Raw genomic sequence first — 72,089 nt, 5'->3', positions numbered from 1 at the left:
AGCAAGGTCCCTACCTTGCCATTGTGGTGACTGACCTCAGCCTCCTGCTCACCTGTTTTTGAGGTTCTTTGATTTTAGACATTGACTAAGACCCTCCAAGTCTGCCCATCTCTCTTGTCTGAGGACCAATACATTCTAGTAACCATCTCTATGGACCTCTTCAGGTAGGAGCTATTCAAACTCTGTGGCCCGTTCTGGTCATTACACCCAGCTGGTTTCTGAGGTAGTGTTCAATGCATCCACCTGGCATCACCTTGACTACTAGGGATCCCAATTCTCGAACAACATCTGCGTCCATTATCTGTGACATACAGAAGACAACCTCTACTGAGCTCCCAGAAATGTCAGTGCTTCCATAGCCAGCACATCTCTTATCATCTTAGTAAATAGATGTCCTTTAGGGTCTCCTAAATGTTAGCAGTGTCAGCTGGTGAGTTCTCCATCTTAAATAGCAAGTCATTGCAGCAGGCCCACCTCTCAGGGACTTTTGATCCCTTCCTCCATGATTGCCATGGCAGTTTCAGCATCTCTGCTTCATTGAGCATGACCCATCACTTTCTCTGAGCAAAGCCATACGGCCAAGTCCTCGTTCTTGGGCTCTTGCCAGGTTGGGCCCTCCTAATTAACAGGAGTCTCTCCATATTGACAAATATTCTCTTTATCCAGACATACATGGATCCAGCTTAATCCTGAACCACCAAGAGTTACTCTCAGATGTAGATTTCCTGTTCCTGCCAGGACTGAGTGGCCAGGGCCTGGAGTGATTTGAGGGTACAAATTCCTTCCCATGCCTTAGCATGTGCCAGCCTGGGATTTAACCTCAGATGCGTCTGGTGGTCTGGAGGCGAGGGAAGAGCAGATGCCAAAGAAGGACAGGCATTAACCTGACCACACCAGCCTTCGCCTCATTTAAAGCTTCTGCATGGTCCTCAGGAAGGGTCAGGGAGTGTTATTTTTTATAAGGGAGAAAGAGCCCTTTTCTTAATGGGGGAAGGGCTGCAGAAGGCTAGGGGATTTTGCATATTGGTGGCTTATAAATACAAATACCCTGATCGCCCCATCCCAACCTTTAATGTTCTACTTCTTTCCTATCAGGGCCCTGACTTTGGCTGGAGACGTGCCACGGCTAAGAATTTGACCTTCCATAAAGCTCTGCTAATCAACTAATCAGTCCCTGAGGCCGGAACTCAGCTCAATCTGCCCTCTAACTTAAGGAGAAACTCGGATTTGTTTAGGGTCTTCCCAGGTGGCGCCAGTGGTAAAGAACCGGCCTACCAATGCAGGAGACATAAGAGACGTGGGTTCAATCCATGGGTTGGCAAGATCCCCTGGAGAAGGGAATGATAGCCCACTCTAGTATTCTTGCCTGGAGAATCCCATGGACAGAGGAGCCAGGCAGGCCACAGTCCATAGGGTGACAAAGAGTCAGACATGACCAAAACAACTTAACATACATACAGGATTTATGTAATGCTGCTAAGAAAACCCTGTCTTCCACACTATGCTTTGAATTGACGACTGATAACCCCAAGCCTAACATTTTCTTCCTTCAAATCATCAGTGTAAGCCCCTGATTCCATAGCTCTTTGATAACTAAGGTATAACTTTCAAACAGATGAGATACTATATAAGCCAATGAATCTATTTCCCCCACATTTCAACCCAGGGTAAGAGAGGTAAATATCTGTGCAGCTGCACTGGTGCACACCAGGGATCAGAAATACTGCATCTTCCACTGGGGACACTGCAAAGAAATGTGTACAAAATCTCCTTCACATGTGCACCAAAGGACATGAAAAGAATGTTCCTGGTATTATTGTTGAAAAAGCAAGAAAGTCAGAAACAGCCCAAATGTTTCTTGATGGGAGAATGGATCAATCATGGTGTTTTCTTACAACGGAATATTATACATCACCAGACTCGTAATTAAATCAATGACCTACAGCCACAAACACCAATATGAATGAATCCTCAACATTCTGAAAGCAAGTTGCTGCTCAGTACAAATAGTGCAACATTGTTTTCAGTTGGCTCTAGTGGAAGGAAGGATGCCGATCAGAGAGCAACCCCCAGGATGATTAATAATCTCAACCTCATTAGAATATGTGTATTTGATTCTTTTCTACATACTTAACAGGTCATATTTTTTAATAAAAAGCTAAAATTTATTTGACTGTATCCTTTGCCTCAAGCTGTTTGCAATCTAGGGAGGGAAGTGAGACATATTTTTTTTAAAAGTAAACTGAGACAAAATGTTTAAGAAAACTGCATGCGGGGGGGGGGGGGGGCGGGCGGGGGGGGGGGCGGGAATAGAACTAATCATAACTGGGATGATCACGAAAGGTTGGTGACATTTGAGATGAGCCTTGCGAAGATTTTTAAAGAGATGAGAGAAAGAGAGGAAAGTTACCATCCAAGGCAGATTAGAAGAGTTTTCAGAGGATGCTGGGAAATGAGGGTGATGCTATGTGATCCCACCCCCTAGGAATTCCTACCATTCCGCTCCTTTAGAACAATCTCCACCATAATCAGGGGCTACTCATTTGCTCCAGTGAAATAGAAAGAGCTCAGCTAAAGAAAGCTTTGAGCTGTAGCTTTGCCGTGCTTCCACTCTATGATCTGGGATGGCCCCTTCTCCTTCTGTGTAAAATGGAGATGCCACAGTTACCACATAGTTATTTAAGGTATGAAAAATGTGAGTCAACCGTGGAGAACGGTATGGAGCTTCCTCAAAAAACTAAAAATAGAGCTACCATCTGATCTTGCAATCTCACTCCTGGGCATATTCCGGGAAAGATGAAAAGCGTAACTCAAAAAGGTACATGCACCCTAGGGTTCATTGCAGCCACTGTTAACAATAGCCAGGACAGGGAAGCAACCTGGGTGTGCATCAACAGATGAATGGATAAAGAAGATGTGGTGTATATATATACCTTGGAAAACTACTCAAGTGTACAAAAGAATGAAATCATGCCATCTGCAACCACATGGACGGACCTAGAGATTATCATACTAAGTGAAGTAAGTCAGAAAGAGAAAGACAAATACCATATGATATCACATATGTGGAATCAAAAACATGACGCAAATGAACCTATATATTGTAGAAAACACAAACAGACTCACAGACACAGGAAACAAACTTAGGGTTACCAAAGGGAAATGCGGGTGGCTGCTGCTGCTGTCGCTAAGTCGCTTCAGTCGTGTCCGACTCTGTGCGAGCCCAGAGACGGCAGACCACCAGGCTCCCCCATCCCCAGGATTCTCCAGGCAAGAACACTGGAGTGGGTTGCCATTTCCTTCTCCAATGTATGAAAGTGAAAAGTAAGAGTGAAGGGGGGTGGAGGGAGGGATAAATCAGGAGACTGGGAGTATCATATACAGACTACTATGCATAAAGTAGATAAATAACCAAGAACCTACTGTATAGCACGGGGAACTGTACTTTACATTATGTAATAAACTATAAGGAAAAAGTATTTGAAAAGGAATATACACGTGCATGTGTATATATGTGTATATGTATATATATGTTATACATGTTCAGTTATACCCACACATATTTATGTGTAATGGGATGGCTGTGCTATACACTTGAAATGATACTGTGAATCAACTATACTTCAGTTAAAAAAAATTATTTTCTACATGTGGGCAAATATTGGCTCGTTTATTCTCAGGACACAGTTATGTCAATGGCTTGATTTTTATCTTTGGCTTGATTTGTATCTAAATTCTATGTAGAGTGGACATTGCTTCCTTGGGCTCAGAGAGAAGTGGACTCAAGACCAGACTGGCCATCACATGGAAAGCTTGAGGAAGGTGGTCCTACCCTACCCCATCCTGAGGCTCAGGCTCCAGATTGAAAAGCAAGAGGAAAATTGACTTGGGAATCTGCTCAGTTATCCTCCAGGGCAGCAGCTGCCTGCACACCAAGCAAGGAAAATTTCTGACCCTGCTTTTGGCCTCCATGGAAGAGGAGGTCCTGACCCATTCATGTCTGATCAATGGGTCAAGATCAAGGGCAGTAACCTGTCCTGATCTACAGCCCTGTGAAGTCAGAGGCCCAGTGACATAGCTGGTCCACTGTCAGGACAGTCTAAACAGTTGAGGTTATCATGAACTCCCTGCTCACCAGGCATTTCTCTCCTGTAAGTAAACAAGTCAGCTTATGGTTTCAGCTGATTTTTTAACCCTAAAATGAATGTCTCCAAAGAGCTTAGTGTACTTTTAGGAAATGTCCCCTTTTAAGTTCCTAGCTTGGGTGACATCAGATAGAAGCTTCCAGATGGAGAATAGGCTTCTCTGGAGGAAAGTTTTGACCTTTAAAGAAGGTGTGAAATAGCCTCTCCTGATTTCAGCCAGGCCTTTGGGTTCCAACCTTGATAACCAATGCCCAGAACAGTTAGATGTGAAACTCTGATTTACTGTATGAGTCAGCTGAAGCTGGCCTGGGACAGGGGAATACCCCGTCCACTAGACAAAACCTCACTGTGGCCCAGGGGGTGGGCTGACTCAGCCCACAGCTACTCTTGAGAATCTCCAGCCAAATATTTTCCCCCACTTTGCTCAAGTACCTGAGGGGCTTTTCCTTTGTTTAAAAATGAAAAAAAAAAAAAAAAAAAGTGCCAACATACCAAATGGTATTTCAGAAGCTGGTCTCCAAACTGTTAAATCCTGAATCCTTTGAAGGAAACTTCTTTGTTTGTTTGTTTTCACTTTTTATTATAAGACATTTCAAAATTATTTAGTACAAATTGCCAGGTACTGATCACTCAGCTTCAGCAGCTGTGAATTCATGGACTATCTCACTTCATCTCTACCCTCCCTTACTTCCCCCACCCCATCCCCTGGGTTATTTCAAAGTAAATCCCATATGTCATATCATCTCATCAGTAAATTCAATGGGGTTTTTAAACTCTTGTTTCAGGAGTTAAACAAGCTATGGCCAAGCAAGTGGACTCTTGTCAGCAGTAAGAGCCCATCTACTCACCACTTACGGACAGCAACTTGTCCTAGGTAATGGGGTTGGTGAGTCACAGGGCCAGGGATAAACACATGCTGTCCAGCTTAGCAGAAGATAAATGATTGAAACTCGGAGCCCTGGTCAAACTGCAAGTGACTCTCTAATAAGAGATACTGAATGGGGTAGGTTACTGCCGGCTTGCATAATAGGTTTAATCAGTAATTTTTCAAGCACCTGCTTTGTTCAGAAAAAAACACTTCTCCATAAGGAGCGTTTTGCAATGTGCAAAGTCCTTTGAACACCCTGGTAGTCCTCCTAGGGTTACCATTGTGCATGCTCTAGGAAGGAACAAGAGAAAGCTCTGAACAGCCAACCAAATCTCCCAGACATTCACTGGTAAGAGGCCAGTTTTTCCAATATACAGCTGAGATGTTGCTATCAGCAAACATGCCAAGAAAAGCAAAAAGCATTAAACAAATGTAAGTCTCCCTCTCTACCAAGAAAACAAGCATGCACACAAAGAGTGAGCCATTTTTACTGAAGGAAATTAAATAGAGTGTCAGCTCCTGAACTACAAATTACCTATGATAACTAAAAGCCTGCTGTCTCATGGATGAGTGGACATGCAATCTATGCTGTCGTAAGTTTGAAAAGATGAAATATGCCCCCAGAGAAAAGGCGATCTCTTATAGGAAATTCTGAATTACTACTAATAGAAGCCTCTGTGTCCAGCTCAGTCACCCTCCCCCCACCCCACCCTGGGGCCACGTGGCCTCGCCCATCCCCCAGAAGGAAAGGGTATTTTTGAATGTCAGACACAACTCAGAGCCACACAAAGTCCATCAGAAGTTCAGCCTCAAGGCGGGGGCAGGCGGTGGGGGGTTGGGGGGGAATGCAACAGATAAAGGAATTTCAAGAAGTCATAGAAAAAAAAATACAAGCACTGAAATTACATTTCCTGTAATTTCAGGGAAAACATTCACTGTCATCATTCAGTGAATCGCGTCCACAATTCTGCTTGTTTGCAGGGAAGGAGAGGAGGCTGGCATATTTCCTGCTGTCTTCACTCCTTCTGGGAACTCTTACAAAACCACCCGTCCAGTCTTATTTTTTCTTTTTTTTTATGGCAGTAGAGTTGATTTATAGTGTGTGTTAATTTCTGCAGTACAGCAAAGTGATCCAGTTATACGTATATATCCTTTATCATACTCTCTTTCATTATGGTTTATCACAGGATATTGAATATAGTTCCCCGTGCTATACTGCAGGACCTTACTGTCCATCCGTTCTATATATAATAGTCTGCATCAACTAACCACAGACTTCCAGTCCAATCCTCTGCATCTTATGTCTTGAAACCTCTCAACCAAAATATTTATCACTCATTTAATCAAGCACTCTTCCTATACACTGAATAACAATGATTGTATTAATTATTTCAGTGTACCAAAAGGAAAACGTGCTTACTTGACTTATTAAGGCATACTGCCTTCAAATACTTTTGCATGAAGTATTTAAAATCTATTTCTAAACAATCAAACATCCATGACAAGCACATTTTCAAGCAATTTCGTGTTTAGTCTGTTCTAGTGAATGATGTCTTTTATTGTAGATTTAATCAAAGAGAACTTTAAGAAGCCTGCTTGGACTTTCATGGTGGTCCAGTCACTAAGACTCCATGCTTCCAATGCAGAGGGTGAGGGTTTGATCTCTGGTCTGGGAATTAAAATCCTATACGTCACGTGGCACAGGCAAAAGGAAAAAAAAGAAGCAGCAGCCATGGTTATCTTTAAACACAAGAGCTAAATATTCAGTCAACTTTCTGAGTATCTTTGTCAAATCATGATTTTTAATACTTCTTCGACTTCGCTTTTTCTCAGATAGAAGCCACTGCTTACTCAGAGAAACTTTTTAAACTACAGTAAAATCACCAGTTCTGAGGCAGCAGATCCTAATTCCAAGTAAAATTACCAATTCCAAGGAGGCAGTTTCTCCTCTGTGAAGGGGCTAAGATGTGTGTCTTCTATTCCAGGGGCCCAAGAGGAAACGGTGTGGGAGGGGAAGTCAAAGCAGGAAGGCATTATGGGAAAGTCTTTAAATGCTAAAGAACCTTGTTAATGAGAGACAAAACATTGTTTGCCTCACTGATCTTAGCTTCCAGTCTTCAGAGGGCCATTCCCCACTGATTTCCTTAAAATGGAAGGTCAAAGCCATCCCAACCTCAACCCCTTTGCCCTCAAAAAACTAACAACCTAGATTCAGTTCTGTGGTTGTTGTTGTTCTAAAGAATCTAACCAGATATTTTTTTCTCACAGGAGCTTTGTAAACACTCACTTACCACCCTCCTCTGATGCTCCCGAGCTGTGAACCAGGTTGCGATCTCATGTCTGGTGGGTTTCTTCAGGGCCAATAAGCAGTTAATGTGGGTTTGGAGTTTAGATTCATCCTGAAGTTTAGACAATGCTGACCACGAATTTATTTTTTTTTAAATACACACTTTAGCAGCAGTCTAGCTCGTGGCTGTTTGGAAGAGCAGAGCTGTACTGACTACATGAAAACATTTATTCTAGATGTGTCTCTGCTCTGAAGGAGCCAGAATCAGTTTTCCAACCACATCTCCTTAAATTCCCAAACGAGGACATGAAGAAGTGATTCGGTGAGGGGACACTGTCTGGGATATTGATCACTAACTGTAAGTGAGGTCGAGCCATATTCCCAACATTTTGTATGCATTACCTCATTGAACTCTCATAACTCTTTGAAGCAGCAAAATTATAATCCCATTGTACAGATAAATAAAACCAATACATGGAGAAGTTAAGTAACTTCCCAAACCACAGAGAGATTCAAGAGTGTCCAGTCGAGACACAAATTGATCTCGGGTGGCCTTGGTCTGGAGCAGCTTGAAGCAAGCAGAGATTTTGTTCTTGGCCAGAGATTGAGGTCAGGTCACGGCAGTGAGAGTGCTGAATCCTAGCCCCTAGACCAGAAGTCAGCAACAAGGCCCTGGCCCTTCAGCTTTGCAGAAAAGAATTCTCTCAAGACAGTAAGTAGTGAAACAAGTAAAGTATTTATTAGGAGGAAAAGAGTACAGTACCTGTTCGTAGACACATCGGCAGACTCAGGGAGAGTCGTGCCCTCATGGGCGTTTGAATCACTTTCAAGGGGCATTTCCTCCAAGTTTCCTTGACCAATGATTTTGATTTGCCTGTTTCAGAGTCTGTATTTTGTATAACTCAGGATCCTCCTACAGCTACGTGTTTATCTCTCAGCCAAGATGGATTCAGGTGAAGAGGCCTATGGGTAGGTTGACATCATTTCCCTTTTGACCTCCAAGGATACTTTCTGTGCATGTGCAGTTGGCTGGGTCTCCTGACTTCAAGAATGAGAAATATGTGGTCTCTTCTATCTGGGCAGGGCCCATCCTCCTGTCTAGATTGTCCTGCTGTTCTCCTCTTGGAGTATCAGTCCAGAAGGAATGAATCTCCAACTGCTTTCCCTGGGGGAGCGGTCCATTTACCTCCAGGAGGTGACCTGTTCCTTTTCTTCAGTTCATGTTATCTGGTACTTTCTCCAAGCTTGGGCCATGATGTGCTCTTGACCTGCGTTATCTAACAGCAGCCCTATGCGGTAACACCATAAGTATCCCCATTTTCCATGTGAGTTCTGAGGAATCTCTGTTAAAAACCATGCCCGTATGCCCACCACTGACAGTCAGCTTTGAGCATCCAACCATTAAATATGAGTGAACAGCCAAGGATCAGCAGACATCAGAAGAAGCCTTATAGTAAGAAAAACAGAAGTCAAAGCAAACTAAGCAAGAATAAAAATGTAAAGAAAAGTAAGAAAAGAAAGCTTAAAAAAAAAAACCTTTGTGAATTTCTTCAGAACAAAATAAGACAAGATATTCTATCCATAAAATAAGAACAATGTTTTAAAAGAAGTTTTCCTGAGACAAATGTGTTTAAACTTAGTATATAATAGGAGAACAAATTTTAATTTCTGAAAGGTTTTGAAGTTAAAATTGAAAAAATGTCCCAGATATTAAAAAGGAAAAATAAGAGGGAAAAAAATCATAAGAAATTTATAGGTGCTGATTAAGAGTTGAGGGAAAAAGCTGAGAAAATAAATGAGAACATAACACTAAAGAAATTATGCACATAAATTTCCCCAAGGCTCAGAATGAGTTTCCAAATTAAGAACCCCAGGATGCCTGAAAAATGTGCTAAGACACATTACCACAGTGTTTCAGAACGCTGGAGTTAAGGGTCAAGAACCAGAATGACTTTAAAGTTGTTAAGAGCAATACTAGAAGGTAGGAGAAAACAGAACAAAATGCCTGCAGAGTTTTGAAGGGAAGTTACTTCTTATCTAGATACCTACGCACAGCTGTTTATTAAGTATGAGAGTTCTTCCTGAGGGAGAAATTTCCTCTGTCCTTCTACGTTCTTTTGTCTGGTCTAAGAATTAAATTCACGTGAGACAGATAAACAAAATCAAACAGAAGTTTAATAACATGCATACACAGGAGAGGGGCTTCCCTGGTGGCTCAGTGGCAAAGAATCTGCCCGCCAATGCAGGAGACACAGATTCAATCCCTGGGTTGGAAGAGCCCCTGGAGAAGGAAATGGCAAACCACTCTAGTATTCTTGCCTATGAAATCCCATGAACAGAGAAGCCTGGAGGTTCATGGGGTCACAAAAGAGTCAGACATGACTTAACTACTAAACAACAACAACATACATAGGGGAGACTCAGGAAAACTGAGTAATTCACCAAAATGGCCGAAGTTCTCATCTTAAATAGCATCTTCAACTGAAACCAAAAGAGGATGTTGGGGCAGTGGTTTGGGACTTTAAAGGGGAGGGAGCAATTGACATGAGGATGAGAAGACAAACATTTGGTAGACAAATAGGACACAGTGTGGACTCCGATTTCTGGACCCTGCCAAGTTTCCCCCATCACACTTGGCCTGTAATCTTTGCGAGCATCTCGGGTAATAGATCTATTCTGGAAAAAGTCCCTTTATCTAAATTCTCTAGGCAGGTAAGAGGAAAGGGGAAAGTGACTTTCTGTGTCTTTTGGGCCTTGATTGCTTTCAGCTCAAAATAATTTGCATGCCAAGGAGACATTTTGGGGTGGCAAATTTTCCTTCCCTACAGAGTAGAATAAAGACATTTTCAGAGAAGCAAGCTTTCAAAAACTCCTCCTCGTGTACTCCTCCTCAGGAAGCTACAGAGAAAGAACTCAGATCAAGAAGTAAACAGCTAAGAAATAAGATAGAAACCATGTGATAGTGAAAGTTCTCAAGGTCTCCAGCCTCATTTGGTGGCCCTTTGGAACAGAAAATCAGGAGCTATACCAGCCTGTAAAGATGTGGGATGGCTGTTCAGCCCTTCCTTCAGGAGATAACTTGCAGAAGGGAAGCAGTCAGTGACAGCTTCCAGCTGGCAGCTCCCAGACAATGCCTCAGCATGGCAGTGTTAGGGGACTATTGAGCGAAATGGCCCACCTTGGCCAGACATAATGATAACCACTTGTATGAGTTGTCTCACAGCAGGAGGTCCTGATAAGGAATATGGTGCTGCTGCTGAAAACTAACTGGGAGAATTTGGGAGGGGCCAAAAGGAGGGAGGAGCCACCAGCCCATAATATGTCCTACCAACCTCCCAGAATCCCTCACATGAGAATCCATCTTGGCTGGGAGATGCCAGTGCCACCAAGAAGGACCCTGAGTCAGACCGAATTGGGCCAAAGAAGATGATTGGCCAGAGACAACCCAGAAACTAACCCCATCACCATAAACCCTGAGACTGTGAGCCAAGTGGCAGAGCAGTCCTCCTGGGTTCCCTTAACCTGCTGCTCTCCACCTGGGTGCCCCTTCACAATAAAATCTTTGTTTTGTCAGCTCATGTGTCTCCTCAATGAATTCACTTCCAAGTGTTAGACAAGAGCCCACTCTCAGGCCCTGGAAGGGGTCCCCCTTCCTGCAACTGCAGGGTTCCTACAGCTGGTCATTTCTGCCCAACATAGCATTCTTCCAAGGAGACTCCAGCTGCCACCCTGAGGTTTCCTCAGAGCCACAGTGCAGTCTGAGACTCTTCCTATCACAGCTTCCTTCCTTCCTCCTCTCCTTTCCCAGATGTCAGACCTGCATCCCAGTCTGAAGGCTCTCCCTGCCTCCTCCTGCCCCTTTATGTTCCCCCTGCCCAGGCATTTGTCCTAATAAATCTCTTTGCTCTTTAAATACCATCTTGGTGTCTGCTTCCAGGAGAACCCAAATTGGCACAAATCCAAAACAAATTTAGGTCAGAAGTTCCCTGGAAAAGCTTCTTCAAGAAGAAAAAATATTAAAATACCCAGGATTGATTTTATTGAGTGATATTAACACAAGTGAAAGCGAGAGGTGGATAATTAGTGATAAATACATAGGCAGTTAGCCTCCTGCCTGCCCTCAATAAAGGTAATAGTTAACCCTAGTGGGGAAAAACCTAGTTTACTATGTTGACTGAAAAATGTACAACAATAGAAGTTGAGAACTAAGCTTTATTCAGCAGACATACTGAGGACTTAAGCCCAGAAAGCAGCCTCTCAGGTAGCTCTAAGGGACTGCTCTGAAGATTTCAGGGAGGAGCCAGGACTGATGGGGGGGGGGGGGCAGTGGTTGTAACAAAAACCAGTTAGTCAGAACATCCAAAGATGACTGTTAGTTAAAGAAAACTGGATATCTTAAGTTAATGAATTTAACACTTTCCATGTATGGGAAAATACGAGCCTGGGCTCACTGAATTCATTCCCTTGATGTGAACCTTAGCTGTCTAGGGCCAGTTTCCTACTTTCTCCATCCTGAATCCCCTCAGGGTGCACACAGTCGGGCAGCTCCCGTGGCTGCTGGCTTGATGACAGCAACATCCTTTTCATTGATACAGCAGGCAACATTTTTCATTCACAACCACTTGGCTCAGCTCTAAATAGCATCATCATAATAATGCAAACACCACACAGTATAAACTAACTGAAATTATAACACTTTGGAAGAATAAGAAATCAGAAAGTGTCCAAGGATATCACAAAGGTTCATTCAGGAGGAGAATTAAATCCTCGTCTTTCATATGGAGAAATCAATAGATGACACCTAAACAGGAAAATTAAGTAGTAAGTATGTTATTTAGTAAGTAAGTATGTTAGAGGAGAGTGAATAAGTTGGTTTAAAACTCAACATTCAGAAAACTAAGTTCATGGCATCTGGTCCCATCACTTCAGGGCAAATAGATGGGGAAACAGTGGAAACAGTGACAGACGTTATTTTGGGGGGCTCCAAAATCACTGCAGATGGTGACTGCAGCCATGAAATTAAAAGACACTTGCTCCTTGGAAGAAAAGTTATGACCAACCTAGATAGCATACTAAAAAGCAGAGACATTACTTTGCCAACAAAGGTCTGTCTAGTCAAAGCTATGGTTTTTCCAGTAGTCATGTATGGATGTGAGAGTTGGACTATAAAGAAAGCTGAGCACCCAAGAATTGATGCATTTGAACTGTAATGTTGGAGAAGACTCTTGAGAGTCCCTTGGACTGCAAGAAGATCCAACCAGTCAGTCCTATAGGAAATCAGTCCTGAATATTCATTAGAAGGACTGATGCTGAAGCTGAAACTCCGATACTTTGGCCACCTGATGCGAAGAGCTGACTCATTTGAAAAGACCCTGATGCTGGGAAAGATTGAAGGCAGGAGGAGAAAGGGACGACAGAGGATGAGATGGCTGGATGGCATCACCGACTCAATGGCCATGAGTTTGAGTAAACTCCAGGTGATGGACGGGGAAGCCTGGTGTGCTGCAGTCCATGGGGTCGCAAAGAGTCGGACATGACTGAGCAACTGAACTGAACTGAATTGATGTTATTTAGTGATGAAGTGAATGTTACCAAAATAATCAATTAAAACTGCTGAAAGTAGATGCCCTTAGGGAGCAGAAAATGGAGGGGGGAGTTCAAGGAACTGGGATTTGGGAGTTAAAAACCATGGAAACAATTCAGCTCTTAAACCATGTAAAGCTATAATTTTTATTTAAAAATACATTGCCAAGGGACTTCCCTGGTGATCCAGTGGTTAAGAGTCTGCCTTGCAATGCGGAGGACATGGGTTCAATCTCTGATCAAGGAACAAAGATCCCACATGCCAAGGGGCAACTACCCTGTACACAACACTAAAGACAGTCTGTGAGTCATAATGAAATATCTCACATGACACAACTAAGAGCCAATGCAGCCAAATAAACAAACATGTAACAAATCATTGATTTTAAAAATATATTGCCAAACAAAAATATACAATAAAAGGAACCAAGTAAAAAGAAAGGGACTTCCCAGGTGGAGCTCATGGTAAAGAACCCACCTGCCAATGCAGGAGATGCAAGGGACACAGGTTTGATCCCTGTGTCAGGAAGATCCCCTGGAGGAGGGCATGGCAACCCACTCCAGTGTTCTTGCCTGGAGAATCCCATGGACAGAGGAGCCTGGCAGGCTACAGTCCATGGGTTCACAAAGAGTCAGACGCGACTGAAGCAACTTAACACACACAGAAGTAAAAAGAAACAGGAAGGACCCTAGGCAACCTCAGAGGAGAGAAGAGGTAGGTGTGAGGTGAGAGTTAACCCAGTGAGCTGGACTGAGCATCTCATGCGTGTCTGCCACGGGATTGGGCAAGGTGAATGTCGTTGGCATGTGATGAGCAGGGAGGACAAGGATGCAGAGGAGGCAGGCAGAGAAGTAGGGATACAGATGACCTTGTCAGCCACATCATCTTGGGACATTTTCTTAGGAGCCATAGGAAGACTGAATTGTTTCCTTTGATAAGATGTCTCAGATGAACACCTATGATTAGTGTATAGGATGCTAAGAACTTGTTGGAGGGAGACAGGGAAAAGGAGGGGGAAGAAAACGGGTGTCCTGGATGTTGGCCGGCATCTTGGAGGATGGCTGGGCATCTTGGATAAAGCACATACCTAAGCACAGGATGGGAACAAAGGATGTGAATGTGTTCCATTTTTGTGATGATGGTTAAGTTGTCTGAAAGTTTTCTGGGTCAAGATGTCAAGTAAGCAGTTAGATTCACAGACTTAATAGAAAAATCTGGCAACTTTGGGTCATTAAGGCATAAACAGATGGTAATTCAAATCCTTGGGAATAAGTGACCTGTTTCAGGAAGAGAGAACCAACCTCGGGCAGGGCCCTATGGAACCCCACAAGGACTGAGTATGGAGCAGTCAAGGAAACGAGAGAGGGAACAGTCAGAGGGTAGAGTGTGTGTGTTGTTTGGGGGGGGGGGGGGTGTCTAACAGTCTCTCACTGGAAAATTCACTTTGATACATCATTCAGATATTCAAATGGAACTCTCTCCTGATGACTGAAGTTTGGCCACCTAGAGGGGCTGCAGGCTGACCCCAGAGCTACTAAAGGTAGTGCTGCTGCGCTGTGCTCAGTCATGTCCGACTCTTTGTGACCCCGTGGACTGTAGCCCGCCAGGCTCCTCCATCCATGGGACTTAGTAGAGGCAGAGGGAAAAGAGGATACAAAGTCCCCAGCAGCTTTGTACCAGAGAAGCCTGATGCTGCTGCCAAAGGCTGAGACACAGAAAAAGACTCAAAAGAAGCAGAATAGTAAAAGAGAACAACAGAAAAAAATCTATTGTGGGACTTCCGTGGTGGTCTAGTGTTTGAGACTTCACCTTCCAATGCAGGGGGAGTGGGTTCAATCCTTGGTTAGGGAGCTAGGATCCCACACTCCTCAAGGCCAGAACATCAGAACATAAACAACAGAAGCAGCATTGCAACAAATTCAATAAAGACTTTAAAAGATGAGACTTCCCTGGTGGTCCAGTGGTCATGAATCCACCTGCCAATGCAAGGGGACAGGGAGTTCGATCCCTGGTCCGGGAAGATTCCACATGCCGCAAAGCAGCTAAGCCTGTCCACCACAACTCCTAGAGCCCACAGGCCCAGAGCGCAAGCTCTGCAACAAGAGAAGCCACCACAAGGCGATGTCCGTGCTCTGCAACAAGAATAGCCCCCACTCTCTGCAGCTAGAAAGAGCCCGTGTGCACCAACAAAGACCCAGCACAGTCAAAAATAAAATTTTTTTTTAATTAAAAAAAAAAAAACTTTAAAGAATGGTCCATATTAAAAAAAAAAAAAAAAAAACAACCAAAACTTAAAAAAATGCTATTGTGATAAACTGGAAATTAGCTAAACTTTCAGGAGTTTTGAGACTTGTCTTAATAGGTGAAAAACAGTCGCAACCAAAGGTTTATAAGAAACCGTTTGATGTACAAACGCTAGACTGAGTGATTTCTTTGGTTTTTCGTCATTCATTTGGGCAGATTGATGCAAATCCCCAAACGGCTTAACCCTAGCCACTGACGTGTGTCATTTCTGGATGGTTTCTCCTCACAGTGGGTTGCCCGGGGCAGGTATTGTCAGAACCTCCAGCTGTGCCAGGCCTGCTTATCACACCCTGTGACTGAGGTCTTTCCAAGTGCTAAAACCACTTCCTAAGTATGAGAAACGAGATGTTTTTCTACTCAGGTAAAATGCAAAATATAAACACAGGCCCTCTTGAAAGGGTACCTGAATAGAATTATGCCAAACTGGAACATTTACTTTAAAAGTCTGAAGATAATGACCCCTTTGTTGAAACGGTCTTATCAGTTGCTACCTGTGCTTGGCACGCTGTCTTCATAAAGCAACATCAAAAACCTGATGGGAAGGCGTTATCATTCTTTTACTTCAGCAAAAAATAAATAAATGAAGATTCTGGGCTTTGTGTCCCAGTATCCTCCGGGTATTGTCTGCATATATTCTGAATTTTGTCTTGATTGTTGTGGATGTTAAATAAATAGTAAGCATCTCAGGAGAAGAATAGTTAATGCTAATAGATGTTAACTCATAGCAGTGAAAATAGGGCATCAGAAAAATCAGAGAAAGGTGGTTTTGACCATGGAGACTGTGATTGGTATGGTCACTACTGTAGTGAAAGGAAATGCAAACTTTTTTTATTTTTCCTGTCCTGAAACAAAACTTATCAAAGAATACTTTCAAAAAAATTACATTAAAAGAATAATGTATATATTTATTTTTTTCATCTATTCCTTTTAAAAAAAAATTTATTGAAGTATAGTTGATTTAAAATATTACATTAGTTTCAGGTGTATAGCAAAGTGATACAATATTTTTCTAGATTATATTCCATTTAAAGTTATTATAAAATACTGGCTCTATTCCCAGGCTGTACCACATAATTTTGTAGCTGATTTATTTTATACATAGTAGTTTGTTCTTTGTATGCCTATTATTTTACCTTTCTTTTTAATCATTTTGCATTTTTTGTTGTTTATTTAGCTTCACAAGATCTATGATCTTCATTGTAGCATGTAAAATCTTAGTTGCTGCAGGAAGAATCCAGTTCCCTGACCAGGAATCGAACCCGGGCCCTCTGCATTGTGAGTGCAGAGTCTCAGCCACTGGACCACCAGGGAAGTCCCCATTTCCTTACTTTTTTATCTGGACATTGGAGTGTCCCAGACAAGGGAGTGCTGTGGCAGCTTCACTTTGATGATGGGCACTGCACGCAAGTCCCCGAGATGGCAGGGTCTGCCCCTGAGAATATGTAGTCCCTGGAGAAATGGGCTTCCATTGGAGCACTCTGTTGAATTCTGAAGATAAATCCACCAGACTGAAACCTTCATAGTTTCCCTATTACAATCACATTAAACTTTTTATATCTTTCTTTCAAAAATATCTATAATTTGAATGCATCCATCCTCAGCCTCCCATTCTAAACTATGATGTAACAGACTTAACTTCAGTGTCTTTTGAACCATATTGTTCAAGAAACAGGATGGAACCAGCTGTCAGAAACACCTAGGCCCTTGGCAACTGTGGGTTTTTTGGACCATCATCCTACTTCCTTGGAAGATCACCTCTCCAGCTCTGAATCCTGCTAAATCTTCCCCAGACCTCTCTCTGCTGTGATTCTCAATCGATCCTTTCACCCTATAGCATATTTTCACTTCGTGGTTCAGGCATTTGTGGCCACGAAACTAAAAAATTACATAAGATGATGCTAAGCTCTTCCATCTAGTTCTGAACAGCTATTGGACTCTAAGGAGATCAAACCAGTCACTCTTAAAAGAAATCAAGCCTGAATATTCATTGGAAGGACTGATGCTACAGCTGAAACTCCAATATTTTGGCCACCTGATGCAAAGAACTGACTCATTGGAAAAGACCCTGATGCTGGGAAATATTAAGGGCAGGAGGAGAAGGGGAAGGCAGAGGATGAGTTGGCTGGATGGCATCACCAACTCGATGGACATGAGTTTGAGCAGGCTCCGGGGGTTGGTAATGGAGAGGGAAGCCTGGCTTTCTGCAGTCCATGGGGTCGCAGAGTTGAACACGACCAAGCAACTGAACTGAACTAATTAGTCCTAAGTAGCCAGTTCTATGGGCTTCCCAGGTGTTGCTAGTGGTAAAGAACCCACCCGCCAAGCAGGAGACCTAAGAGATGTGGGTTTGATCCCTGGGTCAGGAAGATCCCCTGGAGGATGGCATGGCAACCCACTCCAGTATTCTTGCCTGGAAAATTCCATGAACAAGGGAAGCTGGCGGGCTATGGTCCATGGGGTTGCAAAGAGTTGGACATGACTGAATGATTTAGCACTCATGCACAGCCAGTTCTAGAGGCAGTAGTTTAGAATAACACTTTTTTAGATGAGGAGAATTCATTTCTCCAAAGACTTAGGTGTTAATATTGTAGTGTTTATAGATCGGCAGAGAAAGCAAGGGAGAGCGTGGGAAGGAAGTGGTGAGGGCGAGGTGCCCAGAGTCCCTCTGAGAAGTAAACAGCGGTCAGCACCGGTCCAGGGAAATTTCTCTCTCAGGCCCTGTGAACAGAGCTGCACGCTAGAGTGATTCCCCAATACCCCTTCCAAAAATGCCCTGGGGGCCTCCACGGGGACCCAGTCCTGACCTTGACTGACCAGATGGTTTGCATCATGTAGCCAGGAAGCTTCAACCTCTCTCCCCCTTTCTCTCTCTCTCCTTTTGAAATGAAATTTCAACTTTTCAAGCAGGAATCCAGCTTTTCAAGCAGGAAAACTGTGAACAAAGCTTGCTGCAAATCCCAAATCTCATCCATACATAAACTTTCAAGTTTTCTTTTTTTTTTCCTTAATGCAGGCAAATCAGATTTCCAGAGCAATAGTGCATCCATGTGCTTGCATTTTCTGACCTAGCAGGGCTATTCACAGTTTAACTGTTCCAGGGACCTTTTCATACACTTTCTCTAATCACTAGGCTTCCCTGGTAGCTCAGCAGATGAAGAATCTGCCTGCAGTGCAGGAAATGTAGGAGATGCAGGTTCAGTCCCTGGGTTGGGAAGACTCCCCTGGAGAAGGAAACGGCAACCCACTCAGTGTTCCTGCCTGGAGAAATCCATGGACAGAGGAGCCTGGGGGGCTGGAGTCCACGGGGTTGCAAAGAGCCAGACACGGCTGAAGCAACTGAGCAGAGCAGAGCAAAGCAAAATCAAGAAAAACTGTTCTCCAGCTACCCCCAAGTTTTACATTCTATACTTCGGGGAAATCTGAGAACACAGACCGGTGAGGAAGGTGAAGAAAAAGGAAACCTTGGGACAGGGGCACCGAGCCATCCAGCGACCAATCTCCAACAAGGGCTCCTGGGTGTGCAGATGTCCTGTAGGCACCTGGAAGCTGCTTTAAACCAGCCTGTCCTAGAGCCAGTAAAGATGTGAGATGCAAAAACACCACACCAGTGTCCTCACCCTGCTTCCACCTTACAGATAACTGAGCACACAGCCGCCTACACGGTGTGCTCTGAGGGGCTTGGAAGGGATCACTGTTCCTTTGTTCTTCCTGCAGAACAGCCTTCCCTACAAGGCCAGAAATGTCACCATCTGTCATTCACTCCCTTTACTCAAGCACTGCCCTCTTTCTAGTTTTTTTGTTTGTTTGACTGTACTGAATCTTAATAGTGGCATGCAAACACTTACTTGTAGCATGTGGGATCAAGTTACCTGACCAGGGATGGAACCTGGACCCCCTGCATTTGGAGTGCAGAGTCTTAGCCCCTGGACCATTGGGGAAGTTCCTCCCTCTAGTTTTTATTCAAATTATAAATACTCAGGAAATATGCCACACTCACTCCCTGGTACTTTTCTATGCATACGTCTACTAAGTGGAACCAAGAAGCAGGACAAGCTGGGGAGGATGGAGACCAGGTAGGAGGGAGAGATGGTATCTCAACTGCACAAAACCTTTTCCTACATCAAAGATTTGCTGGGTCCAACCCCATCCTTTTGACATGCACTTCACTCCCACTGCAAGGAAAATTCTGAGCCTGTGGGTATGTTTTCATAAATTATTAAACCATCTTTCCTAGATGGTCTAGATTGGAAAACACTGTGGCAAAGGAGTCACCAAGTGAGCAAAACAATGTAAAGCATCTCACATGACACATATCAATTAATAGATGTTCAATAAATAAATGTTTCCTTCCTTCCATTCCTAGAATTGCAGTATCTCTAGTGTATTAATTTTTCTGCATGTGGTTACATTCCTCAGAAGTGTAGGTTTCATGTCTGGAATGATGGGAAATACCAAGTAAAGTTCATAAAGAATCAATCTTAGGGAGGAAACAACAGCCATGGGTATCAGGGGGTCTCATACCTGTTGACTAGATCCAGCTTATAGTTCATAAGAGGTGGAAATTAAAGAAAGTCCGGAGGGTTGAGATGCTTACTGACCAGAGAGTATGACTGTATGTTCAGACCTGAATCACAAAGGCTTCTAGGAGACAAGGCAGCACCTCCACCCCAGGAAAACTGGGTGTGTTCTAAGCAGCCAAGGACCACACGGATTGCATTTCCAAAATGTATTCTTAGATGTGCCTCTCAAAATGAAATTCCATGTTCCACGGCCGGGGGGTGGGAGAGTGGGGAGACAGAATAATCAAATAAGTTCAGAAGGTCCTGAGTTTAACTGATTTTTACTTCAAGGTTTCTGAGGCCCTTTACTGTTTTAGGACTCAAGGTTGATTTCCTAACGGAAAGGTTTCTTGGAAAAATCTCAAGGACCAGTGTGTTCCTTATGATCCACACATGCACCACCCTGAAAATCAGGCTACCATGATTCTAGCTGCAGGTCTTCCACTGTCTGGCTGTGTGGGGACACCACAAGCCACTTAACCTCCTTGGATCTCATCTTCCTTGTCCTTCTGAGTTAAGGAGTCAGTCTAAGGTGTTCATATCTTTAGGATTCGGTGTCTATCCCAGAGTCAGGGTTGACCAGAAACCTTGAATTTCTCAGGGTAAAAAGCACAACCTCAGAACAACAGACCCCTCAGAGGGCTACCTGATGCTTTCTCCCCTTGACCAGACCTTAGTCTTGAACTCGTTGTTCATCATCACTGCACAGCTCTGGTCGCTGGCAGGGATACACGCTGACCTGAGTGCCTGCGGCAAGTTCACACAGCCCCAGATTCTGCCCGGTCTGGTTCTACCTCTGTGACTCACTCCTCTCCATCTGTGACACTTGAGTGTTCCCCAAGGTCATCCCACTGTGCCTGAGATCACATGTCCTGTGTTCAGAGCTCACCAGACTTACCGGCAGCTCCACCCATTATGTCCTCAGCAGTTTTCTTTTGCATGCTGATTTTTTTTATTTCCAGATCATTTGATTTGTTTCTTATATCTTCCTCTTTTTTCCTACCAACACTGGCCAGCAGTTTTGCTTTTTTCTTTTTCTTCCCCAAACGGCCACTTCCCTCCTTCCCATCCTCCCACTGCTCTCTGTGGCTTCCCTGTAGCTTTCAGGGCAAAAGTTGCCATTGCCCTTCCATGTTAGGACCCTGAAATCCAACCCTCCCTTCCATGGTGACACAGGATCAAGTTAGCTATTCACTGGGGTGACCATAGAATTTATCCTTCAAACAGATACTTCTTGAGTGAAGGAGGGTGCTGTTAACAATTATGCCAAAACAATAGTATACGGGGACTGTTGCTGGTGGAGTTCTATGGTCACCCCATTGTGTGCAGACATATGATTTGCTCTATGGCTGACATTTCATATAATTTTCTTTTATGAGTTGCATTGTATGTCCTACAATGTATGTTGTAATGTATGTCCTAATCTTGCAGATTGGAAGCACTATACCTTGAATATAGTGCTTGAGTTACACGCATTGCATGTGTCTGACTATCCCCTACATCAGCCAAATTCCTCCTCTAAATGATGAGCTCCCTAATTTGGTGGTTAAAACTGCTATCCTGTTCATGGTCATGGTCATGGGTAATAGCAGCATCTGCATCCTTGCCTGTACCCCCACCAGCTTCCCAGCTCTTTTAGGGACCTCCTTTATTCACCCTGTCCCAGCTTTCCAGCTTGATCTAATCACCTACAGCAGCATTCACTGGGATAATCCCAAAGTCAAGAACTTCTTGCAGGGCAGGAATAGAGACTCAGATGTAGAGAACGGACTTGTGGACACAGCTGGGGAAGGAGAGGGTGGGACGAACTGAGAGAGTAGCATTGAAACATATACACTAGCACGTGTAAAACAGATAGCTAGTGGGAAGTTGTTGTGTAACACAGGGAGCTCTAGGTCTGTGATGACCTAGAGGGGTGGGGTAGAGGGCTAGGAGGGAGGGTCAAGAGGGAAGGGATTTATGTATACATATAGCTGATTCATGTTGTACAGCAGAAACGAACACGACATTATAAAGCAATTATCCTACAATTAAAAATAAAAGAAAAATCATTTTTAAGAAGGCAAGAACCTCTAGGTCCTCAACTCCCACCAGACCCTTACTAGCCTGCTTCTTTTGTGAGGTTTGTGCTCCTCTTCCCTGGCAGCTAGATGCTTTTCGGTGAGTGCCAGAGCTGATTTCACTAGCCTCTGTGTATTGTTGGGCTGGTAAGAGTCAGCACCCCAACTCAAGCTAGTTTAGTTCCAAAGGGAAATTCACAGACTCAAGCATCTAAGAGAAATCTTGATGATGAGATGCAGCTGAGCCTGAGAATAAACTGGAACAAGAGATCTGAGTGGCCCCCAGACTGCATCTCTTGTCCTACTTAGGTCATCAGTTTGAGTCTCTCTTCTTGACGACCAGCACCACCCCATGCCAGGAAATGTGGTTTCTGTGCTCCTAGGTTTTACACTTTAGTGGTGTGTGTGTGTGTGTGTGTGTGTGTGCAGCTATAGCCATATTTCCATGAACTCCTAGGTGTGAACTTGGGACTTGACCACTAGAAGCCCCGGAGGTCACACTTGGCCAGGGAGAGGGAGTGGGCCCAGCGGGTCTCCTGTCTGGAGTAGTGATGACATCACTGCTCGAATACAGGGGCGAGATCTCGCAACGGCTTGATTCTTGAGACAGAGAACAGGTTCATTGGTAGTGTACGTACACAGGTGGTGCATTCTCAGATTCTTCTGTCAGTTTTTGTTGAGGCCTGGGTGAGGAAGTATTCATTTTACTTAACTGATACGCTTGGTGAACATCTGACACACCTCAGTGCTTTTGACACTGAGATGATTAACCACATGGCTTTGGGTCTCCAGTCCCAAAACCCAGGCAGGAACCAGCTTGGATCTGACTCTCCAGCCCTAAAGAGGATCAACCAGAGCCGGAGCGAGAAGGGCTGGGGCTGTTTCCAGGAGATCGGAGTGGCTGGCGGGGAGTCCCACAGAGTCCTTGACCTGAGTCTCCTGGACCCCACAGGGCCCATCCACCATCTTCCATGGTTCTTCTCCTGAGCCCTGGGGGACATGCTTTCTCTTGCCGAAGGTGCAACACTCTGTCAGTAAAACGCGCCCTGATTTCCTTTTGTGCTATTGTTTTCTTTGTGATTATCAGCTGCTGCTGAGATTATGTTATTTTAGGAAGGTCCTTGGGAGTGGTCATTATATAACTGCCCCAGCTGCCGCCCATCAAGTCAGAAATTGTTGGGGATGCTCACCTCCACCCAGTGGTTCTAGTACAACAAACAGCTTCTCATCTCCGCCCCCGCGTCCCTCACCCCAGTTCCTCCCTCTGGGTCCCACGCTGGGCTAGTCACATGCCTGCTGACTTTCAGCTGAGTTTCATCACATGGGAGATTGATTCATCTGAGTTGAACTCCCAAGTTTCCTTCACCTTTGACACCTTTATTTTGTGTACTTTGAACTTTTTTTACAGATAAATTATGATGATTTGGTTAAGTCAAGTGTCTCCTTCTTTGACTTTCTCTTGGGATCTTTTATGAGGACCTTGTTTGCCTGTGTACCCTAGATCCAGACCCACACACTCCCACCATCACCACCTCCATCACCTCCACTTCACAGATTTTCCCTCTGGGCTTCTCTCTCCCTCTTTCCCTTCATGGATCTAAACCATGAAAGCCCATCCTTGCCCACCTGGAGATTATCTGCTCCTGCTTGTCCTTCGTTCTTCTCATGCTTTTCCCCGGTTACTTCTTCAGCAGCCCTTCAATTTCCTCAGCATCCACTGATTCACCCCTGTTCCTGCCCAAAACTTGTCTTGCAAGCTTTGTCCTCTGTCTTCCAAGGAGCAGTCCCCTGCCTGCCTCCCAGCAGATGCTACCAGCCCTGTGTTTCATTTCCCCTCTCTCTCTGGGCCCATCTCCACTGTGGCCTACATATGAGTCGTTTATATAAATGTAACTTCCCTCCACCCAGAGATTACCCCAGCCTTTTTTTTTTTAAACTCAAATCACAGATATAGGTACTATGCTTGAAACACCATTCTCAACAACACCATTGAATTCAGAGAGTTTCCTCTTTTCTCTTGTGTTTTTGAAATAACAAGAGTATCCTTTGAGGTTGTGAAAATAATACATGGCAGCAACAGAAAACTGGCAATTGAAACAACTTTTTGTTGTACAATGTACTATTTCTGTTGTTTGAAAGATAGTTTTTTTAAAGGAATAGTTGTAATTATATTATACATACAATTATGGATCCTCCCATTTTCACTTACTATCAAGACTTTCCAGATATTCACTGAGTGTTTTGTGTGTGAAGGATTGTTTCAGGCCCTGGGGATACAATGCTACCCACCCTCTTTGACCATGTGGTCTAATGTCAGAGGTAACAGGGCAGTTATGATACTGTATAGAGAACACAAAATCTTGTCTTGGATGGGGTGGTCAGGGAAGGTCTTCTCCCCACCCCCCACCTCGTGAAGTGAGGTCCCAGCTAAGACCGAAAGAATGAGCAGGAGTTACCTGGGAAGACTCTTCTAGGTACAGAGAATAACATGTGTGAAGCAAGGAGGAGAAGGGCACAAGAGAAGTGTAAATGCTGATTCTAGAGCGGCAATAACAGATGGTGTGAGCCATGTTATTGAATGTGCTATTTTATCACAAGAGAGTCAAACACTTCCTTTTGAGTCTAATTAGATTTTCCCATAAGACAGCTGTAATTACAGTAATGAAGCATGGATCAACTCTTTTGTCTAATTATTAACTCTTCATAATACACCTTTTCTTGATAATGGAGATTCACAAGTGGAGGTACCGTCACTTACTTAATCCTTTCCCTGCTGTTCCTGATATTTCACAGTTATAAATAATGTTGCAGTCAACACATTTCCCCTGGTTTCTCCTCTGCATTAACAGAAACCCTTTGCAGATGCTAACTCAACAGCCTCTTCTATGTAATTCACCCTATGTTCTCTTTGTTCCAGCTCTACTCACATTTCATGCTTCCAAACCAAGCCCTTAACTAGCCTACATACTTAGTAGGAACTATGGGGCTTACCAGGCTTCCCAGGTGGCGCTGGTGGTAAAGAACCTGCCTGCCACTGCAAGAGAGGTAAGAGACCCAGATTTAATCCCTGGGTCAGGACGATCCCCTAGAGGAGGGCCCAGCAACCCATTCCAGTATTCTTGCCTGGAGAATCCCATGGACAGAGGATCCTGGAGGGCTACAGTCCATAGGGTGGCAAAGAGTCAGACACGACTGAAGTGACTTAGCATGCACTCAAGGGGCTTCCCAGCTGGCATAGTTGGTAAAGAATCCACCTGCCAATGCAGGAGACAGAAGAGACAAGGGTTCAATTCCTGGGTTGGGAAGGTCCCCTGGAGAAGGAAATGACAACCCACTCCAGTATCCTTGCCTGGAAAATTCAATTGACAAAGGAACTCGGTGGGCTATAGCCCATGGGGTCACAATGAATCGGTAGAGTGGACAGGTTCTCGTGTGTTTCTGAAAGGAGCTGGGAGTCCTAGTGTAAGAGACCATAGTGCACATGTGCAATTGCATATGTGTATGGACAGCGCACACACAAAAACTGAAAATGGACTGAAATCTCACATCAGCCATTTTCACACACTTCCTCTTTTTCATTGTACCTTTTTTTAGCTTTCCCAGCTTACTTCTTAATTACCATCAGTGAGTGCAGAACAGGAAGGAAGAAACTACCACCCTTCTTGAGTTGCTAGGCTATTTTAGATTCAATGTGATGGATCCACAATTGAAGCTTTGAACCAAAAGTTCTATTAAGTTTCACACCAGTGTCTTAAATTACTGAACCTCATTTCTCCAGCTTGGGCATCAAAGAGCCAAAACACGCAAAAGAGTTTCTACAACTATTCAGATAACGTAGTGTCTCTGCTATTCCATATGGTTTTCTGCTGATTGCAGTTCTTCTTGTTATTGTGTCATCTTTCCTAACAACTTAGCTTCCTCTCAAATTAAATTTTATTCATTAAAGGAACACCATTTTCATGGTCCATACTTTCTTGCTAATTAGACTGTGTACAACCACGGTATGAAAAACCACACCAAAGTTTACAGAGCTCACAAACCTTACACTAATGAGCAATTTCATCCTTGGTACATTTTTGTGTGTGTGTATTTTTAAATCTCTTCTAAGTCCTATTAAAATTCCACAAGCTTCTTTGTGCAGAAGGGGGATTGCCAGAAAGAAGAGTCTTTCATTCACGTATTCATTCATTTACTTCTTTAAAAAAAAAAAAAAAAGTGTTTATTGAAGAACCCATCATGAGTGAGGTTTGTGATACACTCTACCATCCCAGGACCTGGATGATGTCAAGTATGACGCAGGTCTCAGCTCCAACCTCAGACTTTGATCAAGACTTAAGAAGATTCAATATTCTGAATACCTCACCTAAAAAAGGCCTCTTTGTGCAGCGTGCAAAGACGACTCTATCACAATCGCATTCCTAACATAATGCCTAGAGCAGATCATGTTTTAACACTCCCTTCCTCTATATGACAAAATTATTTTCAGTCATAATTATGAAATGAAATAATGTATAGTTATGACCAGAATAGAAGCACAATGGAAATGTTCCTGCATTAAATTTCATAATATATACATGGCTATATAACATATACATGGCTGTATAATAGCCATGCCAGTAAAAAAAAGTTAAGAATGAAATAAGTATTACAGTTCAAAAAACAATGTCACCCCTCTAGGTCATCACAGCACCAGGCTGAGCTCGCTGGGGGTGGACAGAAGGTGGGAGGGAGGGGATATATGTATATTTATAGCTGATCCACGTTGTTGAACCAAGGAAATCAACACAACATTATAAAGAAATCATCCTCAAATTAAAAATAAAAATTTATTTTTAAAAAAGGGAATGATTAATATTTTTACATGCATTAATTTATTTTTTAAAGAGATAGAATCTCTATTTTTCTCTGTTGCAGTAGACAATAATAAATTATATTTCTGCTTTCCAGTCATAACTCCTGCAAATCTGTCAATAACACACTCAGCTTTGATTGATCTTCTTCATGAATACGTGCAATACATTCTATGCTATGGTCAGATTTTCCATTTTTCTTTCTTATAGTTGATTTGAGAACAATGCTTATTAATTTTAATTGCAAAAAGCTCCTTCCACATGAGACAACAGGAATACAAACAGTTAGGAAAAGAATACAGTTTAGCAGATATTTCCCTGAATCCCATTTCACAATAAACTCCAAAAATAGCAACACTTCCAATAATTTTATTCTTGGGAATTGATCCCAGTGGCTTTCAAAAGTCTTCATACTAAGAAAAATTTTCATTGTCTTCCAAATCTTCTCTAGAAGATTTACTATACATTGCCTCCATATCTGCTAAAATCTTTCAAAGTTTTTCTTCCTGTCCAAAAATCAGAGAGTAAACCTTGCATTACCTGTTCTTTTCCATTAGAACAAGTGTGAGTTCTTGGGGAAAATAACTGGGGTATTCACACATTACACTTTGGGTTTCTTGTGGCAGTGTAGGCCAGCATCTTTTATCATTGCTATGTATTCTTCTTCAATATTTAATTCTACTTTCTATGTCAACATTACTTGTTCATCTTTTGTTGTTGCAGAGTTAAAGGCCATTTTCATAAAATCTAAGCCGATCTTCCTAACTTCAAAGTCAGGATTAATTTTTCAAAATAATCTGTGGCATGGACAGCTTCATACTGATCCCATCTTCTTTGGGAAAGGCTTTTTATTTGATACCCACAGTCTGCACCATTTTTCACTGATGGGATGAGACTTCTAAGAATTCATTAAAATTTCCCATATTTCCAAAAATATCCCACCTGAAGAAACACAACCAAAAGGGTAAACTCAGCAAAGTTGTGAGAATGATTTCTTAGAACTGTGCTGGACACCACTGTGCACACTGATCAGAGCAAAGGTGGGGACATTTCCTTGACCATGGCAGAGGTTTATGCTCAGTCCATCCATATACTGTTATTCCAAGATGTCTTTGATGCATCCAGCAGCAATCTGGGCCCCAGAATGACAGCTTAAACTTATATAGTGCTATATGTCAATTCAGTTCAGTTCAGTCACTCAGTCAGGTCTGACTCTTTGTGACCCCATGGACTGCAGCACGCCAGGCCTCCCTGTCCATCACCAACTCCCAGAGTTTACTCAAACTCATGTCCATTGAGTTGGTGACACCATCCAAACATCTCATCCTCTGCCATCCCCTTCTCCTCCTGCCTTCAATCTTTCCCAACATCAGGGTCTTTTCAAATGAGTCAGTTCTTACATCAGGTGGCCAAAGTATTGGAGTTTCAGCTTCAACATCAGTCTTTCCAATGAATATTCAGGGCTAATTTCCTTTAGGATGGACTGGTTGCATCTCCTTGCAGTCCAAGGGACTCTCAAGAGTCTTCTCCGACACCACAGTTCAAAAGCATCAATTCTTTAACGTTCAGCTTTCTTTACAGTCCAACTCTCACATCCATACATGACTACTGGAAAAACCATAGCTTTGACTATATAGACCTTGATTGGCAAAGGAATGTCTCTGCTTTTTAATAAGCTGTTTAGGTTGGTCATAACTTTTCTTCCAAGGAACAAGCATCTTTCAATTTCATGGCTGCAGTCACCATCTGCAGTGATTTTGGAGCCCCCCCCCCCCCCAAAATAAAGCCTGTCACTGTTTTCACTGTTTCCCCATTGATTTGTCATGAAGTGATGGGACCAGATGCCATGACCGTAGCTTTCTGAATGTTGGGTTTTAAGCCAACTTTTTCACTCTCCTCTTTCACTTTCATCAACAGGCTCTTTAGTTCTTCTTCACTTTCTGCCGTAAGGGTGGTGTCATCTGCATATCTGAGGTTATTGATATTTCTTCCAGCAATCTTGATTCCAGCTTGTGCTTCATCCAGTCCAGCATTTCTCTGCATATAAGTTAAATAAGCAGGGTGACAATATACAGCCTTGACATAATAGGTCAATTACATCTCACTAAAATTGGAAGAAAATAGTTTTAATAAACCACCTATGTTCTCTGTAATTTTGGTACTTAGTAGACATTTATGAAATCACAATATTATCAAATATCAACTGCCTGCTTTATTCTATTTTTTCATTTCCCTTAAACAGAAGTGAAAAGTCAAAGTGAAATGTGCTCAGTCGTGTCCGACCCTTTGCAACCCCATGGACTGTAGCTCACCAATTTCTTGGTCCATTTTTTTGTTTTACAACAAGCAGTAATTAAAATAGAAAAAGTAACTTTTAATTATAACACTCAGTAATTAAAAGAGAAAAAATAATTTTAAAAGATTTTTTCAAATTTAAAATATTTCATGTGTGAGCCAAATTTTACACCTACCAAACAAAAATATTTTACCTCATAGTTCACACTCTATTTTACTCTTTCAAATTTTAAACACAAATAGGAGCTCCAAGTGGTCACATAGAATGATAGAATTGAAATGACTCAGATCTATTCCTTCTTCTCTAAAACTAGTCTCTAAAAGTCATTGTTTATTCTGAATTGGTTTAAACGTGGCTACGCCTAAGACCACAGAGGCTGCAGACACCAAGTGTGACTGAGTAATGGTCAAGAGTTATGTCATGTTGAAAACTTACTCTTGAAACTAATATAGGTAACTGAGTTCTCTGTGGGGATAACTTTGCAATTAGCTCCGTAAGTTAGCATCATATGTTTATTAGATAAGTAATGACTGCACTATTATGAGGTATGTAGAGCCGTCAATTCATAGAGACAGAAAGTAGAAGGGTTGTCGCCAGGGGCTGGGGGCAGGGGAACAGGAAGTTAGTGTTTAATGGGGATGGAGTTTCAATTTTGCAAGATGAAAAAGGGTTCTGTGCATGGATGGTAGTGATGGCTGAACAACAACATGAATGTATGTAATTACACTTAACTGTGCACTTCAAAACGGTTAAAATGGGAAATTGTATATTTTATGTAGTATATTTTACCACAAGTTTTAAAAATAACCAATTTTTTAAAAATCAAAAAGAGATAAGTAATTAAAATATGAGAATATTTATCTTACATATATTATAGAAAGTCAGCAATCACCACAGCAATTGTTTAGAATTTAGATCAACAAAAGATTTTTTTCAGGAAGGATCATTTTATCACTGACCAGGGTATAGTAGAAGTCAAAGCACAATTGCTTGTATTGATTGCAAAATGGTTTGTGAGTTCTCTGTAGACAATGCCCTGCCATCTCCTGCATGCTGGAGGATAGCTCCCACTGTCCCATCTGAAACTGAGCAAGACATTGTGGGGCTCCTGGGAACAGAAGCCTTTCTGTCCCCCATTTCTTGTTTGTAGGGAATAGACATCAGCCTCCATGACCTTCCCTGAGTCCCAAAGTGAAAGTGAAAGCACTCCATCGTGTCCGACTCTTTGCAGCCCTGTGGAATTCTCCAGGCCAGAATACTGGAGTGGGTAGCCTATCCCTTCTGCAGGGGATCTTCCTGACCCCGGAATCTAACCAGGGTCTCCTGCATAGCAGGCAGATTCTTTACCAACATCAGGGAAGCCCCAAAGGGCACATTCAAACAGTTGCTAATCAAAGAAGGGAAAGAATGTGGAGAGAGAGGAGCTGTCAAAAAACTAGTGCAGATTTGGGGCAGGGTCCTAGTTCCACCTGAAGGGATACACATAATAGTATCTTTGATTTCTTCTAGAGAACTAAAACTGCCACCAAATGGAAGACATTAGCATTCTTCATTCCAGACAGAAGATCTTGGTTTGACAGCCCCAAGAACCAGAGAAGTTTGTCAAGAGACCACTTGAGGCCAGATTAAAGGAATGTAGACCCTGCACACACACTAATCTTATCAGCAAACCCACCCTTGAGTGATTGCTATAAGCCCTCCACCAAATCCTCCTGGGTTGAGACACAGTTTATGGAGGGCTCAAGCCCACTGTGTCCCCCTTTGCCTTGCAAAGCAATAAAGCTATTCTACTTCACCCGAATTCTGTCTCTGAGCTTTAATTCAGCACCAGTGCATAGAGGTCTAGTTTTCAGTACCACATCCTTGGTCTATTCTTTCAAAGGTAACATCCTGGGTTGCACATGTCAGGATAAGAAGAGATGATCAAGTGGTGGGTTTTCTCAGTCCCAACCCTCACTTATGGATTTGAGCGAAGTGCTAAACTGAGGTAAATGGAACCTGATTAATCAGAAACTGCCTAACGGTACCTGGAGACTCAACCCAGCAGTGCAGAAAGGCCAACACTCACAGGCAGCCCTGACCAGCAAGACAGGACCCCTGTGTCTTTTTCTGAAGCTGTAGCCAATTTAGTAATACACCGATTTGTTTTTCATCGTTTTCTGTCTCACTCCCTTTTCTCTCCCTCTCATGCCTTGGGCTTATACCACCCCCTGACCTCTTAGGAGAGGAGAAGGACTGGAGGTTGAGTCAGTCACCACTGGTCAACGATTCAATTGTGTCTATGAAACAAGACCTCCATTAAAACACAAAAGGGCTTCCCTGGTAGTCCAGTGTTAAGACTCTACACTTCCAATGCAGGGGGCTTGAATTTGATGCCTGGTCAGAGAACTAAGTGCAGTAGGAAATGACAACCCACTTCAGTATTCTTGTCTGGAGAATCCCATGGATAGAGGAGCCTGGCTGGCTACAGTCAGTAGGGTTGCAAAAGAGTCAGACATGACTGAAGTGAATTGAAGTCTCCCTCCATCTGGCAGAAACAGCTCGGGAAAGTTTTGTCTAAGACAAATGCAAGACACTTGTTAAATATGATTGCTCTTATTTAAATGCTTCCTTCTGTCACTGCTGGGAAATAATTCTGTCAAAAAACCAAGATGTAAAATTATGTATGCATTATGCATTTTGTTGCTGCTGTTTTCCAAGGAAGGGTGCTAGCTAAGCGTACGTGTGTGTGTCTGTGTGTGTGTGTGTGTGCCCAGAATATCTCTAGGAGCAGCAGCTGTTTCTGGAGAGCTGGCTGGGGCCTGGGGAGGGCCACAGAGGAGAATGAGGAAGATATTTGCCAAAATCTTTCTGTTCATTCTTGCCCGCTGGCCAGGGGACAAAAGGAACTTGGGGTTTCAGAGACAAAATCTGAATTAATTACCCTGTTTGTGCTCTCTCTTTCCTGTGTAGTTTAATTAAGATAGAAACAATCGGGGCTTTCTTGCTCATGGGCTCTGGAGAGGACTCACAGAAAAGTCCACACAGGGAAGTTGTGAGAGATCCAGGGCGTCGCCTGGGCCCCTGAGGCCCCACCCAACCTTCTCATCTTTTGGAAGCAAAGCTTTGGCAAGACCTGAATTTCCAAGCAGAAGAAATGCCCAGGCAGAAATTGGGGAGGCTCTGCCGAGGCCCAACGTTGACACCAGCCCTTGTCTTTCTGTAACCTCTCCTTTATCCTTACTTCCTGTGGGTTCATGGTCCCCGGAGCCCACCCATCTGCTTTTGTGGGAAGCCTCGTTGGCCTAGAAATCAGCCCCACCCCTCGGGTACACTGCTCTCTTGTTCCTGAGATTGTTCTTCTTCCTCTTCATCCCTTGGATGCCTTGCAAGAGTGTTAGGCTCAGAAGAACCAAGTCAGCTGTAGCTTAGTTGGACCGCTAAGGAGACATGTTCCGATGACATGCAAAACGATTCCTGCTCCTGGAGTTCTACATCCATGTAGGAAAGAGACCTGAAGTACTCTAAGCTTCATAGAGAGGAAATTTAGCATGAGTTTATTGAAGGAAATAAGAATGATAGTCAACATTTGTAAAGCAATTGCCCAGCTCTTCTGATTTTCAGGGTTAATCCGAGGATAATACAATTACCAAGACAACTCAGGGCACCTCTAGGTGGACAGAGGGCTGTAATGAGAAGAATATTCTGCCCTCCAGCTGATTCCTCGCTGTTTGTATTTCCAGTTCATTTCACTTGTACGGTCACCAGAATTAACAGGATCTCATGAAATCCGCTTTAGTGCTCTGGACACCCAGATAAGCTCGCCTTTACCACTTCTATCTCTGCAATTTCTGATGAAACAGATGTCTGAAGGCCAAATGCTTAGAACGTACCCCAGCACTGATCATAAGTGAAGGACTTGCTCTGTCCTCGTGTGTGATCTCACTTTGTTTTGTTTTTAATTTTTATTTTTTATAGGATATAGCTGATTAACAATGCTGTGGTAGTTTCGGGTGGACAGCAAAGGGACTCAGTCAAACATGTACATGGATCTGTTCTCCCCCAAACGCCCCTCCCATCCTGGCTGCCATGTAACCTGGAGCAGAGTTCCCTGTGCTATGCAGTAGATCCTTATTGGTTTTTCATTTTATTTATTTATTTTTGGCTGCTCTGGGTCTTCATTGCTGTGAGGGCTTTTCTCTAGTCGCAGTGAGTGAAGGCTACTCTCTAGTTGCAGTGTGTGGGCTTCTCTTTGCGGTGGCTTCTCTTGTTGCAGAGCACAGGCTCTAGGGCATGCGGGCTTCAGTAGTTGCAGCTCCCAGACTCTAGAGCACAAGCATAGTTGCTTTGGCATATGAACGTAGTTGTTCCATGGTATGTGGTATCTTCCCAGATCAAGGATCAAACCCATGTCTCTTGCATAGGCAGGTGGATTCTTTACCACTGGACCTCCAGAGAAGCCCCGGTTATCCATTTAAAATATCGTAGTGTGCACATGTCAGCCTCAAACTCCGTAACTATCCTTTCGCCCCCATCATTTCTCATTTCGACTTCAGAGTAAGACAAAGCAGATTTCCCATAGTTTCTTCACTGGGACCCATAATTGTGTGGTATCCCCTCCTCCTGACACTGTCACCTGCCTGCCCTCCCTAGGGGGGGAAGCCAAGCAAAACTCACAGCAAGGGCATGTGAGATCTGGGACAAAAGTGCTCTGGGCAGCCACTTTGCATCCTTATCTCTGGCTCAAAATGAAGTTTTGAAACCCTGTTATTGCAATAATCACTTTCTTGTGCACTTGAAATTAAATCAACATTTAAAAATCTAGCTCCCAGGCTAAAGGTTAGTCTTGGCCAAAAAAGTTTTTGGGGAAACAGAAAGTCATACATTAAAACAAAGAAGCTCCTAACAATTCCAAAATGGGATATACTTCCTTTCAGCAGGGACTGGATTGGTCTGGGGGCTGGAAACTTCTACTTGTGTCCCCTGCAGGGGCCAGCCCAGTTTTTTGCCCAGAGAAAGTCCCCATAAGGTTTTGACTCAACTGCCAGCCTGCTGGGCAGCACATTTCTTTCCAGCTGCCCCTAGGGCTGGCCCTGGACACTGGCATCAAACGATCTTTGTTTCCAATCACGCTGCAGATCTACAAAAAAAAAAAAAAAAAATCCCCCAGGCCCTCTAGAAAACATTGCTTTCACATTGAGTTACGCCACGGAAAAGTGCTATCAAGCCACGGAAAAGTGCTATCAATGAAAGATCAATTGACTTCAGTATGTCAGATAGTGGAGGAACTCGGTGGCTGATAGAAATCAGCCCACTGCTTTCAGGTCTTGCTGCATCATGACATACCATACATCCGGTAGAACTAGCACAAGGGGTGTAGATGTGTTTGTTGACCCCCTAGATGGAAGCCATCTTTCTGAGGCTCAGCAAGCCCCCATTAGGTCTGACACATTCTGGGTGGGCAGTCTTCATGATCTGTTTCAAGTTATTTTCAGACCTTAAGGCAGACACAAGGGCATTGTGATCATCAGAGGACCAGTTTCCAGCATTGCCCATGTGACCTCCCCAAACAGGTCTATATACCAGTCTAAGAGCAGCTTAGACAAGACCGTCTCCAAGGCCCAAATGGAAAGGTCCCATCCATCTTCCATAACACATTCCAATTCCCCCACACAATCAGTCTTTCTGTCTGAAGCAGGAAGAACCCGGGTGGTCAGGAGTTGGTTTCGGGATATGATCATTCTGTCCTCACTACCCTAGGGTCTGACAGCCCCACTGCCCATCTTCCAGGAAGTAGGTGAGCAGTGGATTCCCTTAGAACCTTCTTGCGGCCACCTGGCTTCTCTGAAGCTGATGTTCTGTCTGGTGGCCCATCCCAGCCACAACTTGTGACTTACTGGGTTGGCAGTTGTGCAAGTCCTCGGTGCTCATGTCCCAGCCCTGAATTCCCCTGGGTGCTCTTCTGACCACCTTCTCAGCCCCACTACCTCTGACCACCTCTTGGCAGACAAATATCCCCAGATCTTTCCACAAGAGTTCCAGTTTACTTAAAAGGAATGTTCTTCTCTAAGTGGAATTTTGTTAATTGGACCTCAATTCACATGGGCTGTTTGGGTTTTTCATGAAAATCATCAAAGGTAATGCACTTTTGGGACTTTCCTGGTGGTCCAGTGGTAAGACTCAGGGTTCCCAATGAAGGGGGACCAGGTTCAATTCTTGGTCAGGGAACTAGATCCCACATGTTGCAACTAAGATCCGGTGCAGCCAAATAAAAAAAGACATTGTGCACCTTGACAGCTGTAGGCAAGTCCAGGTGTGTTGGGCCCAGCCTGAGAGGGTACAGAAATTGGTACAGGGCCATAGAGGGGCCCCCACAAGCAAGGAGCCCTGAAGCCAAAGCTACATCAGCTTCATGGTATATCTACCTCTGACCTTATTCGGAGACCAGAATCTTAGGGACACTGAGTTTTCTGTCACTTCTGTTGGTCTATCATTATCACAAGAACAATCTGAGGAGGAGATTAAGAATGTGATCCAGAAAGGCTCACATGCAAATACCTCCCATCTCTTTCCTGGGGGACTTTGAGATCTTGAGCATTAAGTTAGCTAACCTCACTCTGCTTCAGTTTTCTTCTTCTGAAAAACGAAAACAAAGCGGAGGTAACAACACCTCTTTCACAAGTGCAGTGTTGCAAATTACAGGGAGGGCATGTTTATATAACACTGGTACAAGTGTTCAACACTATTCACTCAGTGAATGATGGATCATACCCCCATTCAACTGTCTTCATTAGAGTTTGTAGACGTGATTGAAATCTGCCTTCTACAAAGGCAAGTTGGTTATGAACTTGACAATAATTGGCATGGAGAATGCGAGCAGGTATTCAGAGGTGGTATAAATGTATAAAAATAAGATGCAAAATTGAACCACACTTAGCCTAAACCAGCAGCTGAGAATTATTTCCCAACCACAATGAGAAATATTTCTCAAGCACGATGTGCTGAAAGTCCACAATCCAGATGACAATCCAGATGACAGCTATGGCTTCACACAGCAGCAAGAGCAGAGATGCACACATACAACATGCAAGGCTCCCAAAGCTCTCGGGCACTTCTGGCCTCCTCATGGCACACGTTCTCCTCCAGGTTCAATGCCAACCCCTAAAACCCATCCCTGGGCCAGTTGAGAATCACACTCTTTACCAGACTTCAGGCAAAATACTGAATTTATTCAGCTGATTTGACGGGTCATGTTGGATAAAAGTATCATTTTCATTTGTATGATGTAAAAACATACTTGGAATATTCACATACATTACAGTGTTAAAAATATATATGTATGAAAGATTCGTGAAGGCATTTGATATAAAACATACACAGTATGCTATTTTAATATACAAACGCTTTCAAGAAAATAGAGAAGTAAGACTTATAAAAGTAGCATCATTAAGAATTTATAAATGTTCCATTTTTCTTAAAGGTCACATTCTCATCCTTTGGGATGTACAAACATTATGTGGTTTAACACAGTTTTATCCACATTCAAAACATCATGTTTCAAATGTCTGAAGCATAGCATGTACAGTACAAAATGTTTCCATAGGAACTGAACCAAACCTGTCACTAGTGGCAGCGGTCACATGGCTCCGAATTCATCGGTTAGCCATTTTTAAGACACTAGTTCAGCTTATCGCTATAATATTCAAGTTGTTCTATTTACCCCAAATATAAAGACTTTCATTTCTATCAGCATTTATAGACAAAGGCTTGAAGAGTTATTGTACAATATACACCAATATACACCATATATACACTGAGTTAAAAGAAGTTCCCTTAGTTAAATTATTAATAGAACCAAGAACAGTCATTGTAGGCTAATATATTATTCTTGTGATTGGTATTCTTAAAATTTTGAGCAAAGTGCACAGTGGATGGAATCAGTCACTGAGAAATGATCCTTCCGTGAACTCTCAGCTTCCTTAGAGTCAGGCATACCACCTGAGAAATGAGAACTTTCCAGCCTAGTGGGCCAAGGGTAGCTTCACACATCAACACACAGGAGTCACATGGAGTCACATTCATGAGTCGGAGGAGCCCAGCCAATAAAAATACAATTCCCTCGAAGGAGACCCTGTGCAGAGTCAGCAGAATCAGCTTCCCAGAGATCTATGAATATTGAGTCCTAATTCAGGGCAAACGCCACCAGCCATTAGCCATACTCTAGGGTCGGTGGACCCCGGACAAGGTTGAAATAGCCAGCAAGGGCCCCAAGGTCTATGTAGAGAGAACGCTGCCTCTTTAGCATCTCTGATTCCTCAGTACTCCCAGTGCATGAAGAGTCTGAAAAAGGAAACATTGAAAAAATAAAATAAGTGATCAGGGGACATGTTCAATAATAGATGCCTCTTCCCTCAACTTAACAAAAACAACAAACTTTGGGCCTAATGGAACAGCATTCAAACTCTGTTGAATTATTACTAAAAAGCCGTAGTATTGGGGGCTTCCCCGGTGGTCAAGTGGTTGAAACTCTGCCTGCCTGTGCAGGGGCTGTGGGTTCGATCCCTGGTTGGGGAACTAAGATCCCACATGCTTCAGGCTGCATTTCTGGCTGCAGCCAAAATTTTTTTAAAAGCCATAGAGTTGAACATGATGGGCTAGTTTATGGGATACAGCACAGACAAAAGAATTTAGAAAAGAGTCAACCACCACAAAAAATTAGCTGGAAATTCTGGCACATTTTCCAACATCCCAGACAATTCTTTTCAAATGCAGGAAAGTCAGATAAGAAGCTGAGAAATGCAAATAAGCATTCCAGGCTTGACATCTGGGTTTGGACCCAAATACATTTAGAACATCACAGATTTCATAATAAAAACAGAAACCCTTCTCCATGCATATCCAATGTTCCTGGAATGTGTATCGTTTTTCCTAAATGGGAAAGTTTCACAGCTGGAAGAGAGATTTTTGAGCAGAGGAAGACAGAAATGCAGGTTGCCTTCAAATTCAATATTTTATCAGTGCTGTGATGTTTCCAACCAACAGCTGGCATAGTTTACCATAACTGCATTATACAGAGTTCCACTCTTTGCCAACAGCAAAATTGTCATGCTTGGTCTATTTTTAAAAGCAAACACTCTTCTCTGTTGCAAAAGAAAGCAAGGCAGAGGTAATTCTCAAAGACAGCGTTACCTCCATCTGCACTGGAAACCAGTTAGGCTTGCTGGTAAATTAGCCAATTTTTTTTTTTAATTATGACTTTTTTTTTTGCCACACCCCATGGCTTGCAAGATCCTAGTTCCCCCATCAGGAATCAAATTCATGCCCATTGCAGTGGAAGCATGGAATCTTGACCACTGGACTGCCAAGGAATTCCCAGCTAATTTGTTCTTTCTTTTTTTTTGGTATATGCTTTTGCTAACATTCTTGCTAAAATCTCTCCAACGACTTATAGCATGCAGGAAGTTACTTCAGTTTTTTTTTTTTTTTTAATTTTACTTAAGTCAAGTTGATTGACAACATTAATTTCTGCTGTACAGAAAACTCAGTTATATATATATATATATATATGTATATGTGTGTGTGTATATATATATATATACTATTTCATATTCTTTTCCATTATGCTTTATAACAGGATATTGAGTATAGGTTCCTGCGCTATACAGTAGGACCTTGTTGTTACCCATCGTACATATACCAGTTTGCATCTGCTAATACTATTTTTTTCCCCAGGCATGTTCATGAGTTCTATAAGAAGGTGTATGGAGACAGAAAAAGAAGGGAAGCCAGGGCACTGCACACCGCAGGGTGTCCATACCGGCAATGTTCTCAGGAAGCTCCAACTCCTTCCGGCTCAGGAGCCGCTTCCGCTCAAAGAGAGCAGAGTCCAGGCTCTGACAGCGGGGCTGATCCTCCCTGGAGGGGTTCAGCGCCTCGTGTTTCAGTAGGTCTGCTGCCCTAGGCCGGTGATTGGGGTTCCTCTCCAGAGCAGCCTCAATCAGCTCTCTCATACCAGGACTGCAGTCCTCAGCAATATCTTCCAAAGGAGGCGCTTGCTTGTGAATCTGTGAACAAACCAGTTCTCTTAGCATCAACGGCATGAACATATACCCTCGACAGGACAGGTATTCTAGTTACAAGACCCGGAAAGTCTTTTGTTTTGAAGTGAATACAGCGCATAGCCTTCGGTAACATTTCCTAAGGACACTGAGTGAAACCCATCTTTTGGTTAAATGCAGTCAGAGTTAAACACTTGAGGTCTGAATACACGGCTTTCCATAGGAGCAATGCCCAAAGGTCCCTGTGCAGAAACCGGGAAGTGCCTGCCTCTCAATTTCTCTATAGTCAAAGGAGGTCGGGGTGGGGGCGGGTGGCGCTGTGTGTTTCACTATGTGCCAGGCTGCCCTGGGGATCTAGAACCTAATACCTTCTTTCTGGGAAGTGTTCAAAGAACATATACATCTTCCTCAGTTCAATGATTTATGCTACTCTGATGTTTTTCAGTGGCATCGTGTGTAACAGCATAGCAAATAATTTCTGCCTGGGCACAGCTGGGTGGGTTTCCACAGGGTGATCCCTCCATGTGGGAGAGTTAGGGTTATACTAAGCCTAGTACATGGTCAGCATACCATGGTTAGCATGCTGAGCATATACTAGTGTTACCATAGAGGACGATGGTCATACTTCACCATCATCAGATGTGTGTACTATCAGAGAGAGAGCAGCTCTCCTGAGCAGGTGAGATGCTCCAACCCCACCCTCCCCGCATCGTCACCACTTACTATGTACAGGTAGGAGGGGTAGGCGGAGCGCGGGTAACGCTTCACCCAGGGCGGGGTGCCCGTCTGCATGTGGATGAGAGTAGCCCCCAGGCTGTAGATGTCTGCTTTGGTCGAATGGCCCCTGCAGAGGATCACCTCCGGACTCATGTAAATCTGAAAGAGAAGCAGAAGGTCAGTCTGACCCCCTCAGGGGTCTAGGCACCATTTCCCTAACCCAGTTCTGGAAGCTGGCACATGCCCCTCGCTGTATCCACTGCACACTTCGTCCCTTGAGAACAGCATGTCACTGCTGTGGTCCCTTCAGCAAAGGAGTAGCATTGGCCCGTGGGCACTCAGGCAGCTTCACCCTGCAGCCTCACAGCACATCTCCCCACAGACTCAACACAAGGCAGCAAACTAGCCATGGCTGAGAACGCATCTGGCACTCCCACTCAAAGTTCTGCGAAGCAAGGATCGAATGTTTCCTGTTCCTACTAAAACACCAATTCCTTCTGTATTTCAATGGACACTAAAATACACGTCCTCATTTCATGTTTGGCATTCAAATGCCAAACCGATAATTATCTTCAGTCATCAAAAGCAGCAGAGGTCCCCAGAGTATCAACACTGACTACACAGAAGAGAAGAATTTAAAGTGTAACACTGGAGGACTTCCCTGGTGGTACAGTGGATAAGAATCTGCCAGCTAATGCAAGGGACACGGGTTTGATCCCCAGTCTGGGAAGATTCCACACGCTTCAGAGCAACTAGGTCTGTGTGCTGTAACTACACAGCCACGTGCTGCAACTACTGAAAAGTCCATGCACCCTAGAGCCTGTGTTCCATAATAAGAGAGAAGCCACTGCAATGAGAAGCCCACGCACTGCAACTAGAGAAAGCCCCTGTGCAGCAACAGAGACCCAGAGCAGCCCAAAAAAAAATAAAGTGCAATATTGGAAAAGTGATCCTAGTGGGTCATTTCTATGAACCTCTTCTTATTTCTACCTACCAGGGAGCCCAATGACTAAATACTAAAGGCAGGCCATGTTCACATTGTGCAAGTTGGTTTTATGAGCCAATGCTGGAAAAGGAGGGCTTGTTTTAGAAGCAGTTTCCCTAAGCAGTGTGTGTTTCTAAAAGAGAAAAAGAGCAAACACCAGTGACCTGTCTTCATGGCTGGTACAGGTACAGTGCAGTTCCTACCCTCACCATCAATATTTAGCTTTAACAACTTTGGATGCTGCCATGAATGTGGGGGGTGGGGGGGGGGGGGGTGGTGAGTATTCCCAGAATACATTTCAGAGTAAATAAAGAAAGAACTGGCTTACAAAAACTGGGGAAATTGCCCAGTTTCCCCACCTCACTTGCCTCAAGTACTTCCTACAACACACTTCCGGGCTGCCTGGGCTTGGTTCTTTACTAGGTTTTTTTCTCTCTCTCTCTCCTTGGACTTTCTTACTAAATAAAATCGCAAAGTTGAGCAACACACTCAGTGGTCAGGACAACTGTTAACAGAGGTGCCTGCCTCCCCTCCCCGCCACCCCGGCGACTCTCCTAAGCAAGGATTAGGCAAAGTGTTGCGGCTGGTGTCACCAGCGGCAGCTGTGAGCCTGGGGCCCTGGAGGGGCTGTGGGGTGGCGTGTGGTGGGGGCAGATGCCTTGCCCAGAGCCCCATGGCTCCCAGTTCCTGACTCCTTAAGCTCTAGGGAGCCACAGTAGCAGGTCATGGGGTCAAGGGCACTTCCTGAAACAGGCCTGGGGGGAACCCAAGTCAGGCTCTCTGGGGGTTGTGCACCCTTAGCTGTGGACCCAGGAGCCTAGAGCTCGGCAGGGTCAGGGGGAGGGATGTCAAGGCCTTCACCTCCTAACACATTTATTACAAAGGGAAGGAGACTTTGTGTGTGTGTGCGTGTGTGTGTGTGTGTCCCCACGTACTTGATGATGACATGTGACCTTATGTAAGAACTTTACAAAAGGAACAAGGCTATCAAGGGAACTCTAATTACTTATTCACATTCATTATTTCTTCTCTCTCTGTACCAGGGAATTCCAAAACAATAGTTTAAAGATAGGCTGGATTAACCCTGTGTAAGTGCATCACATGGCATGGTTACAAGATCATGCCCCGAATAGGCAGGCCACGAGTGACCAGTGTCTGTATTTGGAAGCTCGGCTCGGGGGTTCGGAAGTTATCTGATCAAACTGAATATCAAGTTCTAATGGAAGGCAAATCCGCACGGCTGACCCTGACTAATGATACCTTCTTGCTCTTTGAGGATGAGGGGTCAAAATAAGCTTTCTGAGAAGTGACCCTTACACCTCAACTCATCAGCACACTTCCTACCACACTTCAATCACAAGTGCCAGACATACAGTAAACAAACACGGGTGGATCAGAAGAGTTTTTACAGCTAGGAACGCCAAGGCCAGTTTAGCACTTCATAGAAAGCAATTAACATTTGGTGAAAATACTTCAATCCAAACTCCTATTCAGGAATAGACACTGTGTTGCTATCTCGTACTCAAACACATACTCTTCTGATAGAAAATCCCAGAAAGGAGATGTCTTTCTCCAGTTATTGCAAAATGTCCAATTTGATCATCTTGCTGGGAAGAGAAAGGTATTTTCCATCTTTAATGCCATAAATAGTTTGTTTCTCAAACTGGCTCCAGGAAAAAAGGGTAGAGTGTCACATATCTGAAGGTCTGACAACTGCCAAAACATGCTGAAGTAGTTCCAAAAAAATCATGTCAGAAGTGTTAAGTCTTATTAGATTTTGTGCTTTGGGGAAGTATTCCCAAGATCTGGAGACTAAAACATGCTTAAAATAAAAGGTCTACAGTTTTGTGAATATTATTTTGCTCGAAGACAACTCTCCAGGATCCTCTCCCAAGTATTTTCCAGAATAAGTTCACTAATAAAAGCAAAACCAAAGATCTCTTCTACTGCCCAAGAAAGTCTGCTTTAAGAGAGTTAAGAAAAGGCTTACACAGCCTGGATGGGAGGAGGGTTTAGGGGAGAATGGATACATGTGTATGTACGGCTGAGTCCCTTCACTATTTACCTGAAACTACCACAGCATTATTCATTGGCTATGCCCCAATACAAATTAAAAAGGTTAAAGTTTGAGGTGGGAAAAAAAAAGGATTAAAAAAAAAAAAAAGGCTTACAGAATCCCAGCCTAAAATGCAGACAATTCCTTTTGCAACTGCGTGCATGCGTGTACTCTGTCACTTAGTCGTGTCTGACTCTTTGCAACACTTTGGACTATAGCCCACCAGGCTCCTCTGTCCATGGAATTTTTCAGGCAAGAGTACTGGAATGGGTTGCCATTTCCTCCTCCAGGGGATCTTCCCAACCCGGGGATCGAATCCACATCTCCTGCGTCTCCTACATTGCAGGCAGATTCTTTACCGCTGAGCCATAGGAGAAACCCTTGCACTGCAACTGAGTCCAACGCAATACATTTACTAGCTAAACTAAAGGTTATCTTTTGATTAACACGAGGACTGACCTGGTAATCTTGAGGCAAAGATTCACCAACTGCCCCCTCTTCACTTCCTGAGGGCACTTTCAACAGAGAAGGGCATGGGGCTGAGGGGCTCTGATAGCTAAACACCTCATCGTCATGGAGATGGGCCAGGAAGGCAGATTCTACCCCCATGTACCTTCCCAGATGCAACCAACCCCATACCCATCATAACTGACTGTGAACTAAATGGCTGGTCATTTATTAATAATCCAGGTAAATTTAAAATAGATCCTAACTCCAGAATGGAGTCCTTGTTGGCTTTGTCTTGGGTTCCATCCCTTGCAGGCACAGCAGCCTGAACAATCAGATGTCCAACAGACACTCACTACATGAATCAACTATGCAGCCTAATGATGTGAATGCTAAATGTATTATTTGAAAGCTCGTGAGTGCATTTCTCTGAATCTCATTTAGATTCAGGAAAGTTTTGTTTTTGTTGTTTTCGTTTCACAAATGAGTTGAATATTATAGTAAGCTTATACCTTCAAATTTCTTTCTTTTAAGATTCTAAGTTCATGTCAATGTATGACAAAACCCACAGCAATGTTGTGAAGTAATTAGCCTCCAACTAATAAAAATAAATGAAAAAAATTTAAAAAAAAGAGTCAAGCCCCCCCCCCCAAAAAAAAAGAGTCCAAGGATTAAAGAGAGGCCTAAAATATCAGATCTCAATAAATGTTGTCCTTAATGATCATGATGATTATGGCTGTAACTGAACCAAAGCAGTAATACTATCATACTGAAAATGTACATATTAGTTACACAGCAGTTAAACCTTAGACTATAGACTCAGAAAAAACTAGATTCGATTCCCTGATCTGTCAGTAGCTGAATAACTTTGGGCACTTTATCTTAACCTCTTGAAGCTTATTTTCTTATTTTAAAATGGTAATAACAGTATTTCCCTATGATAGTAGTATTGTGAGGATAAAATAATATAATCCAAATAAAGTGTTAAAATGAGCACACGACACAGAGTGAATGCTCATTAAAAACGTTCCCATGATAATAATGATTTAATGTAATGGATTTCTTCCCCTTCTTTGTCCTTTCTGCAGTAATGATAGAACATCTTATTTTTACTGTTGATAAGATATTGCCAGACTGTGCTGGTGGTCCAGTGGTTAAGAATCAGCCATGCAATGCACGGGATGTTGGTTTGATCCCTGGTCAGGGAACTAAGATCACACATACCTCAGGGCAACAAACCCATATTCCACAACTGCTGAACCTACTGGCTCTGGAGTCTGAGCACCACAACTTGAAAGAAGCCCATGCATCACCACGAAATACCCTGAATGCCACAATTAAGACACAAGGACAGCCAAACATAAATAAATACTTAAAAAAAAAAAAAAGCTATTGCCCATTTTCGGATGAACATAATTACCTCTGTTCCACGGAGGTCCTTAGGAAAATAGATCTCTTCGGTCATTTGGACACTTAGACCAAAATCCACCAAAACAGCTTTTGTGGACATGAAAACAATGTTGCTAGCTATAAAGAGATGAGAAATTTTAGTAAAAAATTGTGTATCTATCCATAAACAAGATGGAAACATTATTTAAATTGTGTTGCAAATAAAGATACATTGAAATGCTTCCTTTATTGAAATGAGTGCATTATATTCAAAAGGAAAGGTGAATGTGGGTGTGAGTTTAGGTAAAAATCACTGCAGATTTGTCAAGAATTCAGTCAAAGTGGATATAAATGAAGGTAGTCATTAATAATCCTCAAATTACAATAGCCAAGACATGGAAACAAGCTAAGCATCTATCAATGGATGAATGGATAAAGAAGGTTTATACATATGCAAATTTTGTGATTAACTATACACATATAAGTTGCCTGATATATATTAATATAATGGGATATTATTCAGCCATAAAAAAGAAGGAAATCCTGCTATTTGTGACAACATGGATGAACCTTGATGGCTAAATAAGTCAGACAGAGAAAGACAAATCCCATACTATCTAACTTTTATGAGGAGTCTAAAAAAGAAAAAAGCAAGCAAACATAGAAACACTTAACAAAGTGGGTACCAGGGGTGGGGGCAAAGAGAATTTGGGATGCTGGTAAAAAGGGTACAAACTTCCAGTAACGAGATAAAAAACTTCTGGGACTATATGTCCAGAAGTAATGTATAGCACGGTGACTATAGTTAAAATTGTTGTTGTTCATTCGCTAAGTGGTGTCTGACTCTTTGTGACCCCATGGACTGCAGCTCTCCAAGCTCCTCTGTCCTCCACTAACTCCTGGAATTTGTTCAAATTCATGTCCACTGAGTCAGTGATGCTATCTAACCACTTCATTCTCTGCCACCCCCTTCCCCTTTTGCCTTCACTCCTTCCCAGCATCAGGGTATTTTCCAGTACTGAATGGTACTGGAAATTTGGTATGGTATTTTTGTAAGTTGCACATTTTAAAAGTTGTCACCACACAAAAAAATTATAAATACATGAGATGGATGATGTGTTAACTAATCTTATCATAATAATCATTTTGCAATATATACATGTATCAAATTACTACATTGTACATCTTAAACATATGTTATATTGTCAATTATTTCTCAATAAAGGTGAAAAATATTTTTTATATTTTATATACTGTGTACTATCATCAAGCCACTTTCTGAAATAAAAAGTAAAATACCCAACTTTTCTCAGTACAAGTTTTGCTAGCCCAATTTATGCTTAGATATTGATCTCTCTTATGGATTTCCCCACAATCTCTTACTCTTAGAAACCAGTCAGGCTCATGCTTAGTTGCTCAGTTGTGTACGACTCTTTGCAACCCCATGGACTGCCAGGCTCCTCTGTCCATGGAATTTTCCAGGCAAGAATACTAGAGTGGGTTGCCATTTCCTTCTCCAGGGGATACTACTGACCCATGGGCAGTCCTCATGCCATCAAGGACCTTCATATTGAACAGAAGAGCCCATCTGCCTAAAGTTCAACTAGTCTGTGTAAGCCAAAAAGGGACACATCCAAAGATAACTCACGTTTAATGTCATGGTGGATCACTTTCTTTGAGTGCAGAAAATCAAGTCCCTTGAGAACATGTTTTGTCACCCAAATAATCTCAAATTCTCTCATGGGTCCACAGCTCTCCAGTTTCTCCAGGACAGACCCTCCTTCGCCTGCTTCCATGAAGAGGTGGACAGTTTCACCCCATAGAACGGCGCCATATAACTCGGCGATGTTCTCGTGCCGGAAGCAAGCCTGGATTTCCACGTCAGATGGCTTAAATTGGTCTACTGGGATCTAGAACACAAAAGCACAAAGAATATCCTCAACAACTCCAGGATAATGAAAAATATACACAATATAGGTCAACTTACAAACCAGAAGGCAAACAAATGCCCTCAAGGATACTCTGATGTATTATGAAATTGTACTCCTGAGTAAAGATAATGCTTACTTGGGATCTGCCTTTACATTAACATCTGCATAAGGTGAAAAAATTCAAAATGAGAAAATAAAGGACAAAATAATAAAATACTACTTTCATTTACAGTAGAGACACCCAATGAAAGAACTGTTCATGATTGGCCCAGAGATGGTAATTTCCTATCTGTTATACATGGAATTTCTACAGTACTAGATTTGGGTCATTGTTTTCAGTCTTCCTCGTCACAAAATACTATCTCTAGTTTCACCGTTCATGTTCTAACAATGCATTTAAATAAGCACTGACCATCTATTCTATGGAGAATCAATAGTCATTAATAAAGAAAGAAGTAACTCTTTCATGACAGGAATGCCTCCAAAATAAACTGTTAGATTGAGGTAGGCAAGATGCAGAAATGCACATACTATGTTCCCATTTGTAAAAAAATATTCCACTATACAGACACATGTCCATAGAAATTTTCTGGAAGGACATGTAAGAACCCATTAATGGTAACTGCTGCAAGGAAAGGAGTCTCATTCTTTAGGCTGCATCCTTATGAACTGTTTGGGGTTGTTAATCATCTTACATGTTTCTCTTTTTTAAGAAAACACACAGCTTAAAAATTAAATATAAGGACTGCAAGGAAAACAAACCCGCAAAGCTATTTGCCATGTCTTTTGTGATAAAACTGAAAAACAGAACATTTTCTGGCCCTAAGAGCTTTAAAAAAATGTCTCTAGATTTTTTTTTTAAACTTGGACATATTTCTTTATAAATGCAACCTTCAAATAACTTCTATATTACTTCCTTTTTTCCCTTAATAACAGATGCTCTGGGTTAACCTTTATGGAGGCACAAACGAGGCCCTCACGACGAAAAGAGAGACTGAGATAATAGTGTCATTATTTTCTATTTTGTTTTTTGTTAAATCAAAAGTGAGTCTGTTTAACTGCACTTAAAAAAACTTTAAAGTGGAAGAGACATACACAAAAATGCAAAACTGATTATCACACTCAATGAATTTTCAAGTGAACACACCCATGTAACCACCATGTAGATTAGGAAACAACTTCACCTGCATCCCTGAAACCCCCTGCTGACCCCTACCTATCACCGCTCCCCAGGGACACCCACTAACGGGATTTCCAACAGGTCTGTTTAGTCTTTTGGGCCTTTATAGAGGGTTGGCCAAAACATTCCTTCAGATTTTTCCATACGATGTAATGGGAAAACCTGAACAAATGTTTTGGCCAACCCAGTATAAATGGAATCTCATAGACCAGATCCTGTTTTGTGTCCAGCTGTTCTAGCTTCAACTAATGTAGATTCATCTACATCATTGCAGTTGTAAGTCATTTCTTCTCTTTGCTGGACAGCATTGCATTATATAAACACACCATATTTCAACATCTGCAAACTTTCCAGTTTGGGGCTATTGCAAACAGTGCTGCTATGGACACTCCAGCACATGGCTTTTGGGGACCGTGGATGCATGCCTACTGGGCAGGCACCTGCAGGAGCGGAATTGCTGGGTCACAGGGTATGTGTCTGCTCACTTTGGTAAATCAGGCCAGTCTTCCAAAGTGGGGGCACCTCAGCAGGTGCTTAATGTTTAATAAGAAGAGATGGGGTGTCTTCAATACTGGTCTATTTAAGTTCAGTTTTTGGGGACTTCCCTGGTGGTTCAGTGGCTAAGACTCCACACATCCAATGCAGGGAGCCCAGGTTTGATTCCTGGTTGGGAACTAGATCCAGGATGCTGCAACTAAGAGTCCATGCCAAAGCGAAGATCCCACATGCTGCAGCTAAGACCCAGTGCAGCCAAACTAAATAAATAAGTAAATATTTTAAAAATAAATAAATAAATTCAGCCCTTTAATCTGTAGTCCTGAGGAGTCTTGTGGCTTTCCGAACAGTGCCTACTTCCCTGCCCAGTCCCCTCCCCTGTGGGTGAGATTAAAAACAGCAGCAAATAAATTTGCTCTTGCAGGAGAGCTTCCCTCCTCTATCCCACCACAAGAAGGATGCAGGCATCCAAGCTGGCACTAAGTAAGCTAGTACCTTCTTTTTTATCAGCGCAAACTGACTAAACTCAACTATTGTACTTAAGTAGACTTGGGGATTAAATGACCCCAGGTAGGAAGCCTATCTATAAAACAGAGATGCTTTGTTGGACTGAGCACCCTCAAACAAGAAGCAGTCAAAGGGCAGCCAGCTTTGTGTAAAGAAACACACAAAAGCCCCAACACCAACACTCACGGCAACGTGTCTGGTTATGAAGTACATACCAATTTACATGCCATCCTTTTCTTAGTCTTTATATCTTGTGCTAAGTACACTTTCCCAAATGCCCCCCGAGGAATGAAATCGGAGCCAATGTTCCTGTAGGTCAGCTTCCAAGGGATGAGCAGAACATCAGAGTCTATTTGGTAGCGTCCATTCTGAGGAGTGATTACCTACAACAAAGCAAACACGCAGGAAGGTGAGAATTTCAGCAAGGTTCTCTTCCAAGACCCACCCTTCAGGAACTGGTTATATTAGAAGACATTCTTACACGCAGTGTTAAAAATGAATGTCACTGTATGTAATCCTAACAGTGTACAGAGGCTACATTTAGAGCTTCAGCAAGACAGAGAAAGCATGTCACAGAAACACGTCACTGGCCAGACCTGATCATATTTCTATATGCATGTGAGTAATTCATTGCGAAAGAGAACTTTAAAAATGGTTTATCTAAGGCACCCTGATTGTTGTGACCAAAAGCCTGAAAATAAAGATTGCAGAAATGTAAACTGTACACGCAAGCTGACTGGTTTCCAATTAAAATGTGCTAACCTGTCAGTCTGCATAACTATTACTCAGAGATGATGCACACAGAGAGAGTGCGGAAATGAACCGATGGATCACAGAGGATTCTGGAAAACAATGTGTTTTGCCAGAGCTGTAAGTTGACATAAATAAAGCAAAGGCAGAATTATCTCTCATCTACTCACTCATTTAATGTTTACTGAGGGCATGATATGTGCCAGGCTCTATGTTTGGTGCTGAGAAGGCAAGAACAAGAGACAGACAGTCCCTGAGCTCTGAGGGTTCACGAGTCAGCAGACACTTTGAATAAGAGGTCTGAAAGACAGCTGACTCAAAAACTGAGAGCAACAACCTAAAGAAGATGTGGTACATATACGCAATGGAATACTACTCAGCCATGAAAAAGAATGAAGCAATGCCATTTGCAGCAACACGGATAGACCTAGGGATGATACAAAGTGAAGTCAAACAGAGAAAGACAAATACCACATGATATCTGGAGAAGGAAATGGCAGCCCACTCCAGTACTCTTGCCTGGAAAATCCCATAGACGAAGAAGCCTGGTAGGCTACTACTGTCCATGGGGTCGCAAAGAGTCAGACACGACTGAGCAACTTCATTTCATTTTCATATCATTTACATGTGGAAACTTTAAAAAAAGATACAAATGAACTTATATACAAAGCAGAAAAAAAACTTATGGCTACCAAGGGGAAATGGGAGAGGATAAATTAGGAGTTTGGGATTAGCATACACACACTACGATATATAAAATAGATAACCAACAAGGACCTACTGTATAGCAAAGGAAACTCCACTCAATATTTGGCAATAATCTACAATAGAAAAGAATCTAAAAAAGAATGTACAGCATAACTGAAACAGTTGGCTGCATACCTGAAATGAATCCAACATTGTAAATCAACTCAAATAAATAAATAAAAATAATAACTAAAAAATTAAGAGAGATATCTTGATAGCAGTATGCGTTATAAGGGTATGTACCCATGTCAAAACTCATCAAACTGGATGTTAAAGATCTTTGTATCCTATGTGTATGTGTTAGTCACTCAGTCATGTCTGACTCTTTGTGACCCCATGGACTATATATAGCCTGCCATGCTCCATTGTCCATGAAATTCTCCAGCCAAGAATACTGGAGTGGGTGGCCACTTCCTTCTCCAGGGGATCTTCCTGACTGAGGGATTAAACCTGTGTCTCCTGCACTGCAAGCAGATTCTTTACCATCTGAGCCACCAGGGAAGCCCTCTGTGTATTCTACTGCATAGAAAGTCTATCTGAATTTTTAAACAGTGAAAAATTAAAGGAAGAATTAATAATAATTAAAATGAAAACAAGTTAATAAGACAGTTCATGAGAGAGGTGACCTGGAGCACATTCCTTTAAAAAAAAAAATTGTGTAAAATATTTTTCAAGGGCTAGAATCTCAAAAATACAGGTTTTACCTATAAATCATTAGTAATATTATGACTTCAGATTATGAATTCAGTAATTATGAGACTATCAAAGTGACACAAAGTTATTTCAAGAACGGAAGAGGCTGCAGGGGAATGCGGATCACGTGGGGAGAGAAGATAGCGATTCATCTCCAGACCCGCTGGGCTGCTCACACGACCCTGCTCCGGGAACAACCCTGGTGACCATAAGGGTTATTCACTCAGGACCCGTTATTACTAATCGTAGCTACACCCCACAGACATGCACACTATTAGTCAGGAATGAAGCAGAGAAAGATGCTAATACTTAGAAATGTGAAGTTACTGACACTCAAAACTTTAGCATTTACTGAGCATGGCCGCCGTGCAAGAGGGACCATAACTAAGCAGAGACCACGGTCTTGCCAAGTTTGAAATATGACCTCATTTCAAGAAGCGTCACCTCAAGTTCCTGGAGGCCACTTCTACAGGAGGCTGGGGACATGGTGGGTTTAGTCCTCAAGACAGAACTGTGCCCTCGGCACCAGCTGCACTGGCTTTACTGCCTCTTCCTTGTTATTAAATATTTACATATCCAATTGCTCTTGATTCTCCAGGGCTCACTTCAGGGTTTAAGCAGCCTTCAGAAAAAAAATGTTACTTTTTTTTAGGTTTGGTTTCGTTTTTTTTTTTAATCACTGAAGTATAGTTGATTTACAATGTTGTGTTAATTTCAGGGGTTCAGCATAGTGATTCAGTTACATAAACACATATATATTCTTTTTGAGGTTCTTTTCCATTATAAGTTATTACAAGATACTGAGTAGAATTCCCTGTGCAGTATGGTGGGTCCTTGTTGTTTCTCTATTTTATATGTAGCAGTTTGTACATGCTAACCCCAAACTCCTAACTTCTCTCTTTCCCCTCACCTTTCTCCTTCGGTAACCATATGTTTGTTCTCGATGTCTGTGAGTCTGTTTCTATTTTGTAAATAAGTTCCTTGGTATGATGTTTTTAGATTCCACATATACGTGACATCATGGGATATTTGTCTTTGTCTGGCTTCACTTGGAAGTTTTACTTTTGTTCAACTCAAATCTGCTTTAACCCACTCTGACCCAGTGTCCTCTTAGCTGAGAGGATGAGAGTAATAATATTAGCCATCTGCTGAGTGCTAGCTCTGGGCCAGGCACTGTGCTGAGTACTTCACACACTAACACATCAGTTTCACATACGTCTGTGATGTAAGGACTCTCTTTATCTCCACTTAGAGATGAAGAAACTGACTTGAAGAGGTTAAGAACTCAGTAGGCAGTGACAGAGTCAGGTCTGTCTGACCTCAAGCCACAGCTCCTATTCTTTAGATAAGAGCCTTCAGTTTTCCAGAGGTTGTAATTAAAGTTGAACCCAGTGACCAAATGCCCAATTTATACTCCACTGAGATGGCTTGGACTTCTCCTCTTTAGATCAAATACTGCAGTTCCTTCACCCCAGTTTACCATTCCCCCACGTTCTTCTCTGAACGCCCTGAGAGTTCTCCAGGCCACCTCTGATGACAGACCCTGAACGTGCAGGGTGACATACAAGTGTTGGCTAGTATGTGGTTCTGCAAAGTCCCGGGATCTTTCCAAGCCCTAGACCTTCCCTATCTGGGTTTGAAGTATTTTTCCCCTTTTTCTTCTTTCTAGCAGCCTAAGTAGATAATCTTCTGGAAATCTCTGTTGTCCATTATCTCTGTCAACTCTTCCATGTACTAAAGCCACATTCAAGTGCAGACATTGGAGGCATGCTGTCCGTGTGTGTGTGTGTGTGTGTGTGTGTGTGTGTGTGTGTGTGCTCAGTCGCCCAGTCATGTTCAACTTTTTGCAACCCCATGGACTGTCACCGCCAAGCTCCTCTGTCCATGAGATTCTCCAGGCAAGAATATTGGAGTGGTTTGCTATTTCCTTCACCAGAAGATCTTCCTGACCCAGGGATTGAACCCCCATCTCCTGTGTCTCCTGCATTCACAAGCGAATTCTTTACCACTGCATCACCTGGGAAGCCCCTATGCTGTCCATTTACTCATCCCAATCACTGCCATTGGCATGACACATCGCCAGCCCAGAAACAGCATTTGAGTAGGTAAGTCAGTGAGAATGATTCCACAAGGGTGATGTGGTAGCTAGAAAATGGATATGACCTTGGGCTACATGACGAGAGACGAGGGATCTAGAACAAAGGCCAAGCTGGCTCTGTGCTCCCCTGCTGGTCCCACAGCAAAGGGGCAGCCAGGTTCAAGCGCAGGGCTGTAAGATGGGTACTGGCTGGGGCCTGTGCACGAGGAGGGGCAGGCACAGCCAGGGCTGATGGGGAGAGAAGAGGGAAGACGTGGGGGACGAGGGAAGAAGAGGGAACACGTGCAGTTTTGCAAACACTGGGAGGACTGTCGTAAGGAAGGAGAGTGACAACCACAATGGCCTGTGTCCTTCCAATACTCTCAGTGTGCACACAGGCCACTTGCAATTATTTGACCCCAAACAACCATGTGGAGTGAATGTGGCCATTTACCCATTTTACAAATGAGTGAATGGAGGCACGGAGGTTGTAGTAGCTGGCTTGGGGTCACCTACTCCATTTCAGAGCTGAGATACATGCCAGGCACTTGAACTCAGGGGCCTGCTCTCTTCACCACTACTCATCATATATGTATGAGAGTCATCCCATTTTTATGGCCAAGAAGTAGGGCTAGGACTAAGGGCGCTCAGAGATAAATGCTTGTGCCATCTAAGGAAGGACTTCTCTGCAATCAGTTGGCCTGATATGACGATATACGCCCCAGAATATGATGCATGCTTCGTCACAGGTTTCCAAGCAAAGGCCAAAATGCCCCAGCAATTATTGGAGATGATGAATGGGGTGAGCCAAGCCTCAGAGAGAGAGCTGGATTCAAGTATATTTAAGGTTTTTTAAGACTGAGAAGCCAGGAATCCGTGACTAAGCCCAGAGGAGTAGCACTCAGCATCACACACCCACACCTTTGAGCGAGCTCCTTGGGGATCTTCAGCTTCCCAATAATCACACAAGAGTTGAGTGTTGAGAAACCATTTTAGGCTACTCATCCCCAGATGTGGGTGAGAGTTGGTCTAGATTATAGGTAACTTGTAGCACCCTCATACAAAGCAATCCCTGGCTTAGTCTCCTCAAGTTTCTTCCCCAGGTCCTGTGGATGTTGGAGGGATCTTTATAAATATTATTTTTAGGAAAACAGCAGATACCTGCACACACATGCAGACCACTGTTTCACATGCCTGTGCTTCAGGTTATTTTTGTAATTCCTGGGCCCTCCATCCCGTCTAATTCCATGGTGCTGTGATTGTCGGTTGCCAGCAACACACCATGTATCTGTGCCTCCAATCTCACCATCTGGAACATTCTCTGTTCTCCATCCCCTTCATCTGGCTGATTCCAACTCAGTAATTAAAACATCACTTCCTCTTGGGGGGAATTCCCCTGGCAAGGCAGTAGTTAGGACTCAGCAGTTCTACTCCGCCAGGGCCCAGGGTTCAATCCCTGGTTGGGGAACTAAGATTCAGTTTGCAGAATCTTAGTTCTGCAAACTGCATGGTGTGGCCAAAAACAAGGGGGGAAAAATTCTTTTTTAATTCCTCTTGGAGGCCTCTCTGATATCCTATCAACCCTCACGGTTATGTGAGGTATCTTGCCTGACCATTCCCCTGATCAGGGTGTAGCTGTATTGAGAAATATTACACTGCATTATAATTACATGTTTACTTGCCTCCTTCAGCACGCAGAAAGCGACCAGGAAACACAGATTGTATTTCTAGCACCTGAAAAAGCACCTCATGCTCTGTAGATATTTGAGCTCTGTCTAGCAAACAAATGGACAAATCCTGGAAGGAGAGCATATGGTCCATTTGAAGGTACACTTGGAACCAACGTGTTTAGTAGATGATTAGCCATCATCTTGTAAAACAGAGAAACAGAATTTCCCCGAATTCCCTTCCATACATTCCCAATTCTATGGCCCATCTCTCATCAGTCTGATTGGCCAGGGGAAAGAAGGGAAGTCTCTACATATTTACAAGCAAAAACAGTGTGTTTATTCTGTATGGTTTCCTTTAAAATAGTCATTTTAACAAGTAAGTATGCAAAAAAACCCCACATAAACCATTATGTTTCTGATCATAGACATATATGTTATTTTGAACCAGAGTTCTCCAGCTATATTTTAGCTAAGACAAACAGATATGACCCCTAGTTCAAATTATGACTTCCCATGTATGAAAAGAAGTACTCTTCTCAAGACAAAGTTAAGTATCAAATACAGTTTGGCATATCCAGACCAAAGCAAGTTATACAACAATGCAAAACGTAACCTTTACTTTTTTTTGTAAAACGTGATTTTGCAATCTTGCTGGCAATTGAGCTATAGGTGAACACAGCTGGCTTCTAACAAAACAATTCACTTCATAGCTGACCTAAATCACTGTGTTGTTTTGAACTGAACAAATGTGGTACACAAAAAATAATAATAATAATTAAGTACTTGGTACAGACTCTACTTGTTCAGCACCACCCTCCATATATTAACCATCTCTCCATTTATATGCACCAAAGGAAACTGGGGTGCTTTCGTCATCAGTAAGCATGTTTTGCAAGTTCCCACCCACTCCTTTGAGACTTGTTCTTTTTCAAAAGTTAGATCACCTTTAGCCAGCACCTACATTCACCTTTGACACACTAAGAGACCAACCACACCCCAATACATCACCTGATCTTCTATTGTGGCAACTAAGTGTTGTCACAATATTTTGGATTATTTGCATACTTAGCGTAACTAAACAAATATATCCCTTGTCATTCATACCTCACCAATTAAAGAGAGAGCATCTCTGGATAACTATTTACTGCCCACAAACTACATTTCTGCAAGAACTGAATTTAGCCAGTATTAATACTATGATGTTTCAAGATGTAACAAAAGAGGATTTTTTTGTTACCAAAAATTCAGCCTTCAAAAATGTTAATTAAACAGAACATTCTTTGACATAAATTATAGCAATAATTTTTGGATCTGTGCCCTAAAGCAAAGGAAATAAAAGCAAGAATAAACTAATGGGGCCTAATTAAACCTAAAAACTTTTGCACAGCAAAGGAAACCAAGGACAAAACACAAAGACAACCTACTGAACAGGAGAAAATATTTGCAAATGATACTACCAATAAGGAAAGGGTGAATATTCAAAATATACAAATAGTTCCTACAATTCAACATCAAAAAAACAAAAACCCAATTAAAAAATGGGCAGAAGACCTTAACTGACATTTCCCCCAAGAGGATACGCAAATGGCCAACATGCATAGGAAAAGATGTTCAACATCTCTAATCATTGGGAAATGCAGATCAGGACTACAATGAGGTATCACCTCACACCTGTAAGAATGATTATCATCGAAAAGAACACAAATAACGAATGCTGATGAGGATGTGAAGATAAGGGAATCCTCCTACACTGTTGGTGGGAATGCAAATTGGTGCAGCCACTATGGAAAACAGGATGGAGGTTTCTCAAAAAACTTAAAAGAGAACCACCATATTCCCTAGCAATTCTACTCTTGGGTATACATCTGAAAAAATGGAAACAATAATTCAATAGACACATGCATCCCAGTGTTCTCAGCAGCATTATTTACAATTGCCAAGAAATGGAAGCAATCTAATCATCTGTCAACACATGAATGGATAAAGAAGATGTGGTATACACACACACACACACACACACACACACACACACACACATACACACACAATGGAATACTACTCAGTCATAAAAAAGGATGAAAATTTTGCCATTTGCAACAACATGGATGGACTTGGAGGGTATTATGCTAAGTGAAATTAAGGCAGACAAACACAAACACTATGATATCACTTATATGTAGAATCTAAAAAATAACCAAATTAATAAATATTAAAAAAAAGAAACAGACTCATAGAAAATAAACTAATGGTTAACAGTGGGTAGAGGGAATGGAAGGGGGTAGAGGATTGAGAGGTATAAACTATTATGTGTAAAATAACCTACAAGGACATACTGTGTAACACAGGAAATATAGCCAATATTTTATAATAATGTGCATGGAGTATAACCTTCAAAAATTGTAAATCATTATATTGTACAACTGTAACTTATACAAAATTATACATAAACTATACTATATAAAAAATATATAAAGACAAAGTCTTTATTCCCCTCTCACATGAAAGAGTCTCAAAGCCTTTCTCTTTGACTTAATTGACAAGTGACCTCTTTAGTGCATCATGAAATTCAAATTCATTCTTCTTAATTACCTATTTGTAGAACTACTTCTAAAATATGGAGAAGATTCTTTAAATGGAACTTTTAATGAAGGCTGTTTTTGTTGCAGCCTTCACGTGGAGGTCATTCTTACAGATATTCCATTTTTAAAAACCGTACCTGGCAGCCAGTCTGAACCACGTTCAAATCCCACTCAGCATTAAATGTAGCAGGAGTAGGAAGCTGAACACACAGCACTCAACTGATCAGGAAAAAACATACCATATTTAACAAAATTCCAGATTCTTGTGGTCGGCGTCTGTATAAACGCTTCGCAGTGTTGGATATGTGGTTTGCAAAAGCAAGCAAGTCCTCCACAGTCCCGTATCTGACTGAGGACAACCAAGGCCCCTCCTGCCCGCTGAGCAGCAGAGACTCAGACCGCTCCTCCTCGTTGTGGTTACTGTCCTGACACATGGTCAGCAGACTGGGTTCATAAACCGCTGGCTCTTCACTTGCGTAAAGATTTTCCATAATGTCTATCACATCGGACACATTCAAATGCTTCATTAATAAATCGAGTTCTTCTTTGTTGTCACTCCCGGTGCTCATGAACTCCATCACTGTTGGGCTCTCCAGAGAGTCTGCAGAAGAAAGCGCGACTCCTTAGTTTACCGTGTTTGTATCTGCGATCAATAGGAAACTGACAAGATGGATTGGGTACAGGCTTCTATGTGCCTTTGTTCATAAAATAGGGGCTGCAGCCACAGTGTGTGTGAGGTCAAGTGCACAGACAGTGAAGAAAGGGACTGGAGATAACCTTTAATCTGGCGCTGACTTTACAGAAGGAAACCTGAGATCCAGTGAACTCACTAGCTACCCACTTACTCACTGAGTTGCTGGCATCAGCTGTAGCTTCTGAAAATAAACGTTCACTAAACCCAAGTGTGAATCTGAGGAGCAGGAGTTGAGGCGCCTGGCTCTTGACAGTTTCCAACCTGCTGCTCTCCCAAAAAGGGCAATCCTTTCTGCATGATCTCTGTGACTTTTAGGCCTTGGGTGAATTTAAAAAGAAAAGAAACTCTCTGGGAATTCCCTGACAGTCCAGTGGTTAGGACTCAGCCCTTTCACCACAGAATCCTGGGTTCAATCCCAGGTCAGGGAACGAAGATTCTTCAAGCCACATGGTGTAGCCAAAGATAAATAAATACACAAAACAAAAATAGAGTTACATTAAAAAAAAAAAAAAAAAGAAATTCCTTTACCAAATTCAGGAACTAGCTTTGCAAATAAAATTCAGCTCCTAAAGCCAGAAGCATCTCAAATGGATTTTAATCTAAACAAATTTGGTAATGGTAAGTCAAGTTTCAGGAATAATTCTGATGCAAATAAACTTAGAAGGAAGACAGCAAACCTCAAATCCTCCTGCTGAGGATGGCTATGAGAAAGAAGATTCTTTTAACCTGTAATCAGCTGTCCCCTCCTGTGACCAGAACTCTTTAACAGGACAAAGCATGCATCTCACAGACTCAAGAGGTTTCATTTAACATCTAGATCAATGACTCTCTAGAAGTTGTGGTAAGAGGCCAGGGCAGACAAATCTATCATAAGCAAGACACAGACAAGGTCAACTAAGTCTGCCTAGCCAAAACTGTGTTTCAGTTCTTATACACACACCAGGAGCCACACTTGGGGATCAGTAAATGAGAAAACGAAGAGAAATGAAGGGTCAACAGTGAGGCTGTAACGCAGGATTTTGGAACAATCCCATCCCAAAGCGTTAAAGATAAAAGGACTTAAGGGACCTAAGAAAATAGAAAGATATGTATGTCTACTTAAACTACTGCACTCCTGGAAGCATCCTCTCTCTGAGAGATGTTTCAGGTTCTTAAAAGCACAAGCCTTCAATGCACACAGGGATAAATAAAAACCACAGGCTCCCATCAACCTGGAGCACGCACACCAAACCCAGGGAAAGGGCCACCTGCCCACAAGAGCCAGACCCAGACCTCTTGGTGAATTTCACTGGAGAAATGAACCATTCAATTTTGTGCCATTATTAAGTTACTGGGGGATCAATTTCTGCTCTACAAACAGTGTCTGGGGTAAGAAGGTAAAAGATCCTGCAGTCTGACACCCCACCTAGACTCAGACTGCAGGGGATCCAATCTCTAGCCTCTCCTTTTCTGTCTGCTGATCTTGGGCAAGTACTTTACCCATGGAGCCACCTGCGAAGCCCTCTTTAACCCCACTGAACATCAACGTTCCCCATCTGTAAAATGCAAGTAATAACAGCATGTCCTTCACAGGTGGTTGTGGGGATCAAAGGAGCTCAAGAGCACAAGGTGCTAGGTGCAGAGTCTGGTACACAGTAAATCAACTGTGTCTTTTGCAGCTGCTATGATGTGCATGAAAGCAAAGGACCGAGTCTGATTCCTGGCTTTGCAGATACCGCAACAGAACAGCTTTCTTATCTGCAAATGGGATGTGGCTACCTATTCCCCCACTTCTTTGCAGCAAGGTTTTAAAGATCGTTTCTAAAATAAGAGACAAAGAAAAAAAAAGTCAGAAACCTATGAAACGTTTTGATGGCTATTATCACTGTAGTTGCATCTAGAGAGCAAAGGAAGCCCCCCGCTCTGAGACCTAGCGAGTCTTTGAGGAAGACTGATTTAGGCTCTTGGAGTCTGTTGAGTTCTGAAAGGAATTTCTTAGGTTAATGGAGGAATGTTCAACTTGGGTTTCATGGGGCCGTTTAGTTGCAGTTTCTACTTGCAAAATTTACAGGAAAAAAAAAAAAGGAATTAAAAACAGCCCAATTTAGGATCCCACTGGCTAAAAACTTCCAAAGCTGCTGGGTTTACTTCTCAAATGGCTGGCCAGAGAGAAAGTAAAGTTCCCAGGGGTAACAGGGCTAAAGAAAGAGAGAAAAAGGTCCATACAGTTTACAAGTCAGCTGATCCAGAGAGTGGAAAGGCAGGTTTCGGTTCTTAAATTCTGCAGTAAGTCTGGAGCATTTATATGTAAAACCTAAGAGGCGGAGCCACACACACTCGTAATCTGGAAACTCGAGGAGGGAAGGAAGGCAGGAGGGAGGGCAGGGAGGTGGAGGAGTGTGTCTTCTCTGCCACTAATTCCTTAGCAATGCCACCCTCCTCTCACGCAAATCTGTGTGCTCCTGAGGCAACCCTGATGACCAGTCCATCTGCTAAAGGTCTGGGCAAAAGCCTCAGCACTTTCAGGCCTTAACCAGGCAGACAAAATGCTAACAATTTCTTAGTTATTCACCATCAGCAGCCATCTAGAAAAAGTGTGAATAGTGAAGGTATCTGTATTCCACGTTAGCCACAAGGACCCTTCTCCACATAGTTAACAGTAAAAAAAAAAAAAAAAAAATCTGCGTTAAATCACTGGTTGTTACTGCAGTTGGGGAATATACCAATTTTAGACATGGACAAATGGGCAGATATAGTCAAATTCTGCCCATTTGTCCATGTCTAAAATCCCATGGACAGAGGAGCCTGCAGGGTACAGTCCATGGGGCCGCCAGGGTCAGACATGACTGGGTGACTAAATCACCACCACAGTCAAAATTATCTGCTCTGAATTATTTCTGACACTGGAAATACAATCAAGAGGAAATACTCTTCCTAAACATGAATGGCATACTCCTGGCTTCTTCCATCTACACAAACAAAAGTTGAGGGTTTCCTGGCAAGTGTGAGTGAAAATGCCCAACATGACTGGCCTAAGTTCTTGCTTAACAAAAGGATGATTATACCTCGTGGTACTTCCCATTTAATAGATTTTTCTGCCAAAATATTACATTGCCCCTCGGGGCACACATCCAGTAAGACTTTTTCTAATGATATTTTTGTTCTCAAAAAGCCCCAGAATGAAGCCATCCTCCCTGTATTAAAAGCACAGCCCCTTCAAAATCTCTATGTGCCTCAACTCTCCAATTTTCCTTACCGGAGACCTCAGCCAAAACACTGCACACAAACCTCCACCCATCAGATCTGGGGGCGTTTGCCGATTCAGGTTACCTCCTACTTGGCTAGTACCTACAACTCAGGCCACAGATACAGAAAGCCAACTGTACCAGCGCTTCTTTCCCTGTTTTTACCAAGAGCAGTCCTTTATTCTGGGCAAAAATATGTCTTTCCCAAAGTGAAACAGACATTGCAGTGTTTCACATATAGACAGTTCACGGCCTCAATCTGTGCGCCGTTCTTCCTTTTAAACTTCGGAATCCTGAATACTGCATTTCCACGGGGAAACATCTGTGAAATAAAACATTTTTCCCCTGAACATTCTTTCTTAGGCCAAAAGCCCAGCATTCGTCTTCTGCTATAATCACCCTATTAGTCACAGAAGACGGTCCACCAAACAAGCATGAAACTTAAAAGTTTCAGCTCTTACACGACTCTCGGTCCCGCCAGCCTCCACCCCTACTCCCTTCCTCCCTTCTCTTTCCTTAAAGCGAAGGGAGCCTTAAAGGGCTTGCAAGTTAGAAGAGCACCCCTCGTTAGGGCGAGGGGCAGCGGGGGCCCCCTCCTCCGGGGTGCACTCACCGGGTCTGGGCAGAGAGGGCAGCCGTGCGGGTGGCGCACGCGGCTGGGGGCGCGGTGACAGCGGGTCCCAGCCTCCGGGTGCATCGCCCGGACCTGCACTGCTCGCGCGCTCGGGATCCGGGAAACGGGAGGAAGGGGGAGGAGTCGGGGGCGGCGCCCCGAGAGACCCTTGCGCAAGGTGCTTTCCAGCTGTGCCGGCTGCGGCGACTACCCGCGCGCAGCAGCGGAGCGCCGCAGCTGGAGGCCGGTAGCCCCTACCTCCTGGATCCCCGGAGCACACACCGCACCCCCACGCCCTGATGCCGGGGCTCCCTGGATCTCAGGGTGGGAACCGCCGGGGCACCCAGCAGGGCTGCGATCTAACGATACCCCTGAGCCCCCAAAGTCTGCGGTACCTGCGGCCTCCGCGCGGTCCCGCGGGCAGAGCGCTCCCGCCGCGGTCCCCCGACGGCTCTCCTCGCAGCTGGTGGGCAGCCCCCGGGAGCCGGGCGCTCCGGGGTCCCCAGGCCCGGCGACAGCAGAAGCGGGAGCCAGGGCGACCGGCCCCAGAGCGTGGCGCGCAGTCCAGGTCCGAGCTGCCAAATGAGCCCGGAGCAGCTCGCGCTCCCGAGACGCCCTCGTCAGCCCCTGAGTCACTACGTCTGAGCCGGCCGAGGGGCGGCGCAGCGGACTCCAGCCGCCGCCTCCCCGCCTTTTCCATTTCCCCTTTCTCTCCGTAAACAGAAAGAGCCCGCCGGCTTGCGGGACAGCCCAAGCCCCCGCGCTGGGAAATTCCGTCCTCCCCCCACCCCACTAGCCCGCGGGGCCCGGGGCGGAGCTGGAGGCGGGACAGGGGTGGGGCGCGCCCTGAGCGGAATCGGCCTCGCCACGCCTCCCGGGGACCCGGACTACCGCGCGGCACCTGCCCTAGGCCTGGGACAACACTGACGAGTTCCCTCTGAGCCGGGGTACCCGGCAGCCAGGGTGCTAGAGGGCACCCAGATGCGGAGTTGGCAAGGGCGACCGCGACTCGGCACCCTGTCCCTAAAGAAAGATCGTAGTTCCTAACGTGCTGGCGGCCTCGGCAGTACTCCGGTGTCCCCGGCTGTTTGGGCTCAGATTTCGGTTCAGGTCCCAGACACAGCGCGGTGGTCCGCGCCCCGCTCCACACCGCGCCCACTCAGGTTCCAGGGCTTGCGAGAAGCGGCCGCAGTGTAAACCCGAACCTGGGGAGTTTGGTATGGAGTAAGGGTGAGCCCCTGGACCCAGGCCAGGATCGCCGCCAGCAAAACCTGGTTTCGCTTTTTCCGGCCTTCATTGGAACTGGTTATTGGTGGTGCTGCCCGATCCCAAAGTATGTCTGCCCTGATTTCCTCCTAACCCCAGCCAGCGTCTAGTCTGGGAGTCTATCCTGCTGGGGAAGAAGCTCAAAGTTCATCTAGAGTGATCGTCCTTCTGAAGTGGAAAGCGTTTGCTCCCAGGGAAGCCGGAAGAAGATTCTGGGGAAATAGCGCCCCTCTGCGAAATCCACGTTCCCAAAACCTACTGCGTACCTGTTCTCACGCTCCCTCCAGTAGTGCCTGAGTCTTGCTGGGTACCTTTTGCAAGACAGGCGGAAGGAGATGCTGTTAGGCAGGGGTCCCCAACCTCGAGGATGTAATCCCTGATGATCTGAGGTGGAGCTGATGTCATAATGATAGAAATAAAATGCACAAGAAATGTAATGCACTTGAATCACCCCCCAAACCATCCACCACCACCCGCTTCTCAGTTCAGTTAAGTCGCTCAGTCGTGTCCAACTCTGCGAACCCATGGACTGCAGCATGCCAGGCTTTCCTGCCCATCACCATCTCCGGGAGCTTGCTCAAACTCATGTCCATCGAGCCGGTGATGCCATTCAACCATCTCATCCTCTGTTGTCCCCTTCTCCTGCCTTCAATCTTTCCCAGCATCAGGGTCTTAAAACCGTTTTCACAAAACTGGTCCCAGGTGCCAATAAGGTTGCCGACTGCTGCTCTTAGGCACACACCCTCTCTCCGTGTTAGCGACTCAGACCTTGGATGTGCCTTGTGGAGCCCAGATTCAAACGTCTTTCGAGACTGCATTGGACTCGCTATAAGACTCTTCATATTTCTCCTATGGAAAGTGAACTGTTACTCCCACCCAAAGAAATCATCTGAGAATTGCCAGTGTAGGGAGGCTAGCTGAGATGAAGAGCAAGGCCCTCGCTGTAGGACCTTAACTCCCTTCATTTCTCTTTGCTTCTGTTTCCCACAATGGTAACAAGGTGATTGATAGGGGCCCAGGATTTTAGTAAAATGGTGAGGACTGTTTGGGAACTAAGTCATCCCCCAGATGATTTTAAATACTAGGGTGCTGAGACATGAATGAGGCATGTGCCATTTCCAGGCGGTCCCAGTTCTGAACCACTCCCTACCCCCAACCTGGTCCAGGGGACTAGGTTTTTTCTGCTCCTGGAGGAGGACGTGCTACCTAGACCGACCCAGTTGTTCTGACTACGCAGGGACTGCCGGCGCCAAGGCTGGGAGAAGCCCGGCTGGCCTGGACACAGACTCCGTGGAATTTGGCCGAAACTCAAGAGCAGATTATCCCAGTCGCGGCTGAAACTGAAGCATTTGCTACTTAGTCTTTTCTCTGGGAACCAGATTGGCCGGGTTGTTGCCTCTAACTGTAACATGAGAAACGTCTCTCAGTCTCTCCTCTTATCTGTTGTCTTTCACCAAGGAAGGATGAGTTTTATAAGCATTTTAAAAATAGAAACATGGAACCGCCCCCTTGATGAGCTCATGAAAACCACACCTAATCTTCTGGGAACTAAGTATTAGCCTTGTTTCCTACACAGAGATCTTCCAAATATAGCTTCATTTTAAGGAGCTGCTGAAATGGCTTCTCCAGGGGTGGGGGTTCTCTCTGGTTCTTCATTGCTTATGCAATAGCAGATTTCATCTGGTGGGGTGAATTAAGAGGCTTTACTCACTTTTTAATGTCTAACAGAGATTGACCCTGGTGACCCGGATTACTGGAGAGAGAGGACAATTGAAGGGAAAGAAAAAGTTTGCAGACTACTTGCGTGTTTCTCCGTCAAGACTTTGTTACACAGGCTTGCAAAAGCAATCCTGCTCGGTATCCTGGAAAAGTGAGGCTTCAGCTTGCTGAGGAGAAGCCACCCAGTGGGGAGTGTGCACAGCCAAAGAGGGGTGATTAAAGCAGAGATGGCTGTTTGCAGCCAGCAAAATGCACTTGAAAACTGAGCTGCAAGGTTGCACTTTACCTGAAGAGGCTTCTCCACAGGTGCATTGGGACAGTAATAGGCTTGTTATCTGTAGCGCAGAAATCAGAGCTCATTAACACCCAGGACCAAGGTGATTAACGATGGTAGGTGTGTCAGTCTCTGTAACCCTAACAAGATCTATGCTGATAAACAGAATACAGCACACTGCTTTCCAGTCTTTTTCATATTCATAAAAATTATAGTATTTTTCTAGAATACTGGGATAAGCTGGAATAAATTGGAGGATACCTATATGTGACTTGGGCTTCCCTGGTGGTTCAGTGGTAAAGAATCCGCCTGTCATGCAGGAGACACAGGTTTGATCCCTGGGTTGGGAAGATCCCCTGGAGAAGGAAATGACAACCCACTCCAGTATTCTTGCCTGGGAAATCCCATGGAAAAAGGAGCCTGGTGGGCTACCGTCTTTGAAGTCACTGAGTTAGACACAGTTGAGTGACTAAACAACAATATGTGACTTGAAGAAAAATGTATCAGTATTTCATTTTCTTAAATTATAATAACATTTGAGGAAAATCATTAAGTCTTGAGTTTTAGTAAAGTTTTAAATAAGATGTTTTTAAAGTTAGGCAGAACTTGAGCCTGATTTCATCAGCATAACATTTTGCTATCTGGCTTTTGTTGCAGCTATACATATTTACCCACTATCCTGGGTAGCTCAAATGGTAAAAAATCTGGCCATGATGAGGGAGACCTGGGTTGCATCCCTGGGTTGAGAAGATTCCCTGCAGAAAGGCATGGCAACCCACTCCAATATTCTTGCCTGGAGAATACCATGGACAGAGGACCTGGTGGCTACAGTCCATGGAATCGTAAAGAGTTGGACAAGACTGAATGACTAACACTTTCACATACATATTTACCTATTCAGTTCAGTTGCTCAGTTGTGTCTGACTCTTTGCGACCCATGGACTGCAGCATGCCAGGCTTCCCTGTCCATCACCAACTCCTGGAACCTGCTCACACTCATGTCCATCGAGTCGGTGATGCCATCCAACCATCTGATCCTCTGTTGTCACCTTCTCCCACCTTCAATCTTTCCCAGCATCAGGGTCTTTTCAAATGAGTCAGTTCTTTGAAGCATCAAGTGGCAAAAGTATTGGAGCTTCAGTTGGAGCATCAGTTCTTCCAATGAATATTCAGAACTGATTTCCTTTAGGATGGACTGGTTGGATCTCCCTGCAGTCCAAGGGACTCTCAAGAGTCTTCTCCAACACCACAGTTCAAAAGCATCAATTCTTTGGAGCTCAGCTTTCTTTATAGTCCAACTCGCACATCCATACATGACTACTAGAAAAACCATAGCTTTGACTAGACAGACCTTTGTTGGCAAAGTAATGTCTCTGCTTTTTAACATGCTGTCTAGGTTGGTCATAACTTTTCTTCCAAGGAGCAAGCATCTTTTAATTTCATGGCTGCAGTCACCATCTGCAGTGATTTTGGAGCCCCCCAAAATAGCCTATCACTGTTTCCATTGTTTCCCCATCTATTTGCCATGAAGTGATGGGACCAGATGCCATGATCTTAGTTTTTTGAATGTTGAGTTTTAAGCCAATATTTTCACTCTCCTCTTTCAGTGTCATCAAGAGGCTCCTCAGTTCCTCTTCGCTTTCTGCCATAAGGGTATTGTCATCTTCATAGCCAAGGTTATTGATATTTCTCCCAGCAATCTTGATTCCAGCTTGTGCTTCATCCAGCCCAGCATGTCACGTAATGTACTCTGCATATAAGTTAAATAAGCAGGGTGACAATATACAGCCTTGAGGTACTCCTTTCCCAATTTGGAACCAGTCTGTTGTTCCATGTCTGGTTCTAACTGTTGCTTCCTGACCTGCATACAGGTTTCTCAAGAGGCAGGTCAGGTGGTCTGGTATTTCCATCTCTTTCAGAATTTTCCACAGCTTGTTGTGATCCACACAGTCAAAGGCTTTGGCATAGTCAGTAAAGCAGAAGTAATGGGTAAAGCCTCTTACCCACTAAGAGGTTTGAATAATGACCTCTTTAAACTTCTGATAATAACCTTCAGATGAGAAAGTGTGCAGACACATAAGTAATAAATGTAAAACCATTATAATAATCTTTAAATTTTCTGAACAGTTGAAATTCTGTTTTAAAAATCCAGTAGGTCTTGATTTTTTCTTTTAACAGGTAGGTTTCTTATGATAAGTGAATTTCAATGATAGTTGAATGTTTTCATATTAAGTCTTTCTAAGGAGTGAGGCTGTAATGTGAAAACTTGCCTGCACTATCAGAGCATTTAGCTTGGATGCCGCTAAAAAGACACAGCAGACTGAAGGACGAAGCATGGTGGGGCAGGAGGGAAGATTCTGGACCGTTTGTCCCACTCCTTGCCCTGCCTCCACTTCTGATGCTCTATGGGCTTTGGCCTTGCTCCTCTGGAACACAAACAGCTTCCTTCAGCCTGGACTGGGCCCCCTGCAGCTGTTGGCAGATGGACCTGCTGGCCTCACTCAGCATCCTGGGGTGGATTAGGGATTCCATCAGACCTGCGGGGACCACATGAGCAACAGTACCTTCCACTCTGACCCCACTGTCACTCTGTAGCATCCCAGAGATGACCACAGAGGCCCCCAAATGCCTTAATACTGCAGTCCCCAACCTTTTTGGCACCAGGAGCTGGTTTTGTGAAAGACAACTTTTCCATGGACTGGGGGTGGGGTGGGGGTAGTGGGCATTGGAGGCAGAATGGAGATGGCTTCAGGATGATTCAAATCCATTCCATTTATTGTGCACTTTCTTTCTGTTATTATGACCTCAGCTCCACCTGAGATCATCAGGCATTAGATCCTGGAGGGTGGGGACCCTTGCCTTAAGGAATATGTGCACGCCCAGTCTCTCAGTCACATTCAACACTTTGCGACCCCATGGACTGTAGCCCATCAGGATCCTCTTCTATGGAACTTTCCAGACAAGAATACTGGAGAGGGTCACCGTTTCCTACTCCAGGGGATCTTCCTGTCTCAGGGATTGAACAGGTTCAATGCAGGCAGGCAGGTTCTTGACCACTGCACCTTTAAGGAATACAAGGGTATCTATGTTCCTCCACATCACTGTGCAGGGCTTTCCCCTACAGATCCCTCCTAGGACTCAGGGCAGAGGACAGACCAGGATGAAGGGGACAGTTTTCTCTGTCTACCTCTTTCCTTTGTCTTCTCCTCAACTTTGGGGACTAGAGAGGGAAATGGCAAGCCACTCCAGTACTCTTGCCTGGGAAATCCCATGGACAGAGGAACCTGGAGGGCTACAGTCCACGGGGTCACAAAAAGTTGGACACAGCTGAGTGCACACACACACACCCCTTTGGGGACCTCACTGTACTCACCAACTTTTGCTCTCACGGTGCAAAGTGGGATCAGCAATGATAAGAAGGCCATGGGCCTGGGGCAGAGATGGAGTCCTCTGGTGGGGGTTGGGGTGAGAAACTCGCTGCTTCCTGGTCTCTCTCAGCTGTGGTTGGTGTTTACCTCTGAATAAACCTGTGTATACCGGGCCTGGGTGTGAACCAGAGACCTTCTGCTCTTAATGTGCAGAAAGCTCAAACTCCGGACTCTCACAGTACCTAAATTGCACCCGTTTTATATGAAATGTGTTCTTTTTTCATTCATTGCTTTGTGCTGTGACTTCCTCAAATGTGCCACTCTCTGAAAACAGAAACTTCTGATCTGTGCCTGTCTCTTCCACCTCCTGAATGGAAACTCCCAGTGCAGCATTTCTTAATCTCCGGCTTCCAAGATTACCACACTGCTCAGGATGTACCCCCGACCAAGGAACCATTTGGGGCTCTCTCCTCTGGCAGATGCAATTGCTTTCATTTTTCACACTTGTAGAGGGGGGAGGAGGACTCTGCAACAAGACTCCCCCTAACTGTGTGGGGCCACGTGTTGGAGCAGTCCCTGGTGGGCTGGTGGACATTCTCTGCTAGGCACCTCCCACGACTCCTTGTTAACCAGAGTCTCCTTATCCCAGGACCAGATGTCACCTGCAAACACGATATGAGGGACTATTGGCGACTTACTGCCCCAGTGAGGCAAGGAATTGTTTTAAAAAATTAAGTACAGCCTGATCTGCAAGTGTAAATGCAGAGGTAGAAAAAAAAAGTCACTATAATAGCATCCTCTCCAAAAACAATCATTACTAACTTCCTTTGGATTGGTGTTCTTCGCACACTACACATTAGGAAATTGGCTGGATTACTGTTTCAACAGCCCTTTTAAAAGGGTGTCGGGTGCTTATTCTCATGTGAGTGCTTTAAACCAAGTGAGTCAAATACATTTGGGGTTTTCCTTTGCATTTACAGCACTAACAACAATTGCAAGGACTTCCCTGGTGATCCAGGGGTCAAGAATCTGCCTGTCAATGCAGGAGACACAGGTTCTATCCTTGGTCCAGGAAGATTCCACTTGCTGTGGAGCAACTAACCTCCACGCACCTCCTCCAGGTCTTTAGATTGAAAATCTTTTGTCTCTAATCATGGGAAGAGAGGTTGTGAAGGCATTTCATCTGTCTCCTAGTAGGTAGAGATACAGAAGAGGGCTGAGCCCAGGAAACCTCAGAAATGGAACACTAGTTTTGATTATGCTTAAAGGGAAACTGGGCTTCCCACGTTGACACAGTAAAGAATCCACCTGCCAATGCAGGAGATGCAGGAGACTCGAGTTCAGTCCCTGGGTTGGGAAGACCCCTTGGAGGAGGGCATGCAACCCACTCCAGTATTCTCGACTGGAAAATTTTGTGGACAGAGGAGCCTGGTGGGCTACAGTCCATGGGGTCACAAAAAAGTCAGACATGACTGAGCACAGCCTCACAAGCACAAAGGGAAGCCAGCTTTAATTATTCTTGGAGTCTGAGGGAGCCCAGAAAAACTTCCTGCCCCTCTCACCCTGGTCCTGGGTGGGGTGATGGGTGCCTGGAGGCACTGATGGGCTTAAGAGTATCCTGAGACCTTCTCCTGGTTGTTGAGGGCAGGTGGATGGGCAGTGTCTCCCTGTTGTCCACCCAGGTCTCGCACACAGAGCAATGCCCCTAGGCCAAGACTCTCCCCAAAACAGGAGTCCTTGCCCAGATGCCTACAGACATGCTGGAATGGAGCCTATTTCTATCAGCTCACAGAACCGGCAATAAACTCCTTATGATTCATGAGACCTGGTTGTTAAGTTTTGCTACTGCCGCTAAGTCACTTTAGTCATGTTCGACTCTGTGCGACCCCATAGACGGCAGCCCACCAGGCTCCCCCATCCCTGAGATTCTCCAGGCAAGAATACTGGAGTGGGTTGCCATTTCCTTCTCCAATGCATGAAAGTGAAAAGTGAAAATGAAGTTGCTCAGTCGTTTCCGACTCTTAGCGACCCCACAGTCTGCAGCCTACCAGGCTCCTCCGTCCATGGGATTTTCCAAGCAAGAGTACTGGAGTGGGGTGCCATTGCCTTCTCCAGTTGTTAAGTACAGTCAAAACTAAACATAAAATTATAAGTAAATGAAATCTATATAAAAGACAAAGTGATAAATTATAAAAACTTACCACGTCCTGATTATTCTACTGCATGGAATTGTTTCTCAACTCTTGAGGTCATTCATGTTTACTACATCCCCATAGTGGAAATACGACACCGTGATGGGCGCCCAAATGTCTTTTTCCAACTCTGCATTCAGTGGCCTCGAGTTAGCAGCTTAAAATAGGCCATCGTGGGAGTTTTTACACCACAGAAACCAGCAAACACTACAAACCAGGGCAGGGCTTTCACAAGGCTGGTTGTTAAATATTTATCAGCCCAGCAAAAACTGTGTCCATGCACTTTTGACACCCTTTTTAGGTACTTTTGACATGTTTTAGGTTATTTGTTTTTGCACTCTACCCACCTTTTCTAATATTAACAATCCATCAGAATATCTCATATTTCTACCCAAGTAGAAAATGCCTGACAGTGAATGGTGTTCACGGGCCACCATCTCTCTGTTACCCCTGGACCTTCATCCTTGTTCTAACAGTAAAGCCGTGGGTTGTGGGGAAGGGCATCAGGGGTGTGTCCTGAGAGCCAGGCTACAGCCTAGGGTGGCCCCTTGGGGGCAGAGGCAGCAGACACTTTCCTCCATAAATCTGACTCCCAAGCTGATGCTGGCTGAGTTTACGATCAGTATTGCCCACTGCCTCTTAGGAATCCCCTGAGGAATTCTCATTCAGTATAAGGGGGCTTTGGCTCCCCAGGTGTCTCAGTGTTAAAGAATCCACCTGCCAATGCAGGAAACGCAGGACACACGAGTTTGATCCCTGGGTCGGGAAGACCCCGTGGAGTAGGAAATGGCAACCTGCTCTAGTCTACTTGCCTGGAAAATTCCATAGGCAGAGGAGCCTGGCGGGCTATAGACTATGGGGTCGCAAAGAGTCAGACACAATTGAGCACACACACAGTTAAGGGGGCTTGTTCCTCTGAGATCTGAACTCAGAAAACTGAGGAGAATGGAAATATGGGGCAAGTAAAAAGCTGTTTGTATTCAAACCTCTGCTTTACTTTCTGTCCATGTGACCGTAGGCAAATTAATACATTTGTAGAGCCTCAGTTTCTTTATTTATAGAAGGGGGGGGGGGAGGAAACTACTTGGTTTTCATTTTACTTTTTACACTTTCCTATTTTTTTTTTAAAATAACATCAAGTGTTTACAAAAACCCACAGCTTTGACACTAAGAGAAAAGTGAAATCAATTATTACATGTCTTTACATTATACTGAAATACCTTTACAAAACACAATACTTTCATATATTTGTCCATTATTATCATTCATACAATAACCTTGAAAGTGACTGTTATTAGGCTTGTTCGACATTCGAGGAAATTTAGAGATAAGTAACTTATCTGACCCCATGAACCGCAGCAGGCCAGGCCTCCCTGTCCATCACCAACTCCCAGAGTCTACCCAAACTCGTGTCCATCAAGTTGGTGATACCATCCAACCATCTCATCTGTCGTCCCCTTCTCCTCCTGCCTTCAATCTTTCCCAACATCAGGGTCTTTTCAAATAAGTCAGCTCTTTGCATCAGG

The 72,089-nt window shown here is 43.7% G+C and overlaps 1 protein-coding gene and 1 non-coding gene across 9 annotated transcripts; both read right to left on the bottom strand.

The window, feature by feature from the left end:
• Positions 1-16,426: 16,426 nt before the first annotated feature.
• TRNAV-CAC (transfer RNA valine (anticodon CAC)) lies at positions 16,427-16,499 on the bottom strand. Its single transcript has one exon. It is a non-coding gene; the product is annotated as a tRNA-Val (tRNA).
• A 19,651-nt stretch (positions 16,500-36,150) lies between these two features.
• Positions 36,151-70,686, bottom strand: MAP3K8 (mitogen-activated protein kinase kinase kinase 8). Of its 8 annotated transcripts, XM_061126368.1 has the most exons (9): positions 61,745-61,833; positions 61,297-61,453; positions 57,453-57,814; positions 48,913-49,080; positions 46,233-46,494; positions 44,616-44,722; positions 39,714-39,866; positions 38,750-38,996; positions 36,151-37,272 (listed from the first exon to the last, which is right to left on the bottom strand). In XM_061126368.1, the coding sequence occupies exons 3-9, from the start codon at positions 57,789-57,791 to the stop codon at positions 37,142-37,144; spliced, it is 1,407 nt and encodes a 468-aa protein (XP_060982351.1). In that variant the 5' UTR covers positions 57,792-57,814; positions 61,297-61,453; positions 61,745-61,833; the 3' UTR covers positions 36,151-37,141. The 8 variants fall into 8 exon arrangements, with proteins under 8 accessions (XP_060982351.1, XP_060982354.1, XP_060982355.1 ...); XM_061126371.1 differs by lacking the exons at positions 61,297-61,453; positions 61,745-61,833 and adding an exon at positions 70,573-70,686; XM_061126372.1 differs by lacking the exons at positions 61,297-61,453; positions 61,745-61,833 and adding an exon at positions 63,277-63,286.
• Between the last annotated feature and the right edge of the window lie 1,403 nt (positions 70,687-72,089).

Source organism: Dama dama, chromosome 23, assembly GCF_033118175.1.
Source record: "Dama dama isolate Ldn47 chromosome 23, ASM3311817v1, whole genome shotgun sequence".
Lineage (NCBI taxonomy): Eukaryota > Metazoa > Chordata > Mammalia > Artiodactyla > Cervidae > Dama > Dama dama.
This window is presented reverse-complemented; position numbering and strand designations above follow the sequence as displayed.

Bases quoted from the DNA above. Each gene is read 5' to 3' on its own strand.
- MAP3K8 (XM_061126371.1), bottom strand. From the start codon at position 57,791: ATGGAGTTCATGAGCACCGGGAGTGACAACAAAGAAGAACTCGATTTA. The intron at 44,723-46,232 runs GTGAGTTATCTT...ATCTCTTTATAG, and splicing joins GATCCACCATGACATTAAAC to CTAGCAACATTGTTTTCATG. The intron at 37,273-38,749 runs GTATGGACACCC...TTCCTTTTTCAG, and splicing joins GCTTCCTGAGAACATTGCCG to ACTCTTCATGCACTGGGAGT.